The 52,350-nt window shown below is 39.2% G+C and overlaps 2 protein-coding genes across 2 annotated transcripts; one reads left to right on the forward strand and one right to left on the reverse strand.

Moving 5' to 3' along the window:
• Window positions 1-6,734: 6,734 nt before the first annotated feature.
• Window positions 6,735-36,640, forward strand: SCRG1 (stimulator of chondrogenesis 1). Its single transcript, XM_060102707.1, has 3 exons — window positions 6,735-6,843; window positions 33,977-34,232; window positions 36,563-36,640. The coding sequence occupies exons 1-3, from the start codon at window positions 6,735-6,737 to the stop codon at window positions 36,615-36,617; spliced, it is 420 nt and encodes a 139-aa protein (XP_059958690.1). The 3' UTR covers window positions 36,618-36,640.
• A 10,004-nt stretch (window positions 36,641-46,644) lies between these two features.
• Window positions 46,645-51,843, reverse strand: SAP30 (Sin3A associated protein 30). Its single transcript, XM_060101500.1, has 4 exons — window positions 51,211-51,843; window positions 49,530-49,655; window positions 49,028-49,126; window positions 46,645-46,960 (listed from the first exon to the last, which is right to left on the reverse strand). Exons 1-4 carry the CDS (start codon window positions 51,526-51,528, stop codon window positions 46,838-46,840), a joined length of 666 nt encoding a protein of 221 aa, XP_059957483.1. The 5' UTR covers window positions 51,529-51,843; the 3' UTR covers window positions 46,645-46,837.
• Window positions 51,844-52,350: the final 507 nt, after the last annotated feature.

Here is a 52,350-nt window from a genome sequence, read left to right on the forward strand (position 1 = left end):
TCTGACTTGGGCAGATATGGGTTTCATCGGACTGACAAATCAAACGTTATTTTCCATGTGTTGCTGAGGACTAGGCCCACCAAACCCGGTCAGGATTTCCCAGTCACTGCTGCTCTCACACTTCCTGAACCTTCACAAGGGTCTGACCTGCAGTGCAAGGCACAAACTACGCAAAGGAAACAATGTGTTAGGTTTCTAGTAACTTTGCCAGGACAGAGAAGGCCAGAAGTTCAATGTTTAACACACAGTTATTGACCGTTTAAACTAGGCCAGGCAGAGTCTAGGCACTGAGGATATACAGTAAAATGGACGAAAATCCTTTACACCCGGTGCCAACGAGTGACTGCAGGGGGTCGTTTTCAAAGGCCAAGGATGGGTGGACGGAGCCAAGGAGAAGGCTGTGACCTCAGCGCAGCGCCCCCTCCTCTGCCCGCCTTGGGTTGGAGTTACTAGAACACTGTGATTAGTGCCGCAGACCTGTGGGGCTAGTCTACCCTGAGACAGTCAAGCAATCATAAGGGCAGGTACCAGGAAAGAGCCCCTGCCCCAAACTGACTGTTCCTTTGTCATGATTTAGTATCTAAAGTTCTGCCATTCGAGAAGCATTTTCTAACCAGTGTTCCTTGGAATCTAGTCCTTCAGGATTCTTAGTTTAAAAGAAATTTTTTTCAGCAGTTAAACAAGTTTGGCAAACACCTGAGCTCTTGGTGAGTCCCAGTGAATGGCGTATTAATCTGTATGACCTCCATTGGTTTTGGATGCAAAACTTGGGCATCTCTCTTTATTTTTCTAAGCATTTGCTTAAGCCTCCATCCCTCTACATTGTAGGTAATTCAGTATCTCTCTCTTAAGGACTCTTCATTCCCCAAATTGTCCAGGAACCTGGGAACTTAGTCCAAAGGGAGTAGTCTTGTTTCAGAGTTCCAGGGGGGAAGGAACTGATCAGTCGATTAAAAGTCCTGATTTTACAAAACACCAGGGTATTGGCACAAAAACACACATATGGATCAATGGAACAGAGTAGAGAGCCCAGAAATAAACCCACACACCTATGGTCAGTTAATCTTAACAAAGGAGGCAAGAATATACACTGGACAAAAGAGAGTCTCTTCAGCAAGTGGCACTGGGAAAGCTGGACAGCCTCATGTAAATCAATGAAGTTAGAATGCTCCCCCAAACCATGCATAAAAATAAACTGACAATGGCTTAAAGACTTAAATATAAGACAGGATACCATAAAACTCCTAGAAAAGAACATAGGCAAAACATTCTCTGACATAAATCATACCAATGTTTTCTAAGCTCAGTCTCCTAAGGCAATAGAAATAAGCAAAAATAAACAAATGGGACCTAATCAAACTTACAAGCTTTTTCACAGTAAAGGAAACCATAAACAAAGTGAAAAGACAACCTACAGACTGGGAGAAAATATTTGCAAACAATGCAACCGACAAAGGATTAATTTCCAAAATATACAAAGAGCTCATGTAACTTAACAATAAAAAAACAAACAACCCAATCAAAAAATGGGCAGAAGACCTAAATAGATTTTTCTCCAAAGAAGACATACAGATGGCCAATAGGCATATGAAAAGATGCTCATTATCTCGCAAATCAAAACTACAATGAGGTATCATCTCACACCAGTCAGAATGGCTATCATAAAAAGTCTACAAATAATAAATGCTGGAGAGGGTGTAGTGAAAAGGGGACCCTCCTACACTGTTGGTGGGAATGTAAATTGGTGCAGCCACTATGGAGAACAGTATGGAGGTTCCTTAAAATACTAAAAATAGAGTTACCATATGTTCCAGCAATCCCACTCCTGGGCCTATATCCAAATAAAACTATAATTCAAAAAGATATATGCATCCCAATGTTCACTGCAGCACTATTTACAATAGCCAAGACATGGAAACAACCTAAATGTCCACTGACAGATGAATGAATAAAGAAGATGTAATGTATGTACAATGGAATACTACTCAGTCATAAAAAAGAATGAAATAATGCCATTTGTAGCAACATGGATGGATCTGGAGATTATCATACTAAGTGAAGTAAGTCAGACAGAGAAAGACAAATATCATATGATATCACTTTTATGTGGAATCTAAAATATGATACAAGTGAACTTATTTACAAAACAGAAACAGACTCACAAACATAGAAAACAAACTTATGGTTACCAAAGTGTGGGGAGGGATCAATTAGGAGTGTGGGATTAGCAGATGCAAACTAGTACATACAGGATGGATAAACAACAAGGTCCTACTGTACAGCACAGGGAACTAGATTCAGTATCCTGTGATAAACCATAATGGAAAAGAATATGAAAAAGAATGCATAAATATGTATAACTGAATCACTTTGCTGCACAGCAGAAATTAACACAACATTGTAAATCAACCATACTTCAATAAAATAGATTAAAAAGAAGAAAACAAACTTATGGTTACCAAGGCAGGGTATAAATTAGGGGTTTGGGACTAGCATATACAAACTACTATATATAAAATAGATAAACAACAAGGTCCTACTGTATAGCACAGGGAACTATATTCAATATCTTGTAATAAACCATAATGGAAAAGGATACGAAAAAGAATATATATATATATAAGAATATATATATATATATATATATGAATCACTTTGCTGTACACCAGAAACTAATACAGCATTGTAAATCAACTGTACTTCAATTAAAAAGTTCTGATTTTAATCACTTCTACATAGTGTCCCTGTTGAAAACTGATTCTGACAGGCTCCAGTGAGTCCCTGTCCTGCCGTGAGGATGTCCTTTCTGCTTCAGAACCCTGTGCAGGAAGCAGGGTGGCCCTGAGGACACAGACTCCTAAGGCTTATTGGATTTATACTCACACAGTCAGCCACTGTTCCACAAACACGACCACTTTGCCAAGGTGCCCGGGTATAATTGGGTTTCTAAACACAGCTGCGCACTGTATCTAGAACACGCTGTTCCCCTACAAACCTCTAGGCTCTGGTGTTGAGCCTAAGCTCCTGACTCAGACTCCCTCTTTTTTCCTGGGGGAAGTTTAATGTTTTTTTCGCTACCAGGGACCCTCCGTCAGGGCTATCTCAGCCCTTAGAAAGCTGAATCTCAGAAGGGAAGGGGGCAGAGTGTCGATCCCTCTCCTCCTGGAGGATCCTTGGTAAGTTTAGTTTGGCACATCACGGGGATACGGGGAAGAACAATCTCTGTAAATGTCCTTTCCCCAGAGACCTGTATATCAACTCACCTGTGCTGGCATAATTGAGAGTATCGGGGAACAAGGCAAGAAGATCTAGGGGGTCAATGTCTTGTTCTGTCTTGCTGCTTCTCCAGCTAAAAAACAAAATAAAAGAAACAAACATATTTTTTGTGTGAAAGAGAGGTAGAAGAAGATTTTTTCCTGTTATAATTTTGTATATTAAAGGGGCAGAGTCTATCTATAAAAGCCCCCGTCAAATGGATCATAAGGAATGTTCTGCTTTGGAGAGAATCAAACTCCCAAGAATCCTCTCGTGAATTTCTTCCACTGAATTAAAGCCCTAACCACCCCCGCCCCCCGAGCTTCTTGGGAAGCCAGTCCTCACCTCTGAGTGAGTCAGGCTCCTACTAGAGAAATCTCTGAAACTTTTAGGTCAGGGAAGAAAATCCCAGCATTTGCCAACATAGTTTGGACTCATTAATTTTCTGACACTAAAAAGGCTCTAATTTCTATGGAGAAGAGAAACACACTGAACAAGTATGATAGTCTTAAGCCCCTCATTCTCACTGATACTTGGCCTTCCCCATTTTCTGAAATATTTTACATCGAGTAACTTAAGACACAAAATAAAACACAGCATACACTGTTTCTTTTTAAAATTAATTAATCTATTTTTGGCACCGTTGGGTCTTTGTTGCTGCACGTGGGCTTTTCTCTAGTTGCGGCGAGCGGGGGGTTACTCTTCATTGCGGTGCACGGGCTTCTCATTGCGTTGGCTTCTCTTGTTGCGGAGCATGGGCTCTAGGCACACGGGCTTCAGTAGTTGTGGCATGTGGGCTCAGTAGTTGTGGCTCACGGGCTCTAGAGTGCAGGCTCAGTAGTTGCGGCACACGGGCTTAGTTGCTCTGCGGCATGTGGGATCTTCCTGGACCAGAGCTCGAACCTGTGTCCCCTGCACTGGCAGGCGGGTTCTTAACCACTGGGCCACCAGGGAAGCCCAACATACACTGCTGAAGCTTTCCTGATGCAGGATATTTTACACTTCAGCCTTGCTGGTCCAATCAGCACAAGTCACTCGGATTCTGTGGGAAAACACAGTGAAAGTTCTGTAAGGTGGTAACAATGTGGGGACAATTTTTGCTACTTCATCCTCAAAGGAGCCCTGTTTGGAATATTAGTGAGAAAAGCAAAGACTAACTTGCCAAGGACAGAAGACAGTGTTATAGAAAGCCTTTCTTTTGGTAGAATTGTTATCATGTTTTAGGCTAATTTTAGTGGATATATTTGCCTCCCACTCTAATGCATGCCCACATCCTATGAAACAGTAAGTGATGTTTTAATAGGATTATAATATATGTAAAAACATATCATGTATTTAGAGATGAAATATCCAGGGAAAATATTTCCATAGCTTACTATTTCTTGGCATTTCCTGTGTCCTATCTGATATGTATATACACAAAGGGAGCTGGTTTTAGTTATCTAATACAGTGTTGTATTTATTACTTCAACTTGCAAATGCTTCTATTTGGATTTCGAAATATGCAATTTTTAACATGTTTTATTAGTGAGCAGTAAAGCAACAACTTTGCAGCTAATTTAACACCTATAAATTTCCCTGCAGTGTAAAAGAAATGGCCTCAGCAGACCACATGTCTGCTCATATTTCAAAGAATATTAAATGTAAATACTTCTAAAACGCCCTATAGTTAGAGTTCTCTTATTCCATAAAACACTAACAGGTTCATTGTTTATACTTTTATAAAAAATGGTACCTGATTCTGAACAGACTTATGTGAAAATTATTTTTTAAACGGCTATATTTGAGAAGTCATATAAAAGCTAGATAATTACAAATCAACAATTACAATCAACCTGAAAAATGTTAAAAAGACATTGATCAAAAAATTCAAAAATGTATGTCAACATAAAACTTGCATAAACCTTTATAGCACCTTTATTTATAAATGTAAAAACTGTAAGCAACAAAGATGTCCTTCAACAGGTGAAAGGATGAACAAACTGTGGTATATCAGTATCATGGAAAATTATTCAGTGATAAGAAGAAATAAACTACTGAACTCTAAAAACACGTGAATGACTCAAACACATATTGCTAAGTGAAAGAAGCCAGTCTATACAGGCTACATACTACATATTTCCAATTATATTATAGTCTGAAAAAGGTAAAACTATAGAAATGGTAAAAAGATCAATAACTGCCAGAGTTCCAGGCAGGGGGAGGACAGATTAGGTGAAGTCCAGGAGATATTTTAGGGCAGTGAGACTATTCTGTATCATAATGTAATAGTGAATAGTTAACACTACGTATTTGTCAAAACCCATAGACCTTTACAGCACGAAGACTGATCCTTAATGCATGCACATTAAAAAAGTATATTTAAGAGGTTGGGGTATCACAGGATGGAATGCAGAATGTGATAGAACAATCTAACTGTATTACAAATGTACAAAACAACCTCACTGGAGCCTGGGGTAGAGGGAAAGGTGCTGACCTGAGCAACTTTGTAAATGGGGCCTATAAAACTGAGGGCAAAAGACACTGCACATAAGCACTGTGTCCTAGTTGATAAAATTATTTATTGCAGGCTATGGGTTAACAATTCTGACACTGCTGTACACAAATGCTGGAACAGAACAACTAAATGAGTGGCAGATGGTGGGGACAGGAGAGCGAGGTTACCCATCAGCAAGGGGAGAAGGTCAGAACAGTTCATGTAGAAACAGATTAGAGTTGGAGACGTCAACATAAACTAATGTGTAGCTTGATATAAATACAATGGTTACATAGAGAAATACCTACAGATGTGGGCACATAGATTACTACATGCACCTGTATTTCCCAGCTCCATCAGCAGAGAGGGCCCAGAAGTCATGACACTCCAGTGGCAGTGAGTCCATCTAGTGCCTGGGTCTGCGTTTCCAATCCATTCTCCAATAAAAGGAACCAGCATTCCTTGAGGACATGGCTGATTCTAGGACTGGGACAGGAAATATTCAAGATGAGCTTGGAGCTTCTTGTAGTGTCAGAAAGTAAGAAAATGTTGGGGGAAAAAAACCTAACATCTGATGATGGTTTATATCAAAAGGACACAGGAGAAAACCAAAAGGACTCCCAACGGCCAAGGCTGGAACAATTTGAGCAACAAAATAACATTTTTAAAGTACTATTGGAGGCAATTCCCTGAGAGTCCAGTGGTTAGGACTCCGTTCTTTCACTGCCGAGGGCATGGGTTCAATCCCTGGTCGGGGAACTAAGATCCCGCAAGCCAAACAGCCAGCCAAAAAAAAAAAAAGAAAAGAAGAAGGTACTATTGGATTATAATCCAAAGTATAAAATAAAATATCCATGAGTTCATACTGATATGAACAAATGAGGGACAACAGACACATCTCATGTGCAGAAGAATTCCAAAAACTGTATGCAGGTACTCAAGGAGGTGGAGCATAACCTGACTCCTCGGGTGTGGGCTGTACAGACTGACTTCCTTCCAAAGGATGTGGCATGCGGTGGGGAGAAGACAACCCACTTTGCAGTGGAGAAACCTGACACACACTGCCACGGCCAGGATCAAGGTCAACATCCACTGTGATGAGTCCGTTCCCAGTAAGTGCCCGTGATATAATGTGATGAAGATGGAACTTCACCTCTGTGGCCTTCTTCCCCAAAACACACAACCCAAGTCTAATCACAAGATAAATACTAGACAAATCTCAATTGAGGGACGTTCTACAAAACACCTAACCAGTACTCCTCAAAATTTGTCAAGGTCATCAAAAACAAGGAAAGTCTAAGAAATGGTCACAGCCCAGAGGACCCTAAGGAGACTTGACAGTAAATGTAATGTGGCGTCCAGAGCAAGGACATTAGGAAAAAAACCAAGAAAAAATGAATAAAGTATGGGCTTTAGTTAATAACAATTTATCAATATCAATTCATTAATTGTAACAAATATATCACATGAATGTAAGATGTTAAATAATAGAGATATAGGTATATCGAAGTTTCTGTATTGTTAGCAACTATAAATCTAAAACTATTCTGAAATTTTAAAGTTTATTTTAAAAATATATTGAGAATCATATGCTCACAGAAAGTGGGAAATGGAAGGTACCACAAAAACCATCAGTTAAACCTTTTATTTTACAAGGGAGAAAACTGAGGATTTATAGTACGGTTTTGTAGCCTGCACTTTGAGAAAACAGTGGCGGCTCGCTGCTGAGCTGGTCCTCACTGACACTAAACATCAATCACAGTACACAGTAGACACTCAATAAATTATTACTGAATGCTGAATAACTCCCAACAACCTACCGTCTACCCAAGTATCTTATCCTCTCACTCATTCATTTATTAACTCATTCATTCATTCAACAAATATTTACTGAGTGTCTGGCATCATCATTTTACTCCTAGAATTATAACCACTTAGAAACTCTATCCAAAGGATGGACATTTTGGCAATTTTCCATATCTGACTTTGTAGGAAACTGTTTAGCTGATTCAAGTTTATAAGCATCCAAGGAAGAATGGTCTCAAGCCAGGTTAATAGAACATAGACTAAGGGGGTACAAGAAGGCAGGCTCTGAGTCCCAGAGGGGATGTGTGGTTCGTTTATACTCAGGTTGTGGGCTGCAGCCTTTTTGAGTAATGCTGTTATTTCAGACTCTCTCATCTCTCATGCCACTCCTTCTACGACTCACTGAGACAACGGGCTAACAGCCTAATGTTGTCTTCTTTCCAGTTTCAGCTCCACTACTTACCAGCTGCGTGATGTTGGCCAAGCTGCCTAATCTTTTGGGGCCTCAGTTCCCCCATGTGAAAAATTACCTCATGAAAGAATGTTGCTTGGGTCGAAGAAGCCCACATTTCTAAACTTTTTTTTTTTTTTTCTTTTTGCGGTATGTGGGCCTCTCACTGTTGTGGCCTCTCCCGTTGCGGAGCACAGGCTCCGGACGCGCAGGCTCCGGACATGCAGGCTCAGCAGCCATGGCTCATGGGCCCAGCCGCTCCGCGGCATATGGGATCCTCCCAGACCGGGGCACGAACCCGTATCCCCTGCATCAGCAGGCGGACTCTCAACCACTGCGCCACCAGGGAGGCCCATGCCCACATTTCTAAACTGCTTGGCACACTTGGCAATGACACGATTCTTACTACTGTCAATACTGTCATTGTTATCATTACCAGCCAACCAGAGGCTTGTACCTGGGAAGCTTCGACAGTCACTCGGGATCCACAAAGAACACACGCTGGCACACTTAATCAATCTTTCCATCTTTCTCCGTTTGATAAGTAGGTTGTTTCCAACCAATCACAAAATTATCGTTGTGATCTGGGCTATGATTCCATTTACTGTCAGTCCAATGCCTCTTTTAGACTGCCAGGAAACCAAAGGCCTTATTTTCAAGTTCCCTTCCTTCTTGGCCTCTTTTCCTGCCAAAATGTATTTTCATGTTAACATTTATTCTAAATATTTCATGGGCTCCTAAAACTGGACACTTCTCCTAGATTCAGTTCTCTCTGGAGGTCCATTTTTTCTGATTTTATTTCTATGATATTTAAAGGTCAGGTTCATCACAAGATAAAGACTGCAGTGTCTAAGAAATGTAATTAACTATTTACCAGTAGGTTTAGCTCCAAACCTCAGGATTTACTGACCTCTTTAAATTTGCTAAAAGTCACCAAACAATTCAAAGAAATTTCTCCGTTCTGCTTTCTTCTCACTCTCCAGAAGGAGTCAGGTTGTTGGCCACTGATTGCATTTGGTATTTAAAAGGCCAAGTCTTGGGACTTCCCTGGTGGTCCAGTGGTTAAGAATCCGCTTTCCAATGCACAGGACGCCAGTTCAATCCCTGGTCAGGGAACTAAGATCCCACATGCTGGGGGGCAACTAAGCCTGCGTGCTGCAACTACTGAGCCTGTGCACCACAACTAGGGAAACCAAGTGCTGCAACTACAGAGCCCACGTGTTCTGGAGCCATGTGCCACAACTAGAGAGAAGTCCACGTGCCACAACAAAAGATCCCATGTGCCACAGCTAAGACCCGACATAGCCAATAAATAAATATTTTAAAAAATAAAAATAATAAAAGGCCAAGCCTTATACTAGAAGATCAATACATCTAAAATAAAAACATGGGTTTGGGGATAACTTTTATTGTTAGGGGGTGGAGGAGGTCAAGCTAACAAAAGTTTGTTATTGGCATTCCACGTCTTAGCTAGGGATTATGTAGAGGTTAGTATCAGTAGCAGATTCCTGTTGAAATGAGTTATCTGTTCTTTTAAAGTCCCTCAACAGCCACCAAAGAAAAGGAAGGTTAAACCTTTATCTATCTATTAGGCTTTTGTTCATAGGTGTCAATGATGCCAAGAGAAAAATATTGTCTTGTTATGTCTAAGTGCATTTAAGTAATGGGTGTTCCTTGAGCCATACTTTAAAACATAAAATACTTTAAACATTGATTGCTATTGTATCAAACTATTTCACTATTAGATTACTATCATTAGTGTGAAACAAACTGAATAAAAAGTTAGTATGTTCAAAACAAAAAACAAACAAAAAACAAACAAAAAAATAAAGATCAGGTTTGTCAGGGTGCTCACGACCTCTACATGCCAATGCTGTGAACAAGTCCCAGGCCCCCAGTGTGACTTACTGTCCGTGCCCAGGTAAAGGAGGTCATGTGTTTGCTCTTCTGATGAAAAGTTTCTGAGCAAGAAGATCCCCGCCATGAGCCCCGTTACAGCCACGGCTGCCTGTCTGGCATCCTGCCAGTTCCCAAGTGCATCCTAATTCCAGCACGAGGGCCTCTGGGAAGCAGGTCCCCTCCTACAGCTGCAGCAGCATCAGCTTGACATTGTAGGTGACAGCCCCTTGGTGATGAATAATGCTGTCTCCTCAAGGGCTTCACTGGAGGCTCCTTGGTGGAGTAAGTTTTCCTAAGTGTCACTGCAAAGGCAGAAAGCTAACTAAGTTTGGGTAATAGAGGTTACCTTCTTCAACCCAGTTGCAAAAACCATTCTCAGCACAAATGTTCCAGGTTCAGAGGAAATCTTAAGGGAAACTTTAAATAGTTTTAATCAAAAAGAATATCCTTGTACTGAGTTCAAAAATAATTAAGTTAATAAAACAGGTTAACTGTTTCTTTTTAACGGATGGAAGATTTTAAAGACATTCTAACAGGTGATTGTGTCTGTAGCTCATTATTATTGCAACAAACATACTGTGAATTAGTTTTCCATTAGCGTCATTATTTTGAAACTCCTTTTGTTAAGGATACTCACATAAAACAGGTCCTCCTTCTCTCCTGGGAGGAGCCTGCGAAGGCTGAAACCGGCTGCTGCTTCTCTCCACACCCTACCCTCAGCAACTCCAGAAGGATTTAAGTCTGAAGGAAACAGGAGAAAGGGGTCAATTAGGGAACAGAGAAGCAGCAGATTCTAAATCAGGGCACATGCATGAGCTCTCAGGGGGAAATCAGGGGAAGAGTTTATGTGTGTTCTCATTTTTTTCACAAGCTTAAGATGTCCAATGTGTACAATTATTTATACCTAAGACATCTCCTGAGACTTCTTCTGATTGGAAGGATTTTGTTGTTGTTATCATTTGTTTGCTTGTTTTTTAGGAAATACTAATCAGCTCTCTTTTCAAATTTAATGCCCATACTTTTAACATAGTTGCTTAAGTTCTATATCATGAATTGGCTCTGTCATTAATTTAGGGGCTTACCCACCTCACATGAGAAGTTTACTCTGGGAAGCTCCAGAGCTTGTCTCAAAGAGACAGATGGTCTCCAGAGCAACATAAACCAGGGCTCAACAAGAGGTCTCAGTAACAGGCCATAAGGAAAAAACAAAATAAGACAAAATGCCTTAAGTTTCCATATACAAGAAAACAAATACTGGTTTCAGATTTTTTTAAATTTGAGCCCCAAATTAAAAGTCTCAAGGGCGGGACTTCCCTGGTGGTCCAGTGGTTAAGACTCTGCGTTCCCAATGCAGGGGGCCTGGGCTCGATCCCTGGTCAGGGAACTAGTTCCACGCATGCCGCAACTAAAGACCCCACATGCTGCAACTAAAAGACCCCCACATGCCACAACTAAAGATCCCACATGCCGCAACTGAAAGATCCCGCATGCCGCAACAAAGATCCCGCATGCCGCAACTAAGACCCAGCGCAGTCAAATAAATAAATAAATATTGCAATATTAGGAAAAACAAAGTCTCAAGGGCAACCTCTCTAATTACAGGCCTTGGTTTGCAACTCAGCTGCTTCCCAAATGGGCAACTCTGTGCCATGGACATCAGGTTGAATAGTTACAGACGTTTCTAGTTTAACAGTGTTCAATAATTCTCCCTAGAAATGATGGGAGTCCAGCCAGTGATAAGTAAATGTTTGAGACATAACAAAGGACTAGAAAGCCCAGATGCAAATGTGCTTTTGAGGGGAAATCTTTCCTGAGTGACTAGGAACATGATCCGGAGGAAATGGAAAGTAACACCCTGAAGCAGGCCTGCAAGAAACAACGCCAGGCCTACTGTATGGATTTGGATATTGCTGACTATAAAAGGGAACCAACTATTTTGAACAACTATGGATTAAATACAAGGAAACAAAATGAGCAATGTAATCGGGGAAATAAAGAAGCGTTAGATGAACAGGGAAATAAGAGGAAGAGGAAAGTCAGTATGTGTTGGCACTGCACTTCTGGGCTAGGTCAGCACTGGGTAACCGAGATGGACAGCTCTTCAGATGGACTGAGGCCTGAACAGTTTCTACTTTCTTCCTCATACTCACTTATTTCTACACATTTAAGTCGTACAAATAAATTAACCATCTCTGTGGCATCAGCTCTCTGTAGTAAGCATCACAGGGAACGTAGTTATAAATATGCCAAGGGAATGTGCAGTCAACTGCACACACGACTCGCATCTGTTTCTTGGATCCCATGCCACTTGTCCCAGCCTCAGTGAAGTGGAGCTTGGAGATTCGAGCTCTCTCAGGCTGCTGACCAAGTCTGGTTTTGCAGGTCTTCACTTGGCTGTGTGCTCCTCCATCCCGGCGTGTGTACACATGGCTTCCCTAGAACAGCTGTCAGCAGGTCCTTCCACTCACCTCCCTTCTGGAAACGCCTTCCTTTGACTTCCACACCAACCCTCCGAATTCTTCTATCACTCCCATTCTCTGCTCATCCCTTAATGCCAGTGGCCCCTGTGATTCTGACCTCAGCCCAGTTCTCTTCTCACTCGGAGTCCATTCCTGGCACGTGGGGAAGCGCGTGGGCACTAGACCCAGAACCTGCAGGCTGCAGCCTGCGTGTGTGTGATCCTGGGCAGGTTCCCTGACATCTCTGACGTGTCCCCTCTTATAAAGTGGGGCCAATACACGGACTGACTTCATGGGGTCATAAGGAAGAGCGAATGAGTTCAGACGTGTGAATTGCCTGGCACCCAGAGCACAGGCTCAGCTTCTTTAACGGGGACAGCCATGGCTTCAACTATCATTTAGTTGAATAACTCGATCACTTACTTAGTTGATGGTTAGTTGACTAGCAGATAAACTCTGATTTTCTAGCTCATATTTCTTTTCTGAGCTCCAAGTCCATTTAGCCAACCGCCTACTAAACATCCCCAGTTACACCCAGGGCTCCTTCAATGAATTCCACGTTCACAGACTAACCATCCTCCTCTCCCCACTCCTGCTCCACCCAAAACTGCTCTTCTTTTTTATTCTTTTTCCAAGATGAGTAACGTCATCATCCATCCAAAGGTCCAAACCTTCTAAAGTTAACAGAATCTCCCCTTTTCTCAACTACCTGTACCCTAAACATAAAAATCCAACTGGGGAGACTTCCCTGACGGTCCAGTGGTTAAGACTCTGTGCTTCCAATACAGGGGGCATAGGTTCAATCCCTGGTCAGGGAACAAAGATCCCACGTGCTCCGGGGCACAGACAGAAAAAAAAAAAAGAAAAGAAAATCCAACTGGTCAGCACATCTCCTCAGTTTTGCTTCCTGACCATCCTCTCTTCTGGGTCGCCCTCCTCCTGCCTCTAGACTCTTCCCTCCCACACAGTCCTCCTTTGACACTGCAGTCAGCGGGTTCATCCTTTCTAATGGTTTTCATCATCTTTCCGCTGACCTTCAGGAAAATTCCGCAGTTTTTAGCACAGCATGTGTGGTACTTCATCAACTTGCCTCTTTCTCTTCCTCTGTTTTATCTCCTCCCACCCCCACCCCCGTTCCAGCCGCAGGAAACCACTGTAATCCCCGAAGTCATCACCTCTCCTTCACCGCCATGCCCTCATTAATACAACCAGGATTACCTCTGGCTCTCCATCTAGATAATCTTGCTCTGTTATAATCTTTCTAACTCCTGGGACTCTGCTCCAGATGGAATTAAAACAACAGCTAAAGGATAGTTAACAGATGCTACAACTCCAGTTCAGTTTGCTCAAAACAGAGTGAAATTCCTTTCTTGCCTCTATTTCTGAGGCAGAGAACAGATTTCTTTCTTAGTCGTTTTATTTTTTTGCTTTCCAGTGACGGATAATGACTTTTTACGTGAGGTGCTGGTGAGATGGGATAGACCTTCTACCAAAATGTCAAAATAAGAGATCTAGATGGTGAGGAAAACTTGGTGAAAACTCACAAAGAAACTGTGAAAGGGGAGGAGGTGCAAAGCCAGCCGCTTTCCTGAATCACAGTAGCCGTTCTTCCTGCCCCCTCCCTCCCTCTCCTCTGCTTTCTGTCCTTATCTCTCTGCTCTCTTTGTCCTTATCTGTCTGTCGCTCTGTCTGTCTCTCTGTCTCTCTCTCTCTCTCTCTCTCTCTCACACACACACACACACACACACACACACACACACACACACACACACACACTTCTCTTAAGGGAAGAAGAGCTCTGTGTTCTCTTTAAATCCCTCAGGTCCTACATTTTATTGCTCTAACAGTCCGCCTCCCTGAGGTTCCTGTCCAGACCAGCTATTTCCTTCGGTAGAGAAGCTGCTGGTTCACTCTTGCCTGGTTTGGAAGCGTCTGGGGGGCAGGTCTCGAAGCCCTGTCTCCCGCCGCCCCTCCTCTCCCCGGTCCTGGTGGGTGGGCGACAAGGCAGACAAAGGTCCGTTTGTAACCTTCCAGCACCTCCTCTCTTCTCCTTTTGCCCAAACTCACCCACTGAGTTGGAGCATTTCAGAAGATTCCTCTGTCAAGAAGACCAAAGGAAAGGAGAAGAAAAAGGGTATGGACTTTTTTTCCTTAACAATCATTTTATATCATTGATTCTACTGTAAACTACTGCTATAGACTAGAGCAGAAGTGTATTTGTGTCTTGAGTCAGAAGAGAAGGACAGAGAGGCAGGGAGAGTCTCTGAGGAGGTGATGTGTGCACTTTGAGAAAGATGATACTTTCCCAGGTTAGAGGAAAAGGATCAGATTAAAGGAGAATAGAAAATGTAATGTACATTCCTTAACGGGAAAGGCATTTTAATTGGGGACTTAAAAGGAGGCAGCTCCCTCACTGCTGGCTGCTCCTTGTTAAAGCCCCCGTCTGCCCTGAATCTGGCTCCACCATTCCACCGCTCAGGACTACGCCAGGGTGATGAAGAACACAAGTTCCTTTTCAATGCAGTAGCTGTTATCTCTGTATTCCTACTTTATGTAAAGTTTAATGGCAATGTCTAAGAAAGTGAATGTCTTCTGCTTTTAAAAATCCTGATTCCTTCTAGAAAAATGGTATCGATGACCTTAATTGCCAAGCAGAAATAGACATAGATGTAGAGGACAAATATATGGATACCAAGGGGGAAAGGGGTCGGGTGGGAGGAGTTGGGAGACTGGGATTGACACATATCCAACTATTGATACTATGTATAAAATAGACAGCTGATGGGAATATACTGCATAGCACAGGGAACTCTACTTAATGCACTGTAATGTCCTAAATGGGAGGGAAACCCGTAAGGGAGAGGATATATGTATATGTAATGCTGATTCATTTTGCTGTGCAGTAGAAGCTAATACAACATTGTAAAGCAACTATACTTCAATAAAAAAATTTTTAAATCCTGATTCCTAAAAAGAAACTGGTATAAATGTGTGAGACAAAGAGGGAATTCACGAAATTCATCCTTGGTGTCCCCACCGTGGAACACAACACAGTGTCTGTACTGCTGTGATACAGGGAACTCTTTTTCCCTTTGGGGCTTATAAAAATTCCTCTTTAAAATTCCTTGACTTAGTTACATAGACTGTGTAAAACTCTCCCAAACGCTGGTCCTTTTATCCAGTGATGATGATTTCTCACGGCCAGGGAAATAGCTAAAATGATGCAAGCCTGCATATTCAAATCATTCTCTGAGGTGCCTGAAAGCAGACCACCTTCAGGGAGGACGTGGACTTTGTTTTTCCACTGATGAAGGTCTCCTGGGTACTGGGGCTGATCGTGTCTATTTTAAAGATGTTTGGAAGGCTTATCCACCTTCTACTACCACTTCTTTTCCTTTTACCTATGCTTTGAGAAGTTTCACTCCAGCCCTCAGTCATTCTAATACAAAACTCTTCTGGTACAGAGAGTGGGAATTTTAAAAATAATAGTTATTTTCATCCACCAGCAAAGATGAATGGAAAAACACCACGACTGGACGGCAGTTTTAATCTCTTCCAACTATAATTTTGATATTTTAAATGTCAAGTTCTGAGCTGGAATTTTCATTTGTTTGTGCAGCCTTTGCTTCCTTCTGGCTGTGTTATGAAAGGAATACGAAAATGGGCTGCCCTTTCTGTCTAACTCATCAACTCTGTTTCATCCCACTGCTCTTAACACCAGTTTCCAGAACTGGCATCAGCTGTCTGCATGAGCACTGCTGCATAAAGACCTCAACGCTCTCACGACATAGCTCTGTTTTGGCCATTAAATGCGATGCTTTTTCTTTTTAAGTCTCCACTTAACTCCAACCATTCAAAAGCCTGCTGGTGCCAAACACCCTCACACAACCAAACTTTGCAGTGCCCTACCCATGTGATGGGGTCAATGATGTGCTGCTTAATTGGAAACATCTTGTTCATAGTTCTGTATCCTCTACAGTGATCTTTTAAAAATAATGCCACTATTGGGATATGAATGGTATCTTACAACATTAGTTAATTACATAAAATTGAATCCAAAAAAACCCATTGGTAACTATCTAAAGATCTCTAGTTATTCCTTCAGATATTCAGTTTTTAGCCTTGTTTTCTGTTGTAATTTGGATGTACTTCAGGAGGAATTTTAAATCCATGTACTTCAACAGAAAGAGGGAAAAAAAATAGAGCAATTTGCTTCAAATTGGTCAAAGTCATTTCACTCTTGTTGGCACTTGAAAAATATATGGTCTTGATGGATTGCCAAGGATGAAGGTCGGTGTCTTTTAATGAAAAAACAAACCAATGTATCATGGTAACGTACTGGTTCAGGCATTTCCCCACTTGCCAAATAATAGTTAAAGCTATTTATCTGCACTGAAGTAAAGGAAGAAGAGAAGACTTCAGTTCAGTTCAAACATGTAATTTATAAAGTGTTAAAAAAAAAAAAAAAAAAAAAAAACTACCAGGGAGGGCTTGCCAGGTGTGGAACTTTCCATCCCAGTACGTGACTGAGGTGGACAAGAGACATCATTCTGTGCTCTGGCCTGGACACAGCCAGGAAAGGCGCATGGTGTGGCAACATACCCGCTTACTTCTCCAGCCAGTTACTTGTTCCTTCCTTCAGCAAATGCTTTCTGAATGCTTCCTGTGAGCCCAGCCTGGAAGCAGGCCCCAGAGAGATGCAGGAGGAGGGGAAGGTACCCTGCTTGCCTTCTCGGTGCTGGCATCTCTTCCTCCAGTCCCCGTACATGGGCTGTCCCTGGTCTCCATCCCTCCCCTCTTCTCTTCCCACTCTGCACTCACTACCCTGCGGTCCCACAGCTATAAATACTATCGATAAATATCCCGATGACTCTCGAATTCATACTTCTGGCCCTGACTTCCAGACTCACATTCAACTGCCTACTCAGAATCTTCATTTCATGTCTGATAGGCATCTCAGATTAACTTGTCCAAATTCTTTTTTGTTTGTTTGTTTAAATTTGTATTGGAGTATAGTTGCTTTACAATGTTGTGTTAGTTTCTACTGTACAGCAAAGTGAATCAGCTATACATATACATACATCCACTCTTTTTTGGATTTCCTTCCCATTTAGGTCACCACAGAGCACTGAGTAGAGTTCCCTGTGCTACACAGTAGGTTCTCATTAGTTACCTGCTTTATACATATTATCAACACAAATCAGCCAAGAATGTTAAGGCCAAAAGGAAAAAAGTAAAATATATATGCAGATATATATACTTTATTTTGTACCTGTGTGAGATGATATATGTACACTAAACTTATTGTGATAATAACTTCATGATGTACGTAAATCAAATCATTATGCTATATACCTTAAACTTCTACCGTGCTATTTGTCAATTATATCTCAATAAAACTGGAAGGAAAAAAAATTAACTTGTCCAAAAGTTTACCCTTAGATCCCCCCCGCTAGATCGACTCCTTGCAATTCATCCTCAGCTCATGTCAGTAAATGTCAGTACCATTCAGGTCAGAAACCTAAGAGTCATCCTGGATTCCTTTCCCTCACCTCATTCTTCAATCAACTTCAACTTCTTTCTCCGACATACCTCTCCCCCGCCAGCCCCCTGCAAACATAAATGTTAGAGTTTCCCCCTGTCCCTGGCCATCTCAATTTCTCCTTCTTAACACCCTCGCCAATGCACATCAAAAACAAGCACACAAAATGTTAACAACAGCCCTCTCCACATTGACACTCCAGTTGAATTTTATTCTATCTGTGCTTTTCTGTATTTTCCATGTTTAAACTATTACTTTTTTTTTTAGAAAAATTATTGATATTTTTCTTAAAAAAAAATATCCAACTAGGATTACAGCTCTCATTAGAACCATCCAATGGAAAGAAAGCATAAGACATTAATAGTCATGAAGTGAGCTTAAGAACAAATTACACTTAAATGCAGGAAATATAAGAAAGGTAACATGAGGCCAAATTGTCTAAACGCATGACTTTGTCCAAAGGCCACAAGGAATAGACAAAATTAAGATAGATTACCAAAAATAAGATCATGATTACATAGTAAAAAAAACTCTGAAGATCAAAGCTCTAAAAGATAAGAAATATGCCAAAGACCTAAAATAACAGAAAAATTCTATCGCATTAGGGCAAAAAGATTAAAAAGAGCTTACAGCTCCCTTCCCAACTCCTCCCCATACACCCCACCTTCTGATAGAGAGGAATCTGGTGAAAGGGGTTAGAGAAAAGCCAGGTGATGTTTGTTGTTGAATCTTTTCATAAAGGTACACATACAAAGAAACATATATTTTTAAGTCAGGTATGAGCTAGTAGGCCGAAATAAATGCTAGTTTTGACAAAAAGCAAGCAAACAAACAAAAGAAATTGGGAAGTACATTTTAAAGTCAAACTAGAAAAAATTTAATACAATTAAATTAAAACAGTAGTACCTGATGACATGCAAATTTAAGGATTTGGTAGCTCACTAACCTCTTTCAGGCATAAATAGTTCCCTGCAACTAGATATTGAGTTTAGTAATCTGAGAAACTCCTCCTTCCCTGGCTGTAAGCATCTAAAGATTAGGATATACTATTTATTCTTTCACTAACGTGCCAGGCACTGTTTAGCGTACTTGGATACATATCAGACAAAATCCTTCCTTCCTGGAGCTTACATTCAAGTTTGGGGAGACACAATAAGAATATTTTATAATAACTTAGAGGTTTATAAATGCCATGGAAAACTAGAGCAAGTAAGGCAGATTGAGAATCTGAAAGAGGAGATAGAATTTTATTTTTTTAATTTAAAAAAATTTTAAATTGAAGTATAGTTGATTTACAATGTGTTAGTTTCTGGTGTACAGCACATATATATTCTTTTTCAGTCTTTTCCATTATAGGTTATTATAAGATATTGAATATAATTTCCTGTGCTATATGGTAAGTCTTTGTTGTTTATCTATTTTATATATTGTAGTATATATCTGTTAATTCCAAACTCCTAATTTGTCCCTCCCACCGACCTTTCCCCTTTGAAAATCATAAGTTTGCTTTCTGTGTCTGTTTCTGTTTTGTAAATAAGTTCATTTGTATCATTTTTTTAGATTCCACATATAAGTGATATCCTATGATATTTGGCTTTCTCTGTCTGACTTGCCTCACTTAGTATGAGGTCTACCCATGTTGCTGCAAACGGCTTTATTGCATTCTTTTTTATGGCTGAGTAATATTCCATTGTATATCTGTGCCACACCTTCTTTATCCATTCCTCTGTCTACGGACACTTAGGTTGCTCCCATGTCTTGGTTGTTGTGAACAGTGCTGCAGTGAACATAGGGGTGCAGGTAAGGGGAGACAGAATTTTAAATAGGACAGTGGGGTAGGTGTTATTGAGGAGCAAAGGCTTGAAGAAGGTGAGGTAGTTAGATATGCAGATATTTGGAGGAACAGCTTCCCAAGCAGAGGAAATAACCAGTGCAAAGGCCCTGAGGCAAGAACGCATCTGGCATTTTTGAGGAACAGCTGGAACAGAACAAACAAGGGGAAGAGTAGATGATTTCAGAGAGGTGATGGGGAGCCAGACTGCATATGGAGGTCACTGCAATGACTTTAGCTTTGACTCAAAGAAAGTGGAGTTGTCGGAAGAGGATGGGTTTAGTTATTGATATTTTCCTGAATTCCTTTGGTATTCCTGGCACTCTGGACAGTGCCTGGCATAAATGAAACACTAAGAAACATTTGTTAAGTGAAACTAAGTAAAAGCAGCTTGCTCCTGTTCTCCTCTCTCTCATGTGATTGCTAAATAGCTTGATCAGTGACCCGCACATGAGCACTATTCTCCCACTTCCCCACCTTCCCAGCAATGGCTGCTCTTCTCCTGAAAATCCCTGCTGGATTGACGCTGGTCTGTGCAGAGGAAGTACAAGAAGATTTGGGCCTGAAGATTAGAGAGCGACTCGGGGCTACATTTCAGCAGCCTATTTCATGGAGGACAAAGTTCACAAGCACCACTGTAGAAGCAGGAAGGGCAGCCTAAACGAATGGCTTCTGTGCAACCAGACTGGGTCTTATCGTTGAATTCTGGGACAAATAGCTACTTACCCTAAGAGATGCACATCAGAGGAACCATAGTTCAATCTGGGGAAGGGAGAGTAGAAGAAGGGAGAAACGTAATTCTGAGAATTCGGCTTGTGTTAAAATCAACAGAGTACCACACAGCTCATTTTCAGAATCTGTAAGACTTGGGTATCTGTCCTTCATATTCCTCCCCAAATAGCTACAAATAGTGAGAGTGATATAGAAAGCTTTACTTCTGCCCAAGATGCAGTAACAGGAACCAGATCTGCCCACTCCCTTGAAACAACAACAAAAAACAGCCAAAATATATGAAACAATTTTTGTCAAAACACTGGATTTCAACCAAGAAAGAACACTGATTCTTGGGAGATGGGAAGCAAGTGAGGTGAGCCCTACAGTTTCCCCCAGTCTACTGCCTTGAGGGAACCCAGATAGAGTCCAGCCAACTCCCTGAGTTGTAGAAATGGGGCTGAGAGTCAGGGAGACCAAGGCAGCTGGAGACCACAGAACAGAGTGCCTGAGAGAAGAGAGATACACAGAGACAGAACCCTGCAGTCTGCAGAGGGCCCCACTCAAGTATTTGGCAGAAAATTGATTAGTGTATGCAAATGAGGGAACTATGGAAGGGGGGAGGGGAGGAGGAACATCTGAAAGGATTAGAGAACAGAGTGCTTGGTACTCAAAAGGCCAGGAATACTCACAGAGAAGGAATGGCCTCAGTAGTGAGGAATAATTAGCCCTAGACTGAGAACAGATCTGCAACCGCCTAACAGATCGTAAAAGCAAGACTTGCAAGGATCAAACTGCTTCCTACTAACTTAGTTGCATCCGAAAACAAAGCACAAGAATACTTATAAGAATATAAAAATACCCAGCATCCAATAAGGCAAAATTATAAATTTCTGACATCCAATCAAAGATTACCAGGAATACAAAGAAGCAGGAAAACATAACTCATAATTAGAATAATCAATCAATCAAGACCGACACAGAACTGATACATGTTAGAATTAAAAAGCAACATTAAAACAGATATATCCTTAAGGTGCTGAAAGAAAAAAACTGCCGACCTATCACACTATAACCTGTTATACTATAACCTTTGTTCAAAAACAAAGGTGAAATAAAGACATTTTCAGACATACAAAAGCTGAAAGAATTCATCACCAGCCAACCTACATGATAAAGAATATTAAAGGATATCCTTCAGTTATAGGGAAAATGATATCAAATGGAAATATGAATTTACACAAAGGAACGAAAAGCACTGGAAATAGAAACTGCATGGATAAACGTGTAATATTTTTTCTTGTTATTTAAATCCCTAAAGTTTAACTGGCTGTTTAAACAAAATAATATACTTGGGGTTTATAGCATATACATAAAAAAATGTATAACAATAATAGCATAAAGGATGGGAGGAGAGAAATGTTAATATATTATTGTAAAGTTCTTATACTAATGTAAAGCATCATAATATCATTTGAAGAAAGACAATGATAAGTAAAAATAGATAATATAAACCCTAAATCAATCATCAAAATAGCACAATGAAGAATTACAGCTTATCAGCCAACAGAAGAAGTGAAATTGTAAAAAAATTTCAGTTAATCCAAAAGAGCACATAAAGAGGGAAAAAGAAACAAAGAACAGATGGACCAAATAGAGAACAAATTATGACAGATTTAAATCTAACCATGTCAATAATCACATTAAATGTGAATGGTCTAAACACTCCCCTTAAAAGGCAGAGGTAGTCAGTTTAGATAAAAAAGCAAGACCAACCTATAGACTGCCTGTCTATAAGAAACACATTTGAAATATAAAGCCACAAAAAGTAAAAATAAAAGCATGGAAAAATATGTTCAGAGGTCAGAAGATCCAATATTATTAAGATGCTAATACTCTCCAAATTTATCTATAGATTTAATGCAATCTCAACCAAAGTTCCAGCAGGCGTTTTCTGTAGAAATTGACAAGCTGATAACAAAATTCATAACAGACTGCAAAAAACCTAGAATTGCCAAAACAACTTTGTAAAAGAAGAACAAAGGTTCGAGGATAATTCTAACCAATTCCAAGAATTACTATAAAGCATCAGTAATCAAAACTGTAGTACTGCAATAAAAATAAACAAATATATCAATGGAAAAGAACAGAGTCCAGAAACAGGCCCACACCTATATTAAAAAGTGATATTTGACAAAGATGCAAAGGCAATTCAGTGGAGAAACAACAGTCTTCTCAACTTATAGTGCTAAAACTATTGGACAACCATAGTTGAAAAAACAACCTAAAAAAGAATTTCAATCCATATGCACTATATACAAAAAACAAAAAAAACTAATATGGACCACAAAACTGAATGTGAAACATAAAACTACAAAACTTTAGAAGAAAACATAGAAGAAACACTTTGTGACCTTGGGTAAGGCAATAATTTCTCAGCTATGACACCAAAAGCACATTCCATTTAAAAAATTGAGAAATTAGACTTCATTAATTTTAAGAACTTTTGCTTCTTTTAAAATCACTGTCAAGAAAGTGAAAAGGAAAGCCATGCATGAAGAGTAGATGTCTGCAAAACATATTTATTAGGGCTTGGTCTCACCAAGCCCTAATAAATAATATATCTATTAGATATTATTATATCTAATAAAGAACTTGTGTTCGGAATATATAAAGAGACCTCACAACTCAAGAACACAAGCCCAATTTTTTAAAATGGGAAAAGATTTGAACAGACAGTTCGCCAAAGAAGATACACAGATGAACATAAGCATATGAAAGGAACTCAATACCATTAATCATTAAGGAAATACAACATAAAACGACCATGAGACAGCTATCAGAATGGCAAAAAATAAAAAAGACTGACCATACCAAGTGTTGGAGAGGACGTGGACAAACTGGACTGCTGGTGGAAATTTTAAATAGTACAACCACTTTGGAAAAACAATTTAGCAATTCCTTAAAACGTAAAACATACACCTACCAGCTATTCTGCTCCTACGTGAATACTGAGAAAAATCTCCACAAGGTTCTGGCAGGTGATGGGAAAGGAACCCTCTCAAAATATGTCAGAGCGTTCTGTTCTTCTTAAGAAGGCCTGCCCTTGGGAGAAACTAGTGAACCAGAGCCTAATCAGCTGGAGTATTATCAGAGCCTGAATGATCTGGGGGAAGGGAAATACCCAACTCCATCCCACCTAGCCATCCTGTCCCAACTAAGGGGAGAGGAAAGAACTGAGACACATTTGTGAAGTTCGCAGCCCGGAAGCACAGTCTCACTAAAAGACCAAGCCCTAATTACAGGGCCATGGAATGCTTCCTCTCCCTTCGTATCTCACCACCACATTACCAAAGGCCTAGTTACAGCAGTTCCTTTTACTTGGTACATAGTACCTGGCTATCAAGAAAAATTTACAGGGGCTTCCCTGGTGGCGCAGTGGTTGAGAGTCCCCCTGCCGATGCAGGGGACACGGGTTCATGCCCCGGTCTGAGAAGATCCCACATGCCGCAGAGCGGCTAGGCCCGTGAGCCATGGCCGCTGAGCCTGCGCGTCCAGAGCCTGTGCTCTGCAACAGGAGAGGTCACAACAGTGAGAGGCCCGCGTACCGCAAAAAAAAAAAAAGAAAAATTGACAAGTCATACCAAAGACAAACAGATAAAGCAAGCATGAGAACCAGACATGGAAGTGATGTTGGAATTATGAGACCAGGAACTTAAAACAACTGTGATTAAAGATGATGGACTGGAGTGGGGGGGATGCCCAGTGCCACTTAAAATGCATACCATTACCAACAAGGTAGAACAAACTTACAAGCATTTTCCTGATACTAGACGGGGATTAGAAAGGGATATCCTATTTAAATGTATGTAGCACGCAAAATAGTAAATGTAAATTAATCATACTACACCTATTAGAGTAAAATTTTAAAATGCTTAAAAAAAACCCTATGATTAATATGTTAAGGGGTCTAATGGATAAAGTGGACAGCATGAAAGAACAGATGGGCAATGCCAGCAAAAAGATGGAAATCCTAAGAAAGAACCAAAAATAAATGGTAGAGATAAAAAGAACACTGTAACAGAAATGAAGAATGCCTTTGGTGGGCTTATTAGTAGACTGGACACAGCTGAGGAAAGAATCTGAGCTTGAGGATTGGTCAATAGAATCCTTGAAAACTGAAAGTCTAAGAGTACAAACATTGAAAAAAAAACCAGAAACAGAACCTCCAAGGGCTGTGGGACGACTACAGAGGTGTAACACACGCATAACAAGAACACCAGAAGGAGAAGAAAGAGAGGAAGAAACAGAAAAAATACTTGAAACAATAATGACTGATAATTTACTTAATGTCAGAAACCAAACCACAGATGCAGGAAATTCAGAGAACATCAAGTAGACCGTATGTCAAAAATCTACACATGGGCAGATAATTTTCAAACTACAGAAAAAGAAAGATAAAGAAAAGGTCCTTAGAAGATGCCAGAGGGGGGAAAATCACCTTACCTACAGAAGAACAAAGAAAAGAATTACATCCAACTTCTAGAAACCGTGCAAACAAGAAGAGAGTGGAGTGAAATAAAGTGTTGAAAAAAAAATTACCAACCTAGAATTCTGCACTCTGCAAAATTATCCTTCAAAAGTAAAGGAGAAATAAAGACTTTCTCAGACAAACAAAAATTGAGAGAATTCATAGCCAGTAAACCAGCCATATGAAAAATGTTAAAAGTTCTTTCAAGAGAAGGAAAATAATATAGGTTAGGAACTTGGATCTACATAAAGTAAAAGCACTGAATTAGAATAAGAGAAGGTAAAATAAACTTTTCTTCTTATTATTCTTAATTGATCTAAGAGGTAGCGGTTTGTTCAAAATAATAGCAACAATGTATTCAACTATCTATGTTATGCATGTATATAAAGATATATATATGTATAGATATATATGCTTATGAATGGCAGCAATGATACAAGGAATGAGAGGAAGGAATCAGAATTATTTTATTATAAGGTACTCACATTACTGTACTGTGAAGTGTTATAATATTATTTGAAAGCAGAGTTGGGTTAGTTATAAATGAATACTGCAAACACTATGGCAACCACTGAAAAAGTAAAAAAGAAAAAGTATAACTAATACGTTAAGAAAGGGGAGAAGGGCTTCCCTGGTGGCGCAGTGGTTGAGAGTCCGCCTGCCGATGCAGGGGACACGGGTTCGTGGGAAGATCCCACATGCCGCGGAGCGGCTGGGTCTGTGAGCCATGGCCGCATCTGGAGTCTGTGCTCCGCAACGGGAGAGGCCACAGCAGTGAGAGGCCCACGTAGGACAGAAAAAAAAAAAAAAAAAGAAAGGGGAGAAAATGGAATCATAGGCAATGCTCAATTGAAACCAGAAAAGGAGGCAGAAAGAGAGTGGAAGAGAGAAACAGGAACAATAGCAATGGGGACTTCTGGGGAAGATGGCGGAAGAGTAAGACGCGGAGATCACCTTCCTCCCCACAGATACACCAGAAATATAGCTACACGTGGAACAACTCCTACAGAACACCTACTGAACACTGGCAGAAGACCTCAGACCTCCCAAAAGGCAAGAAACTCCCCACGTACCTGGGAAGGGCAAAGCGGAGAGATTCCCGCACAGAGGATCGGTGCCGACCAGCCTGAGAGGCTTGTCTGCTCGCCCGCCGGGACGGGCGGCGCTGGAAGCTGAGGCTCGGGCTTCGGTCAGAGCACAGGGAGAGGACTGGTGGCGAGAACTCAGCCTGAAGGGGGCTAATGCGCCACAGCTAGCCGGGAGGGAGTCCGGGAAAACTCTGGAGCTGCCGAAGAGGCAAGAGACTATTTCTTCCCTCTTGGTTTCCTGGTGCGCGAGGAGAGGGGATTCAGAGCGCTGCTTAAAGGAGCCCCACAGACGGGCGAGAGCTGCGGCTCAAAGCGCAGAGCCCAGAGACGGACGTGGGACGCTGGGGCTGCTGCTGCCACCGCCAAGAAGCCTGTGTGCGAGCGCAGGTCACTCTCCACACCGCCCTTCCGGGAGCCTGTGCTGCCCGCCATTGCCGGGGTCCCGGGATCCAGAGACAACTTCCCCGGGAGAACGCACGGGCGCGCCTCGGGCTGGTGCAACGTCACGCCGGCCTCTGCAGGCTCGCCCCGCGCTCCGTGCCCCTCCCTCCCCCCCCACCCCGGCCTGAGTGAGCCAGAGTCCCCGAAGCGGCTGCTCCTTTAACCCGTCCTGTCTGAGCGAAGAACAGATGCCCTCCGGCGACCTACACGCAGAGGCGGGGCCACATCCAAAGCTGAGACCCGGGAGCTGTGGGAACAAAGAAGAGAAAGGGAAACCTCTCCCAGCAGCCTCAGAAGCAGCGGATTAAAGCTCCACAATCAACTTGATGTACCCTGCATCTGTGGAATACATGAATAGACAACAAATCATCCCAAATTGAGGAGCCAGGAGTCAGTGCTGTGCCTCTGAAGTGGGAGAGCCAACTTCAGGACACTGGTCCACAAGAGACCTCCCAGCTCCACATAATATCAAACGGCGAAAATCTTCCAGAGATCTCCATCTCAACACCAGCACCCAGATTCACTCAATGACCAGCAAGCTACAGTGCTGGACACCCTATGCCAAACAACTAGCAAGACAGGAACACAACGCCACCCATTAGCAGAGAGGCTGCCTAAAATCATAAAAAGTCCGTAGACACCCCAAAACACACCACCAGACGTGGACCTGCCCACCAGAAAGACAAGATCCAGCCTCATCCACCAGAACACAGGCACTAGTCCCCTCCACCAGGAAGCCTACACAACCCACTAAACCAACCTTAGCCACTAGGGACAGACACGAAAAACAACGGGAACTACGAACGTGCAGCCTGCAAAAAGGAGACCCCAAACACAGTAACATAAGCAAAATGAGAAGACAGAAGAACACACAGCAGGAGAAGGAGCAAGATAAAAACCCACCAGACCTAACAAATGAAGAAGTAATAGGCAGTCTACCTGAAAAAGAATTCAGAATAATGATAGTAAAGATGATCCAAGATTCTATTTCCAAGATCCAAAATCTTGGAAATAGAATAGACAAAATGCAAGAAACAGTTAACAAGGACCTAGAAGAACTAAAGATGAAACAAGCATCGATTAAAAACACAATAAATGAAATGAAAAATACTCTAGATGGGATCAATAGCAGAATAACTGAGGCAGAAGAACGGATAAGTGAGGTGGAAGATAAAATAGTGGAAATAACTGCTGCAGAGCAAAATAAAGAAAAGAGAATGAAAAGAACAGAGGACAGTTCAGAGACCTCTGGGACAACATTAAACGCACCAACATTCGAATTATAGGGGTTCCAGAAGAAGAAGAGAAAAAGAAAGGGACTGAGAAAATATTTGAAGAGATTATAGTTGAAAACTTCCCTAATATGGGAAAGGAAATAGTTAATCAAGTCCAGGAGGCACAGAGAGTCCCATACAGAATAAATCCAAGGAGAAATACGCCAAGACACATATTAATCAAACTGTCAAAAATTAAACACAAAGAAATCATATTAAAAGCAGCAAGGAACAATAGCAATAAACAGAAAACAATAATAAGCATAGTAGATCCTAATCTAACTATATCAATGTCAATGTTGAATGTCAATGATCTAAATGCACCAATTACAAGACAGAGGTTGTCAGAATGGATCAAAAAGCATGACCCAACTATATGTTGTCTCACTTTAAATATAAATACACATATAGATCAAATGTAAATGGATGGAGAAAAATACATCATGCTGACAATAACCGAAAGAAAGCAGGAGGAGCTATATTAATTTCAGACAGCGCAAACATCAAAGAAAAGTTATCAGGGATAAGGAAGGGTATTACATAATGATAAAGGGGTCAATTCTCCAAGAATACATAACAATTCTTAATGGATGCTTGCCTAACAACAGTGTATCAGGTTACATGAGCTAAAAACCAATACAACTGCAAGGAAAAGTAGATGAATCCACTATCATAGTTGGAGGTTTCAACACCCCTCCCTCAGAAATAGAGAGATCCAGCAGACAGAAAATCAGAAAGGACACAGTTGGACTCAACAACACCACCAATCAACTTGATATAATAGATATCTGTAGATCACTTCACCCAACAACAGTAGAATACACGTCTTTCTCAAGCTCACATGCAACATTCATCTAGATAGACAACATTCTGGGCCATAAAACACATCTTACCTAATTTAAAAGAAGTCACACAAGGTCTGCTCTCAGACCACAGTGGAATTAAACTAGAAATCAATAACAGAAAGATAACTGGAAAATAGAAAAACATGTAGAGATTAAACACATTTCTAAATAACACATGGGTCAAAGAAGAAATCTTGAGAAATTTTAAAACATTTTGAATTTAATGAAAATAAAAACACAACTTACCAAATTTGCAGGACGCAGCAAAAGCAGTGCATAGAGGGAAATTTATGAAGGCAATGAACGCATATATTAGAAGAGAGATCTAAAATCAATCATCTAAGTTTCTACCTTAGGAAACTAGAAAAAGAGCAAATTAAATTTGCTCCAAAGTAAGCAGAAGAAAAGAAATAGTATGAATTAGAGCAGAAATCAATAAAATTGAAAACAGGAAATCAACACAGAAAATCAATGAAACCATAAGATGGTTCTTTGAAAAGATCTATAAAACTAGTAAGCCTCTAGCCAGGCTAACTAAGAAAAAAAAAAAAGGAGAGGACACAAAATTACTAATATCTGAAATGAAAGAGGGGACATCACTACAGATCACATGGAAAGTTAAAGGATAATAAAGGAAAAGCCCACAAATTTGATAACCTAGATGAAATGAACCAATTCCTTGAAAGACACAATTTACCAAAATTCACACAAGAAGAAATAGATGATGTGAGTAGATCTGTATCTACTAAAGAAATTGAATCAGTAATTAATAACCTCCCAAAACAGAAATCATCAGGCCCAGATGGGTTCCCTGGTGAATTCTATCAAACATTTAGGGAACAAAGTATATCAAATCTCTACAATCTCTTTCAAAGGATAGAAGCATAGGGAATACTTCCTAACTCATTCTATGAGGCCAGCATTACCCTAATACCCAAACCAGCCAAAGACATCACAAGAAAAGAATACTACAGACCAATATCTCTCATGAACATAGATGCAAAAATCCTCAACAAATTATTAGCCAATTGAATCCAAACAAGTATAAAAAGAATGATACACCAAAATCAAGTGGGATTTATCCCAGGTATGCAAGGCTGGTTCAACATTTGAAAGTCAATTAATGTAATCCATCACATTGACAGACTAAAAAAGAAAAATCACATGATCATATCAATAGATGCGGGAGAAGCATTTGATAAAAGTTAAACTCAAGCATGATAAAAACTCTCAGTAAACTAAAAATAGAGGGGAATGTTCTCAACTTGATAAAGACTGTCTAAAGAAACCTTCAGGTAACATTATACTTAATGGTGAGAAACTTGAAGCTTTCCCGCTAACATCAGGTACAAGGTAAGGATGTTGACTCTCACAACTCCTTTTCAACATCATACTGGAAGTCCTTGCTAATACAATAAGGGAAGAAAAGGAAATAAAAAGTATACAGAGTGGGAAGGAAGACATAATACTGTCTTTATTTGCAGATGACAGGTTGTCTATGTAGAAAATACAAAAGACTCAACAAAAAACTACTGGAACTAAATCATAGCAAAGTTGTAGGGTAGAAGGTTAAAATATAAAAGTCAACTGCTTTCCTATCTACTAAAAATGAGTAAGTGGAGTTTGAAATTAAAAACACAGTATCATTTACATTAGCACCCTCCCAAAATGAAATACTTAGATATAAATCTAACAAAATATATACAACGAGATCTATATGAGGAAAAACTACAAAACTGTTGAACATAACCAAAGAACTAAATAAGTGGAAAGATATTCCATATTCCATGTTCATGGAGATAGGAAGACTCAATATTGTCAAGATGTCAGTTCTTCTCAACTTGATGTACAGATTCAATACAATCCCAATAAAAATCCCAGAAAGTTATTTTGTGGACATTGATAAACTAATTCTAAAGTTTATATGGAAAGGCAAAAGACCCAGAATAGCCGACACAATACTGAAAGAAAAGAACAAAGTTGGAGGACTGACACTACCTGACTTTAAGACTAACAATAAAGCTACAGTAATGTGGTACTGGTGAAAGAATAGACAAACACAATGTGGTACTGGTGAAAGAATAGACAAATAGGTCAATGGAACAGAACAGAGAGCTCAGAAATAGAATTCTATAAACATAGTTAACTGATCTTTGACAAAGGAGCAAAAGCAATACAATGTGAAAGACAGTCTCTTCAACAAATGGTGCTGGAACAACCAGACATCCACATGCCCCAATATGAATATAATCACAGGCGTTACACCCTTCACAAGAAATTAACTCAAAATGGGTCATAGACCTAAAAGTAAAGTACAAAACTCTAAAACTCCTAGAAGATAACATAGGATAAAATCTACATGACCTTGGGTTTGGTGATGCCTTTTCAGACACAATACCAAAGACATGATATATGAAAAAATAATTAATAAGCTGGACTTCATTAAAATTAAAAACACCTGCTCTTTGAAAGAAACTATTAAGAGAATTAGAAGATAAGCCACAGACTTGGAGAAAATATGTGCAAAAGGCACATCTGCTGAAGGACTGTTATCCAAACTGTAAAAAGAACACTTAAAATTCAACAATAAGAAAACAAACAACCTGACTTTAAAAATGGGCCAAAGACTTTAACAGACACTTCACCAAAGAAGATATACAGATGGCAAATAAGCATATGGAAAGACGCTCCACATCATATGTCATCAGGAAATGCAAATTAAAACAATGAGAGACCACTTTACACCTAGTAGAATGGCCAAAATCCACAACACTGACAACACCAAAAGCTGGTGAGAATATGGCTTAACAGGAACTCTCATTCATTGCTGGTGGGAATGCAAAATAATCCAACCACTTTGGAAGACAGTTTGATGGTTTCTTACAAAACTAAACATAATCTTAGCATATAATCCAGCAATCATGCTCCTTTGTATTTATCCACAGAGGTTAAAAACATGTCCGCATAAAAACCTGCATGAGGATGTTTATAGCAGCTTTATTCATAAATGCCAAAACTTGGAAGCCACCAAGATGTCCTTCAGTAGGTGAATGGATAAACTATGGTACATCCAGACAATGGAATATTATCCAGTACTAAAAAAGAAAGATAGCTCTCTCAAGCCATGAAAAGACATGGAGGAACTTTAAAAGCATATTACTAAATGAAAGAAGCCAATATGAAAAGCTGACATACTGTGTGAGTCCATCTATAGGACGTTATGGAAAAGGTGAAACTATGAAGGCAATAAGAAGGACCAGTGGTTGCTGTGGGGCTGGGGGCTGGTGGGGAGAGATGAACAGGCAGGGCGCAGAGGACTTTCAGGGCAGTGAAACTACCATGTGTGATATCTAAATGATGGATATAAGCCATGACACGTGTCCAACCCATAGAACGTACAACACAAGGCATGAAACCGAAGGCCAACTATGGACTTAGGGTGATTCGGATGTGTCAGTGCAGGGTCATCCTTGGTAAAATGTACCATGTGGTGATGGATGTTGATAACATGGGAGACTGTGCATGTGTGGGGCAGAGGGTACATGGGAATCTGCAGCTTTCTTTCCATTTTATTCTAAGCCACACTGCTATAAAATAACTAAGTTTTTTTTTTGAACCCATTATCTTACCTAAAATAACTGACCTTTGAGGTGCATCTAATCACTGAAAACTTCATAGTAAAATTTCCTCTCAACAATATTGTTTTCTTTCATCGTACAATATACATATCTGTCTTCCTCCTTTTTTAATACTCCAGAGGTAGGAAAGACACTTCAGCACCTGCCAACAAGATGAAATCTGAATGGCTGTGGAGTCTGATTCTGGTTCCTCCAACTATTTTGCTAGTCTTCCTTTACTACAAGAGCTTCCATTTTCTTCATGTTTAATATGGAAGCCAGAAAAACCTGATTCAATATTCCTGATTCAATATTCAACATATTCCATAGTTGTACACAGACAGGATACTTAAAGTGTTATCTCCTGAAAGAGGAATTAGACTTGTGGTATGACCCCAAGAGTTCAAACTAGAACTGGTGGGTGGAAGCCACAGAAAAATATTTTCCAGTAAGGGAAACATCAGAACTGTATCAGTGGAATATATGGATTTAGTCAACAATGAGTTTCCCATCATAGTAGGTATTCAAGAACAGGGTAAATGCCTCTTATGGGGAATTCAAGCCTCTGTTTTCAACTGAGGCTAAGATGTAACCCATGTGGGAGAAGAGTTCACAATTACTAAAAATATGCAACAAAATGGGTCCCCAGGGGCTTCCCTGGTGGCGCAGTGGTTGAGAATCTGCCTGCTAATGCAGGGGACACGGGTTCATGCCCTGGTCTGGGAGGATCCCACATGCCGCGGAGCAACTAGGCCCATGAGCCACAACTACGGAGCCTGCGCGTCTGGAGCCTGTGCTCCGCAACAAGAGAGGCCGCGATAGTGAGAGGCCCGCGCACCGCGATGAAGAGTGGCCCCCGCTTGCCACAACTAGAGAAAGCCCTCGCACAGAAACGAAGACCCAACACAGCAAAAATAAATAAAAATAAAATTAATAAACTCCTACCCTCAACATCTTCTTTAAAAAAAAATGGGTCCGGGCCTCCCTGGTGGCGCAGTGGTTGAGAGTCCGCCTGCCGATGCAGGGGATGCGGGTTCGTGCCCCGGTCTGGGAGGATCCCACATGCCGCGGAGCGGCTGGGCCCGTGAGCCATGGCCGCTGGGCCTGCGCGTCCGGAGCCTGTGCTCTGCAACGGGAGAGGCCACAACAGTGAGAGGCCCGCATACCACAAAAAAAAAAAAAAAAAAAAAATGGGTCCCCAAAATAATTCTGAAAGTTTTAAAAACTATAAATATATCTATAGAATATAATCTGTCAACATCAGGATAACTGGGCTTTTTGTTTCTCTCAGGGTTGGACCCAGATTCTTGGACAATGTTGTTAGGATATGCAAGGTCAAGAATCACTGTACACAATGATGCTATTTGTTCCAGAAATTTACTTGAGTTTTATCACCTTAAAAAGCAGTTTTTCTCCACTGAATATACTGAAAAAAATGACTTTGGGTCCTTAAAAACACAGATTCTGGCTCTTCCCACTATCTCCCTTCCCCCTCCCTCACATAACTCTCATTCAATATTTCTTTGTGGAGCTCAGGCATGTCATTTTTAACAAATATTCTAAGTGATTTTTATTGTAGGTGGTCATAAAACTAAACTTTGAGAGACATTCAAAGAGAGTAGAAAAAATCAACGCCCACTCTTTCAAGAGCTTATGAGAATGCTGCAGGACTTTATGTTCAGATGAATTCCATCTTTAAACCAAACAAACATACAAACACTGACACATTTTGGTGTTTCTTCTATCTCAGGGCCAAAAGCCAAAATGAAATTTATAGTACTTGCTGTCACCGTTGGACTAACTTTGCTGCTAGGAGTCCAAGCCATGCCTGCAAATCGCCTCTCTTGCTACAGAAAGATACTGAAAGATCGCAACTGTCACAATCTTCCAGAAGGAGTAGCTGACCTGACAAAGATTGATGTAAACGTCCAGGATCACTTCTGGGATGGGAAGGGATGTGAGATGATCTGTTACTGCAACTTCAGTGAATTGCTCTGCTGCCCAAAGTAAGGAAATGCAATCACAAAACATATTGCTGTGAAGTGTATGTACAACAACTCTTTAAGACACCTTCATAATGAGTGTGCTAAAATTAATCACCCTTTTCAGTAAAACCCTGTTCAAATCTCAGCTATTTTTTAGGATCATCACCATTATGTATCAAAATGAATGTTTTCATTTAAGAGACAGAGTTTGGCAGATTTTAGTAAAACTAAATGGGATACAGGAAATTAATAACACTCCAATCTATTAAATTCTAAATTTCCTATCTGATTTTTAACCACACACAAAAAAATCCTCTGGTAGCTGAAGTCACCTTCAAGGCTGACACCTTAAACTAATTTGAAAACTAATAAAAGGCTTTAGATAAAAGATCCCAGTGAACAGATCAAGTAACTGGATGGAAAAGTTTGGTAATGGTGAAAGAAAAACTTTCTAGCTCTATGTATGAGTTAACCAGAAATTAACTGAATAGAGATTGTCCACTGACTTGGAAAGTAGATGTATTTTAAGTATAATACAAAGGTAGATAAATAAATAAATATTTATAGCTCTTGATTTTAAAATAATCTTCTCCTGGTTATTGAGGAAGCTCAAATACTATGATCTTGACTACTTCATATTGAAATCAGCTTTTTCAAATTACTTTCAACATATCGTCATATTTTTCATTTTTCTAAGAAATCTGTGAGCTAGAAAGGGCAGATATAACCATCTTATCAAAGATAGGTCTAGAGAGGTAAAATGACCACCATCCCACATAACTAGCTAATATCAGCCCTGAGACTAGAACACAGGTCTTCTAATTTGGCCTGGGTATTTTTTCTACCAAGCCAGTTGGTTCTTAAGTATGGTTCCCAGAACAGCAGCTTTAACATTACCTGAGTTCTTGTTAAAAATGTAGTTCATCCCTGGGCCCCAGACCAAACCAACTGAATCAGAAACAACGGAGAGAAAGCACAGCAATTATGGCTTAAACCCTCCAAGTGATTCTGATGCATAATAAAATTTGAGAATCACTTAATTAAACAATGATATCAAGAACTCAAGTTAACTGATTCCATAAAATGATTTAACTTTTCCTACATAAATGAAACGCCATCTAATATTAAAATATCATGTTTACTTTTTTGTAAGACTTGAAACTAATTTATTGAAATGTACTTACTTTATGATGTAATTTTGTGATTATCCATTGTTAATAGATGAGCTAGAAGTATGGATATATGAAAATAATTTCTAACTGAGTTTGGGTTACAGTTTTCCCAGTAGCAACAAATATCTAAGTATATATATATATTTTTTGCCTATAAACACAAATTTTATTTTGCCATTCTATTTTTTCAGTTGCATTGAATATAATTAAATACAGCACTGTGTAAGTTTAAGGTGTACAGCACAATGAGTTGACATACATATACAGCTGACCCTTGAACAACACACATTTGAATTGCATGGGTCCACTTATCCGCAAATTTCTTTCACTAAACATAATACACACCACAGTACTATCCCATCTACGGTTGGTTGAATCCTTGTATATTGAACCACAGATAAGGAGGACTGACTGTAAGTTATGCACGGATTTTCCACTGCACAGAGGCTCAGCACCCTTTACCGCTGCATTGTTCAAGGGTCAACTGTATTGTGAACACTAATCACCTCATATAGTTACAAATTTTTTTTCCTTGTGATAACCTGTAGGATCTATTCTCTTAGCAACTTTCAAATATATCATACAACAGTGTTAGCTACAGTCATCATGTGGTACATTGCATGCTAAGCGTATTTCTAATGAGCCATAATCATAATACTACCTTGCACGTATACACAGTTTTATATTATACCGTGCATTTTTATTATACATCACCTTATGTGATCTTTCCAACAAGAGTGGATAGAGTTGAGTAGCTCAAAATTTCACCTTTCCCTACAAAACCTAGAAATTTACTTATTAACTTCCCAACAAATTTTTAATCTTCTGTTTCTTAGCTGTAGATTTAAACTTCATGGCCTATCCCCACCCATATCAGAGAAATGAATATTTTGGTATGTTTGTAAGGTTTTGAAATCACCCAATCTTTCCTTTTCTTTATAGACAAATGACAGCATAATGTCCATGGCAGATGGGGGAAAGTAGAAGAATTGATTACCTTCTTGGTCTTTGCTGCTCTTGTGGCAAAAGTCCTCCCACTCACTCTCTTTGTACTTTATTCACCTAAAAAGAATAGTCATATCTGAAATCCTGGAAATCACCGTCCATTTCTTGCTCAGAAAAGTCTAACATACATCTTAACTTTCAGCTGGATTTAATTCGTGTTCTGCTCTCTTTCAGAGATGTCTTCTTTGGACCAAAGATCTCTTTCGTGATTCCTTGCAACAATCACTGAGAATCATCCTGTATTCCAGACAACACCATTCTTAATTCCCCACAAACCACACTATAACAGTGTAGCTGTATTTCTGGTTTCTATGCAGTGCAATAAAGCACAGATTCTATAAATTCTTACTTGCCTAAGTAAACTTGTGTTAAATTAGCAGTAATAAAAATTCCATTTAATTATTCTCTGTGGAAATTGTTTAAAATTTTTGACTAGAAAATTTTCATCTACAAGGTGTTCACTGTGCTCAGTAAAAGAATTCTGTCCCTCAGAGGAAGAGTCACAACCCTGGCTCAAAGATGGAGAATACTTTCAGTTCTTGACAGTTCTGTTCTTGACAGATCATGTATACTTAATGAAAAGAACCAGAGATAAATTGAGGTTCTTGGAAGGGAAACTAGAAGTTTTCTAGTAAGAGGGGGAAAAGGGAGCCAATATTTGAGTATACATTATGTATGCCAAGTACTTTAAGCACATTTGCATTTTGCTCTCTTAAAAAACCACAAAACCATCAAGATAAGTATTCTTAAACCCACTTTTCAGATGCTAACTCAAGTTTAAGGTATTTGCTAAAAATCAAGACAGACTTTGAAGAGAGCTCCAGTTCCAAAACACTCACATAGCTGTATACTTAAAACTATGCTACATACCCGACATGTCCATTTTTCTTGGGAATAACAAAACACGTTAAAAGAAACATGTAATGGATGAGAATTTAAAGTCACATGAATTTTAAAGGTAAATAAAACGGATGCCTTCAAAGATATTTTCTGGGTGTTAGAGGCAGTTTTGGACTATGCTCCACACCTTTGGAGGTGTGCACTGACGAGCAGCCAGCAGAATTAATTTCAGAAAGTCCTTCATGCTATAAAAATTTATTAGATACTCGCTAAGTGCCAGCTGTTATTAAGATTTGGGGATGTAGTAATGAATAAGATGGACTTCTCCTCTTGAAACTTGTATTCTAACAAAACTGTAATCATTACAAATATTTATAAATGTGAAGCCTGCTGCTACAAAGGAGAAGTGTAGGGTGCTATACAAAGTACTGCTGTGGGGAAATGTTTGAGAAGCACCACATGTGTAGTAAATCTAGGAGATAACCATTTTGAGTTATAGTGACATTGTTTCACTGAAATACATCCTTGGAGGTCCCTGATCTGTTTCTCAAGACCACACCCAGAACAGTTTCAGTGTTCAATAGGTGTTACTGGACTAAACAAAACAATTTTGAGGTAATCAGAATTCAGTTCCTCTTAAAAGCTGCAAAAACATAAGTCAGAACATGTTTTCAAATAGTATGACTTCTACAAAAATGCATGAAGAAGTGGAATTGTTTTAAAAAAACTCAAATATATTGTTTTATCAACACAGTACATGATTTGATTGAGATTTCTTTTCCTTCACTGAATTGACAGGTATTAAAGTCAAACTAACACAATAATAGAAGTCTTATATCGTTTCTGGAACAGTGCATTGAATAGGTAAATAAAGAAAATCATCAGTACATTTTCTACTTGGTATAGACTCTCTTTGAGGGAGGAAAACAACAAGGCAATTCAACAATGGCTTTTTACTAAATATTCCCTTATTACTGCACTCAAAACATGATGAGAAAAATAGTATTTGGAAAAAAGCTAAATATTTAATAAATGGAATTTTATAGATTATTATGACTATTCTTCATATTCTCTCCTTTCTGGAAATAACTTGTAATATCAAATTGCATTACATTCTTTTAGAAATGAATGCATTATAGAAGCACACACTCTTTTTTATGTAAATTACCAAATAAATGTAAAACGTGAATGTTCACACAACGTACCTTATACAACTTTTTCTGACTTGGTCAATATGTTTTACCAAGTAAATGTAAAAACATGAATGTTCACACAACTTACCTATGCAACCTTTTCTGACTTGGTCAATATGTTTTTAAAAGCAAACATTTCATTCAGTCATTTAATGAACAGATCCTTTATTTTTTCAATAGCTTTTAGCTACAACAAAAGACAACTAAGCTTTTATTAAAAATGTACTATGGTGGTAAACACTGTCTTTCAATTGAATGAGGTAGGTACTATCAAAATCCCTGCTCTATGGACAAAATGCCAAGGCTTAGAGATTAAGTAGCTCATATTAAGTTACATTATCAGAGCAGTAAAGCCAGGTTTTGAATATGACAGTTTTCCTCTAGCATCTAGAGTCTTAACCACTGCTTTATTTAATAGCATCAGATAATCTATTTCCTTTTTAGGAAAGCAAACTTTTACTTGTATGCGACAAGTACATTTCAGATAGCTCATATATGTTAAATGCTTAAATGAATAACAATTTCTGTATTTTTATCTTTGACTTTCTATATTCTTGTTCTTACTATGAATTCCATGGTGCTGAGCACAAAGTTGACAGTAATACTTACTAATAGCTCATCTCTTCTTGATAAAATTTTTCTTTTCCTCATCATAATCCATAGGGACTTCTTGAATATTTTTGTTTGCTGGGATTAGGTACTAATCCTAAAGGATTATTAGAGAATTGGAAGCAACATGGAGAAACAAAACAATGAGCAACAACTCTTAGAGGGAGAGGACAGGTAAGAACATTCACAGCTCATTCTGAAACCTTAACTTCCTTATAATTGCCCAGAGATACACATGAATTCTTTCAATAATAAACTGTCTTAGCAAAGTATTAAGACAGGTACTTTTAACATGTAAATAATCTTACCAGTAAAATACTATGGGCTTTAAAATAATTTTCCCAAAAGGAAAAAATTATCAAATTCATATATTTCTAAAGCATACTGCATTAACCACCTAAACCTAAACTTTTCTGTCAAAGAATTAAAGAGAAACTGATATTAGAAAAGTATAGTAAATTGACATTGAATTAGCTTCCTCAATTTACTTCTATAGAATGGTATCACCAAAATGTGCTCAACTTTGTATAGTGGTATACCTGGAGAGAAATGCATGCCACACATGTAGCCAATATACTCTCAGAATTTTACAAATAAAAACCTATAGTAAATTTTCAACGAAAGAAGCATATGTGATCTCCATTTCCAGAGTTTTAGAAGTCAAAACGTAAGTCTGTTGGGTATTATGGGTATAAAACTGACTTGATGTCTACTTTAAATATACATTAAAGGGAATACACACACATACAATACACACACACAAGCACATATATGATAATCTAGTAGCAATTAATATGATTATTATTTGAGAACTATAGTTGACTAATAGACTATACATGCAACTGGGACATGACACATATAGTAAACTAAAGTTTATAGTATCAGCTTTTAGCTACAAAGAAATACAAGAAATATCTTAATCCCCAAAGAATAAATTCTATAGTAAACAGTACACATACTTAAAAAAACATATATGCATACATAAGACATTTCTTGACACTTTTAAACTAACTCCAGTTAAATAAATAAGCAATAACATGACAAAAATTTATTTTTGAACCACCATCACTTGCCTAGATCATAATCTGAATTTTGCTATCAAAACTATGTAAATCCATACAAATAGCAGCTAAAAGAGAGCTGGCTGGCATGGCTATACAAATATCAGACAATATAGATTTTAAATTAAAAAATCGTACAAGAGACAAGGAAAGACATTTTATAGTTAAAAGGGTCAATCCACAACAAGATATAAAAATTATAGATATATGTGCACCAAACAACAGAGCCAGAAAATATATGAAGGAAACTTTGACAGAACTGAAAGGAGAAATAGTTCTACAATAATAGTTGGAGGTCTCAATACTTTAAATAATGGATAGACATCTAGACAGAAGATTAAAAAGGAAACAGAGGACTTGAACAATACTCTAAACCATCTGGACCTAACAGACATATACAGAACACTTCACCCAATGATAGCAGAATACACATTCTTCTCAAGTGCACATGGAACATTCTTCAGGATAGTCTGTTAGCCCATAAAACAATTTCCCATAAATAAAAAAAACTGAAATCATACAAACTATCTTCTCTAACCATAAGGGAATGAAGCTAGAAATCAATAACAGAAGAAAAACAGGAAAATCCACAAATATGTGGAAATTAAACAATGCATCCTTAACAACCAATGAGTCAAAGAAGAAAGAACTAGGAAAGTCAGAAAATACTTTGAGATGAATGAAAACAAAAATAAAACATACCAAACTTATGGGATGCAGCAAAAGAAGTACTCAGAGAGAAATTTATAGCTGCAAACATATACATTAATACAGAAGAAAGATCTCAAATCAACTGAACTTTGCACCTTAAGAAACTAGAGGGACTTCCCTGGTGGTGCAGTGGTTAAGAATCCGCCTGCCAATGCAGGGGACATGGGTTCGATCCCTGGTCTGGGAAAATCCCACATGCCGCACAGCAACTAAGCCTGCATGCCACAACTACCGAGCCTGCGCTCTAGAGCCCATGAGCCACAACTACTGAGCCTGTGTGCCACAAACACTGAAGCCCACACACATAGAGCCTGTGCTCCGCAACAAGAGAAGCCACTGCAATCAGAAGCCTGCTCACTGCAACGAAGAGTAGCCCCACTCACCACAACTAGAGAAAGCCCGCGTGCAGCAATGAAGACCCAATGCAGCCAAAAAAAAGAAGAAAAAAAAAAAAACTAGAAAAAGAAGAGCAAACTTAATCCAAAGCCAGTGGAAGAAAGAAAATAATAAATATTAGAGCAGAAATAAATGAAATAGAGAATAGAAAAATAATAATCAATGAAACCAAATAAAATATCAACAAAATTGACAAACCCTCAGCTAGACTACTAAAAAAAAAAAAGGAGAAAGCACATATAACTAAAATTACAAATAAAAGTAGGGACATTACAACCAACCTTACAGAAATTAAAAGTATTATAAGAGAACACTATGAACAATTGTATGACAACAAATTGAATAAACTAGATGAAATGGAAAAATTCCTAGAAACACAAAATTACCAAAGCTGACTCAAGAATAAATAGAAAATCTCAACTGCCCTATAATAAGTACAGAGATTGAATCAATAATCAAAAATTTTCCATCAAAGAAATGTCCCAGACGAGATGGTTTCGCTAGTGAATTCAAAAAGATAAAAGGTAAATTAACGTCACTCCTATTCAAATTTTTCCAAAAATAGAAAAGGAGAGAACACTTTCTAACACATTTAATGAGGCCAGCATTATCCTGATAGCAAAGTCAGATAAAGACAGCAGAAGAAACTATAGAACAATATCCCTTATGAATATAGATGTAAAAATCTTCAACAAAACACTAACAAACCAAACCCAACAGCACACTAAAAGGATTATACACCATGACCAAATGATATTTATCCCAGGAATGCAAGGGTGGTTCAACCAAAGAAAACAATTCAATGTAATACACTAAATTAACAGAACAAAGGGGGGGAAAACATGATTACTTCAATAGTTATAGAACAAGTATTTGACAAAATTCAACACCCTTTCATGATTAAAAAACTCAGCAAACTAAGAATAGAAGGAAACTTCCTTAATAAAATAAAGAGCATTTACAATATATCCACAATTAACATTATACTCAATGGTGAAAGATTGAAAGCTGTTTTCATAAGATAAAGAACAAGACAAGGATGCCTGTTTTCATCCCTACTACTCAACATTGTACTATAAGTCCTAGTCAGAGCAATTTGGCAAGAAAAGTAAATAAAAGGCATCCAAATTAAAAAGGAAGAAGTAAAATTATCTCTATTGAAAGATAACATGATTCCATATATAGAAAATACCATAAAATCCACAAAAATACTACTAGAGCTAATAAATGAATTCAGCACAGGTGCAGGGTCAACACACACTAATCAGTGTTTTATATACCAGTAAGGAACAAGCCAAAAAAAGATATTAACAAAATAATTCCAGTTATAATAACATCAAAAAGGATAAAATATCATGAATAAATTTAACCAAAGAGGTGAAAGACCTGTACACTGGAAACTACAAAACATTACAGAAAGAAATTAAAGAAGACCTAAAAGTAATGGAAAGATAATCCATGTTCACGGACTGAAATACCTAACATTTTTAAGATGGCAACTGTCAAGCGATCTACAGATTCAGTACAATCCTCATCAAAATTCTAATGGTCTTTTTTTTTTTTTTTTTTTTTTTTGCAGAAATAGAAAAGCCAATCCTCAAATTCATATGGAACTGCAAGGGGCCCCAAATATCCTAAACAATACTGAAAAAGAAAAACAAAGTGGGAGGACTCAAAGCTTCTGATTTTAAAACCTACTACAAGGCTACAGTAGTCAAATGTGTACGGTACTGGCTTAATAGAAATATAGGCCAAAGGAACAGAATTGAGAATACAGAAATAAACCAAAACATCTATGGCAAATTGATTTTTGACAAAGGTGCCAAGACCATTCAGTGGGGAAAGAACAGTCTCTTCAACAAATACTGCTGGAACAACTGGATAACCTCATTCAAAAGAATGAAGCTGGAACTCTACCTTACTCCATATACAAAAATTGACTCAAAATGAGTCAATGCCTGGGCCTCCCTGGTGGCGCAGTGGTTGAGAGTCCGCCTGCCGATGCAGGGGATACGGGTTCGTGCCCCGGTCTGGGAGGATCCCATATGCCGCGGAGCGGCTGGGCCCGTGAGCCATGGCCGCTGGGCCTGCGCATCCGGAGCCTGTGCTCCGCAACGGGGGAGGCCACAACAGTGAGAGGCCCGCATACCACAAAAAAAAAAAAAAAAAAAAAAAAAAATGAGTCAATGCCCTAAATTTAAGAGCTAAAACTATAAAATTTCTAGAAAAAACCTTGGATTTGGCAATGGATTCTTAGGCTTGACACCAAAAGTATAAGCAACAAAAGAAAAAAATTAATTGTACTAAAAAAAAATTTATGCATCAAAGAACATTAACAAGAATGTGAAAAGGCAATCTACAGAATGGGAGAAAATATTTGTAAATCATATATTGGATGTAGAGTCAATACCTAGAATAAAGAACTCCTACAGGGGCTTCCCTGGTGGCGCAGTGGTTGAGAGTCTGCCTGCCAATGCAGGGAACACGGTTTCGTGCCCCAGTCCAGAAAGATCCTACATGCCGCGGAGCGGCTGGGCCCGTGAGCCATGGCCGCTGAGCCTGCGCGTCCGGAGCCTGTGCTCCGCAACGGGAGAGACCACGGCAGTGAGAGGCCTGCGTACCGCAAAAAAAAAAGAACTCCTGCAGCTCAGCAACAACAAAAGCAACCCAATTTAAAAATGAACAAAGGAACTGAAAAGAAATGTAAATCAAAACCGCAGTGAGATATCACTTCGCATCTAGTAGGATGGCTTTAATAAAAAAAAAAAAAAGGAAATACAAGTATTAGCAATTTGGAGAAATAGCTGTTAGGAATGTACAATGATACAGCCACTATGGAAAAGTTTGGAGGTTCCTCAAAACGTTATAGAATTACCATGTGACTCAGCAACTCCACTCCTAGATATATATCCAAGAAAAATGAAGACATGTCCACACAGAAACTTGTACACGAATGTTTATAGCAGCATTATTCATAATAGTCAAAGGTGGAAATCCAAATATCTAAATGTCCATCAATGGATGACTGGAAAAACAAATTGTGATTTTCCAATTGTGATTGGAAAAACAAATTGTGAAAAACACATTTTCCAATCAATGGATGATTGGAAAAACAAATTCACACAATGGAATGTTATTCAGCCATAAAAAGCAAAAAGTACTAATATATGCTGCAATTTAGATAAACCTTGAAAATATTAAAGCAAAAAAAAATCCAGAAACAAAAGGACATGTATTATATGATTCCCTTTACATGATATATCCATAATAGGCAAGTCCATAGAGACAGAAAGATTAGAGGTTATCAGGGGATGGGAAGAGGTGGAATTGGGAGTAGTTACTTATCAGCGTTTCTATGGGGTAAGGAAAAGTTTTTAAAATAGAGCTGGTGGTTGCACAACATTGTGAATACACTAAATACTACCAAATTGTACACTTTAAAGTGGCTAACTTCAATTAAAAAAAAACTTTATGTAGAAATAATAGAGCTTACTTTCTTAAAGAAATTTATTTCAGACATTAATTTTTAGCCTTTTGCTAAATTATTCAGTAAAAGGTAGTTACCAAGTAACTTATTTCTTGAGCTGCTGTTACACATTCTACCCCAAAGGTAGTCAAATTTGGATTCTTTTCCTGGTGCTCTAATATTAAAAGTAAACCATATACTTACAGAGATTTACTTTTTCTTGTTCAGATATAGACAAGTAAAAAGATTTCCACTAAACTCGTAATTTTTAAAACCCAACAGCAAAGAATTAAAATTTTTATGTAAAACTTTTACACTGCAGCTTCTTGAGTCTCTCATCTTTGGGGAGGCTCTTAAGTTCTCCATTTTTCATGTTTTAAATTGCTCTAACAAGGATTTAATTTCACTAGATAATCAACACTCAACTCTTATTCTTTCACTTTTTTATACAACTACATTTTATGCACATAATTGTATGAAACTAACATTGATTCATTGTATTCATAAACATACATTTTAATGTCAGCAAATAATTTCAAGCTTTTTTCATAAGAATGGAGTGTGGTTTTATAGGAAAAAATAAGCCTACAGACAAGTTTCGATTGAAAAACTAAGTCTTTATAGATTTAGGTAAAAATATAAAATATAGAGGTAATACTTTCTTCAAATAAACCACATCTTGTAGCTATGCGGTTCATCTTCATACAGCTAAGAAAAAAACTTCGCATGGAGATTTCTAGAGTACTGGAAACCAGAGGTTTCTGTAATACCAACTATTACAAGCTCTGGCTCAGCAATAAAGCAGCAAATAAATCTTTAAATGGTCACAGCAGGAACAAAGACCAGTAGCGTTAGAGTTCACCACTATTTTCTAGCTGTCAATACACTCAGAACATTTAAAAATACAAAGACTCACCTTCTGTTGAACCAGTATGTTCTTTTTTTTTTTTTGAACCAGTATGTTCTTTAAATTTGGCTACATAGCAGTTCCCAATCAGGGGTGATTCTGTCCCCACCAGGGACATTTGACAATGTCTAGAGATATTTTTGGTTATCACTTTGGGAGCTCTACTGGCTCTAGTGTGTGGACTCCGGTGAGTTTGCCAAACCTACAACACACAGGACAGCCTCCCACAATAAAGAATTATCAGGCCCAAATGTCAACCTTGAGATATCCTGAGCTACATTAATGGTCTCAGCCATTTCCATCCTGAAATTTGTACCACAATCTCAGAACACTTCACTGAAACTGTTGTTCTGTTCTGATGTCACAAGCTGTAAATTTGATTTGTAACTCTAAGACCCTGGTTAAATAATACAGTCTCAGGAAAAGCAGAGGTTAAAAATATTTAAGGGAAAACTGATAGAGAATGAAATATAAAAAGGAAATAAAATAGAACTCAAGTCAAAGCTATGTATGACCAAAATTTTAAGATGTTGTTAGATTTCTAGATCTCTCCAATTTATTAGCTTTAATTTGCAGTGTAAACAGTACAGAACATGACTGAAAATTAAGGGGCAGTGCAGACGTTCTTTCTATATTTGTGCCATATAGATACCTTTTCACTAAAACAAAATTTAAAGAAACAACAAACTGTTTAATTCTATGTTCAGGTTTCAATTTTCAGCACTGTGTTTACCTTTGCTGACACATTACGTCTTCTTTGGAAGGAGGCAGGCATTAAACTATTTGTTCTTCCTGATATTTCAAACCTGTTAGTACTAAAAAGCACTTTAAAAAATAATATTATTTAGGATATCCTTAATTCCAAATCAGACTGTCCCAGAGAAAGCAAATGTGCTACATCTGTTACTTCTGCTAGTTCCTCAGAATTAAAAAAAAGAAAAAAGAAAAATGGTAACAAAATGATCTTCACATTAAAATCTCAATTAATACTGGTCCCTAAGTGTCAGTTTAAAATAAAAATCAAGTTTCACAAAATAAATACACTGAAACAACTATAATAGTAATAACCTTTATTTAAAATATTTTTTAATCTAGGAAAGCTCATGTTACATGAGTTTCCAACTAATTATTAGACTCAGAAACAAAGAAAATAAAACCAGAGAAAATCTTCTGTAGAAAAAATACACAAGGAACATTTCTACATGTGAAAAAGCAGTAAGCAGTCTTAACATGAACATCCAAGTCTTACTCTCAACTCCATCTCTCCTAGTGAACACCACTATCAACCTTGAGATCTGACTTGTTCTTGTCATTCTTCACTGAGTAGATGAAATATGTTAAGGTGTCTTTTTCATTCACTGGAATTGACCTAAAATGGCAACCAACTATCTATAAAGAAAAAAAAAATTGACGAAATTAAATTATAGATATTAACAGATTTTATTAACTAGGTAAAAAATACTGTCATCAAAAGAAAATGTGTGATGATAAGAGCTATTTCCTTTTAAAAATAAATTTAACAAAGAACCAACAGGATGAAAAGCATATGAGTAAGATATTATGAACAAGAGATAGTGTGATTTCAAAGGACCCCTTGGCCCACTCAATTAACTAGTATTAATTAGAATGTGTATTTCCTTTTACATATTTTGAATTCTATAACTGAGATCTAGATTAGGAATTAAGTAGTTTTACTCTTAAACTTCAAATATCAATGAAATAGAACAGAATGTAGGAGTCCACATGCATCATATAATGGTTTAGTCTCTACTTACAGAAAAAGGATAAACATTAAGTTGAAAAAGTTTTGGTACTATAGAAACAAATCATGAATTATCTTACAAATATGTCTGCTACAACTTACATTCATTCATTAGCAATATTTTTTGTTAAGGTTCCCTGAAAATTATTCTGAATAATAATTATTGATGGAAAATGAGAAGGGAAAAAGGGATGTCCACTGAAGAATGTTTACCTGCTTTCTTGCCTTTTCATTCTGTGCACTGCAACTACCAATAGAAGTATAATAGACTAAACTGGGGCGCTGATATGCATATTTAGATTCTAGAAGGTAAAACTTCTTAAAGAGAAAGATAATTAAGAGACTTAAGGAGGACAGTCACTCAACACTGGAATCATTTGTAAATATCTGCATTTCTGAGTAAGTTATAACACTCGTGACTATTTGGATTTCTCATTTCTAAAAAAGAAAATAGCTCTAGAAATAATTTAACTTTTTAAAAAGAAGATCAGATTATCAAAAACTTCAAGTTTGATTTCTGCATTTAAAAAATATACACATTTAAAATAATCATTTCTTCTGTTCTCATTTGTCCCAAAACAAAGGTACCTTCACTTGATTAGTAACTGTATATATACAGTATATACTGTATATATATATATATCAATATAGTTTCATCACGGCAGGCAGTATCTATATTCATGTTATATTAATGTACTATACAATCCAAAAAGGATGTGATCTTTTAAATCAAATTTAAAGAAAAATTAGATTTTTGTTGCCTAGGCAAGAAGGAAAGATGCAGCTCTGGCTAAAGCGTTAATATACTGGATCTTAATGTTAAAAAGCATTCTACTCATCTTCTATCTTATTCAATATGCACATTTTAGAAAATGTTGGGATTACTAAATTCAAGCTGAAGAATATGAGAAAACTTATTTATATATTTACTTATATCCTGTCGAATAGGTTAAGCATTTTTATTTTAAATATGATTGAAGTACAAACATATAAATCTATAAATATCTTAATATGACGTACAGATTTCTTGGCTCTATTATTTCCTGAGAACACAAACACACTCAATTTTTAAAAATTCACTGAAGTACTACAAGTCCTATATCAAGAAACTATAAGTAAAAGCTTGGATACAAGTCTTTGCATCTTCTAGATGTAAAAACATGGGTGCTTCAAATAAAACTAACACCAACCAGGACAAGTTCTGAAATAGTTAAATCAGCCAGGTATGGGAATACTGTTTAGGGGCTTATCTGTAAAACCTACTCCATCAAAAACTTCAAAACATAAATTCTAACAAAGACATCAAAGCTTATTAATTTATTTTATTATGCCTCAATTAGGTGTTCAATAAATGTTTACTTAACAAATAGAATTTTAAAATAAACAGGTTTCTAGAATGAGAATTAAAAAAACTTTCACTCACTATTTCTGAAAGTCATTATTGGAAGATGCTTAGAAAACTGCACACAATCCATTGAGTAGTCATTACACAAAGGAATTTCCTAAGTGGTAGACAAACATTTCTAGGCAACTAGATTCTTCCACAATAGATTTTTTACTAACTTTGATTTTTCTAACTACTGATAAAAGGTATTGTTATATATGCTACATTAACAATGTCATTAGCATTTAATGACCCTTTTTTGTATGAACAGGCTCATTTAAAGGTTAAATAGCTTAAAACTCATATATACCTCCACAAGCTGGGCTTTATTAAGTCCTGGTCTGGTTGGGAGTTTGAAGTGTCTTTTGTATCTCCTAAGTGTATTCACCTGTAATTGGTATAAATCAACCTGGAAAAAATTAACATATCATTTGTTAAAGACTTAGCTTTGTTATATATAACAACAATGCAATTTCAACACAATGAAAACTTAACTCCATTATTAAAAATGCCTTTTATATAATCAAAACTACAAATGTATTAAACACTTCAATCTTTTGAGCATAATTATTAAAGACCAGGGACCAAAAAGAAAGAACTTATAAGACAACAGAGCTCTAAGAGTTGTCAATTGAAACTGTAACAAGTCCAATTGTGTAACTGCATGTTAACTGGCCATATTTAATTTTGCTTTCATTTTCAGATTTTTCAAATGCTTTAAGTATTTTTAAAATTTGTTCATATTTTTTAAATAAAACTTTCAGAATGGAGGGCTTAAAATTTACATTTAACATACGAAAACTTTCACCTACCTCTGGAGTATCAATATCTTGAACAGGTGAATCTCCTCCATCATCATCACTCCCTTTTCTCTTTCTTCTGTTTCGAACGCTCTGAATTAAGTTTTTATGATAATCACAAATGTAAAGATGCCTTGCCTGAAACAGAAAAGTTTCACAGACTACTTATGATTGCCGTAAAATGTGTCTATGTATTAAAAATACATAATTCACGAATTATTAAAAATAAAAACAACAGTCCAAACAGGCCATTGTTAAGACAACGCACGTTTCTTTCTACTCCAGTCCTGAACCCAGTTAAAACCTACCATGTCTGGCAATATTGTTAAGAAGACTGGGGGTGGGGCGGGGAGAGGTGTCAGTAAGGGAAGCGAGACGCAGAGAAGAACGAGAAATTCCTACCGTCTGGATTCTGTCATCAAATTGCAGCGATGGTGAACTAGATTAGTTCAGTCATGCTGTTTTTCTTAACAAGGGAAAAATGATGCTGTTCACAATTTTGCTATTTGATAGCATTTTCTCTACTTAAAGAGCGTTTTAAAATACCGTAATGTATGCTTCCTAACCTTGCTAGCTTAATACTCAAATTATAATCGGGCACAAAACTACCCATTTTTACAAATAAGTTGCTGATTTCACATCCTAAATTTAAATTTGAATTATGAACTTCTCTGGGTATTAAATAAATGCATTTATCAGTAATACGTTTTTCCAACCAAAGCAATGTGAAATTATTCAAGTATACCTGAAAAGTTTCTCATGAACACGACGGAGGAACTAACTGAATAGGCAGAAAGTATCTCAAATAAACTTTTCAGAAACTTTAATTACATAGACCTGAGAGCTGTACGGTAACATCTGAAATACCAGGTTTCGTACATTAGCAATTACTTCTTTAAAAAAACAAACAACTGAGGACTGAGCTAATAGGCTTTTAAATTAACCTCTAAGCTAAGTGCAAGCTAAAAAGATGCACGATGTGTGCCGGTTCTGGCATCTTGTTATTTATTACCGCCGCCCAAAGCTCCGATAAGTGGAAATGGCCGTTTCTAAAAACCTCAGTGACGGTCAAAAGAACAGACGTGCGAAAGGACGAAGAAAGAAACCCTGATGGCTGCCAACCGGAGGGCAAAACCGCAGAGGCTGCGCGCTCCCCACGTTGGGAGCGGCTGCCCGGGATGCTGACACGGCCGCTCGGCTCGCAGCCAGGCGTCCCCTGCACCCTGCACCCGCGCCTGCGGGACGGGGAACGGGATCCTCGTCGCCCGCGGCGTCAGGCCCTAGTAGCTCCCCAGACCGTGGGAGCTACCCCCTGGGGCCGAGCGCCGGCTCGGGCAGCAAAACAAAGAAGGCGCCTCCGTTCCACAAGGAGCCGCCGGGCTGCAGGACAGCTACTCCGGGCCCTCTTCTCGGCCGCCCCTTTTGTTTCGCGCCCCGGCCCCCGCGGAGGAGGAGGGGGAGGCAGGGCGCGGGTGGGGTCGCGCGCGGGCGCGGGTCCGCAGCGCGCGAGCCTGTCGGCTGCGGGCGGAGGGCCGAGTTGCAGCACTTTGTTGTTTGCTTCCTACTAGAGACGCCGGAACGGGCTCGCGCTGCGCCCAGGTCTGGGGGCCCCGCACCCCACCGACGTCGCGTCTGCTCCGCTCCCAGAGCACCCGCGGGGCGCGCAGGGCAGGCCCGTCCTGCCGTCACTTACGCTCTTATCCAGCTCGATCTTCACCTTCTTCTGGGAGATGCTCTTCTGGATCCTCTTGCTGAAGCTGGCGTTGCCCGCCGCCCGGCCGCACCGCTCGCCGTCCTCGCGCAGACAGCACAGCTGCCCCGGGCCCGGCCCGGCCGCTCCCGGGGGCCCCGCCGCCGAGACTCCACCGGCGCCCGGCACCTCGGCCCCGGCGCCCGCTCCGGCCCCGTTCCCGGCCGAGGCGGCGGCGGCGGCGGCAGCGGCGACCACGGCGGCCACGGCGGCGGCCGCGTCCCCGCCGCGGCTCATGTCCTCGGGTGTGAAGCCGTTCATGTCCCCGCGCTCGCGGCGCCGCGCTGACAGAAACTCCGCTCGCCGCGCCGCTCGCCTCTCGGGAGACGTCGGGGTCTAGGCGGTCCCTCAGGCACCTGCCCGGCGGCTGCTACTCACTCTGCGCCCGCGGCCTCCGGACAACACCGCGGGTCCCCGGCCTGCCGGTGTCTGCTGGCGCCGGGACAGTGGACGGGGCTTGGGGTCGGGAACCAGAACCTAGCGTCGCCTAGAGCCGGGACGCCGCTCACTGTCACATGGAGACTCCTCAGCAGTTGGACCACGGCGCCTCCGCCTCCCTCCGGCTCTCGACCTGCGCAAGCGCGTTGCGCCCTTGCCCGTCCCGCCCCCTCCACTCTGTCGCATGGCACCACGGGAATTGTAGTTTTCTTCCGGGGAGCCAACCTGAGCTCCAATCTGACCCAGCGCTTCGCGGTTTAGGGGAACTACTTATCCCAGCATTCATGGCGCGGAGGCGGGTCGGGCCTTTTTTTTTTTTTTTTTTTTTTTTTTTTGGTGAAACACAGGAAAAACTGGGGCGTGTGGTAGGCGTTGCAAGGTTTTCTGGCTTCTGGTCTCTCCCGGGAAGTTGGACTGTGTTTAGCTCCTGAATTTTACAGAGCTGGCATTCTACACGAAGAGGTCACTCAACTCCTGAGGCGAAGCACAAAACGCGGGGGGCGGGAGTAGGAGGGAAGGGGAGGGAGCTTGTGGGAAGTTTCGGGCTGTTTTCGTATCTGTGGAAAAAGTTTTTGGTGTGACTACGTTTTTGTGGGAAACCCAGACCTAGGAGAACGGGCGCCCTGGTGTTTTTCGGGTCCCGGA

Source organism: Mesoplodon densirostris, chromosome 6 (assembly GCF_025265405.1).
Source record: "Mesoplodon densirostris isolate mMesDen1 chromosome 6, mMesDen1 primary haplotype, whole genome shotgun sequence".
Lineage (NCBI taxonomy): Eukaryota > Metazoa > Chordata > Mammalia > Artiodactyla > Ziphiidae > Mesoplodon > Mesoplodon densirostris.

Excerpts from the sequence above, each read along its gene's own strand:
- SCRG1 (XM_060102707.1), top strand. The coding sequence starts at position 6,735 with ATGTGGCATGCGGTGGGGAGAAGACAACCCACTTTGCAGTGGAGAAAC. Across the intron at positions 6,844-33,976 it reads CTGTGATGAGTCCGTTCCCA|GGCCAAAAGCCAAAATGAAA; the intron begins GTAAGTGCCCGT and ends CTTCTATCTCAG. Across the intron at positions 34,233-36,562 it reads GAATTGCTCTGCTGCCCAAA|AGATGTCTTCTTTGGACCAA; the intron begins GTAAGGAAATGC and ends GCTCTCTTTCAG.
- SAP30 (XM_060101500.1), bottom strand. The coding sequence starts at position 51,528 with ATGAACGGCTTCACACCCGAGGACATGAGCCGCGGCGGGGACGCGGCC. Across the intron at positions 49,127-49,529 it reads AAGATATTGATACTCCAGAG|GTTGATTTATACCAATTACA; the intron begins GTAGGTGAAAGT and ends AATTTTTTCCAG. Across the intron at positions 46,961-49,027 it reads ATAAAGCCCAGCTTGTGGAG|ATAGTTGGTTGCCATTTTAG; the intron begins GTATATATGAGT and ends TTTTCTTTATAG.